At 38.9% G+C, this 63,615-nt stretch overlaps 1 protein-coding gene, 1 long non-coding RNA gene and 2 pseudogenes across 3 annotated transcripts; 2 read left to right on the top strand and 2 right to left on the bottom strand.

The window, feature by feature from the left end:
- Positions 1-11,387: 11,387 nt before the first annotated feature.
- On the bottom strand, positions 11,388-14,623 carry LOC111766141 (uncharacterized). Its single transcript, XR_002798272.3, has 3 exons — positions 14,537-14,623; positions 14,337-14,441; positions 11,388-11,521 (listed from the first exon to the last, which is right to left on the bottom strand). It is a non-coding gene; the product is annotated as an uncharacterized lncRNA (long non-coding RNA).
- Positions 14,624-15,328: 705 nt separating this feature from the next.
- Positions 15,329-31,960, top strand: ZNF322 (zinc finger protein 322). 2 transcript variants are annotated; one of them, XM_004466817.4, is made up of 4 exons: positions 15,364-15,684; positions 16,283-16,362; positions 16,488-16,571; positions 27,612-31,960. In XM_004466817.4, the coding sequence occupies exon 4, from the start codon at positions 27,794-27,796 to the stop codon at positions 28,997-28,999; it is 1,206 nt and encodes a 401-aa protein (XP_004466874.1). In that variant the 5' UTR covers positions 15,364-15,684; positions 16,283-16,362; positions 16,488-16,571; positions 27,612-27,793; the 3' UTR covers positions 29,000-31,960. The 2 variants fall into 2 exon arrangements, with proteins under 2 accessions (XP_004466875.1, XP_004466874.1); XM_004466818.5 differs by lacking the exon at positions 16,283-16,362 and having other exon boundaries at positions 15,329-15,684.
- LOC101433065 (protein N-terminal asparagine amidohydrolase pseudogene) lies at positions 26,408-27,471 on the bottom strand (annotated as a pseudogene).
- Positions 31,961-57,423: 25,463 nt separating the features above from the next.
- Positions 57,424-57,954, top strand: LOC101435516 (chromobox protein homolog 3 pseudogene; annotated as a pseudogene).
- The last annotated feature ends 5,661 nt before the right edge of the window (positions 57,955-63,615 follow it).

Here is a 63,615-nt window from a genome sequence, read left to right as displayed (position 1 = left end):
TAACTAGTTATTATTTGAGTATACAAATCATATTGATTTTTACATATTAATTTTTGAGTTTTGTCATTGATTTTGTTGGGCTATGCGGTGTAATGGAAATTTCTGTGGTGATAAAAATATCCTATATCTCTGCTGTCCAGCTATTAATACATGTGGCTATTGTAAGCTTTCTCTTTAGACCTTTTACAATGGTACAATTTTGAATATTGAACCATCACTTAATTTCTGGTACACACCCTACTTGTTCACAGTGTATTATTTTCTTAATGTTGGCTTATATTTTATTCATTTAAGATTTTTGCTTTGATATTCACAACATTGGTCTGCAATTTTCTTTTGTATATAGGTGTGCTATTTTATCGGGGTTAGGTATCAATGCTATATTGCCTTCATTAAAAGACTGTGGAAGATTGCATTTATTTTCTATGATTTGAAACAATTTATATAGTATTGTGACTATCTGCTCTTCTATAGTTTTGTGGACTTCCTTGGTGAAAGCATCTGGGATTGGTCCTTTGGAGTAGGATAGTTTCCTTTTCTAATCTGTGTAAACTTGGGGTTGTTCTTTTTGAAAGACACATTCTTGAAGATTTCAACAACTTCCAGTATGTCAAATAATACTTGGAAGAAAAAATAAATACTTGGAAGGAAGTATGTTTTTCAGGATCTATTTGTTTTGCAGTGGGAGGGACTCCACACTGCTCCTCTCTTCCTGCTCCCTACTCTCTCTGGTTGGAAACTAGAATATGAAGGTTGAGGGGAGTGGATGTAGCTCAGTGGCTGAGCATGAAAAGAAAAGAAAGAAAGAAAAGAGAAAAGAAAAGGCCTGGATTACAAAATAATCCATTGAAACTTATTTGATGGATTATCTAATGGTTTCTGATTTGATTTCCAAGTAATACAGATATTCAAGCCAAACAATTTGTGGTTTCCATAGCACTTGGCTATCCATAATAAATATACACTTATAAATCTGCTTTCCTTTAGACACAAGCAAGATTAGTTTTCTTATTCACCTGTGTACCAAAATATTAGAGTAGGTTTTATTCTCAGTGAAAAAATTCTTCGAGATTTCCTCCTGAACTGCCCTCAAAATATTGCATTTCCCCTGCCTACATACCTTCCCTTCACCATCTCTATACTTCCCAGAATGGCCTAGTCATGTGCAAGTGGAGAATTGCAAGTGCTCCCATAATTCAAGACGCTAAATAGACACGTGGAAATAGAGATGGAGATACGTATCTATTTCTGTAGCATTATGTTTTTGAAGTTAGTTTCACCTACTGTCTATCAGCGATCAGGGCCTGATCGAAAGAAACTACAGCAGTTACTTGAATAGGGTGAAATTAACATAACATTGTTAAATAATTATAAGTTTATTAATTACATGACATTAGGTAATTGTGAGTGTAAAAAGAGAACACTAAGATCTAAGGGAAGTAGCAACTTCAGGATGTAGCTATTATCCCCAGGGCTGCAGGAGCTAAGGAAGAAGCTGGGGTTATTGCAACAGACACTGGGAGGGGAAGCACCCTCTGGGCAGAAACACAGGTCTCCAAAGACGAGGCACTGAGGGACGAGGGCTGGTAGCTCTGGACTTGCAGAATGGACCCAGGACCCTGGACCCAGTCCTCTGAGAGGGAGCAGGTTGTTACTGGCGCCTCTGAATGGGGAGCATGGGGAGCTGGCTCTGCCAGTGTTGGCAAAACTGCGAAGTGGATTTAAGTGCTGCTAGCAGGAGGAACTGCTGCTGTGAGGGTTAGGCGCAGCGCAGGGATGGCAGCTAACAAACAGCCCAGGGTTAGCAGGCAGGAAGAAATCTCTTCTCCTACTTTTTAATAGAATGGCACACATCTCCACCTCTTCTTGACACAGGCTTGCTTGTTGTAGCTTTTGTAAAACTAAACTTTAATTTCTTAAAAATAAAAGTCTCCCCATAGGCCTCTATTTTCAGAGTCTAACAGCGAGCCGCTGGAAAAGTCCGAATGCGGTTTGCAGAATTCCAGCCCCATCACTGACATCACACAGCAGAGTAGAGAAGTGTGGATTTGGAGCCGAGAGAAAATAACTTAAGTGGTTCCCCTAGCAATGTCCTTATGCATGAGTTCCCCGTCTGTAAAGCGCCCACATTACCAGGTGGCTCGGTAATCCCACTTCTAGGTATGTACCCAAGTAAAGTGAAAAGATACTTATGCACCCATGTTTTTACAGCATTATTCACAATAGCCAGAAGACAGAAACAACCCAAGTGTCTATCAACACATGAATATCCGGATAAGCACATTGTGGTACCTACACACAATGGAGTATTATTCGGCCATGAGAAAGAACAAAGTTATGAGCCACGCTGCAACAAGTATAAACTTTGAAAACATTATGCTTAGTGAAATAAGCACAAATACTATATGTTATCCCTTAAAAGAGATGACTAGAACTAGCAAATCTGCAGAGAAAGAAAGCAGATTAGAGGCTACGGGGGGATGGAGGAAGAGGGACTGTTAAAAAAAAATCCATGATCTGTCTCACACATATAAATATTAATTTGAGATAGATCCTACACAGAAATGTGAAAGCTTAATTCATGATGTTCCAGGAAGGAAACACTGGGTGATATCTTCTTAAATACGGGATAGTTAAATTTGTAATAGTTAAATTTGGAATAAGGTTCTCCAGAGAAACAATCCACAGCCTTGCTCGTCTACGGACAGCTCTGTACTGGGGAGTCTCGAGCCCTGAGCATGTCTGGTTGCCTAGTGAGGGTGGGGGATCCCCGCCTCCGCAGCCTGGAGAAGCAGCAGCTTGGGGCAGCGGGGCCCATCACCACCACTGAGCCTCTGCCACAGCATGCGGGTGCCTTTTCCACCATTCGGAAGGAAAGTGGTGCTTAGGGCTGCAGTTTGGACTCCTCTCTTCTCACACCAGCCACAATGGCCTTTGAACCTAGAACACTATCTCTCACTCCTTGAAGTACTTGACAACGCTGTTCCTTCTGCTTAGAAGGCTGTCAGCTGCCCTGACCCCCGCTTAGACCCTACCAACGCTACAAACTTCTGCTGTTTAAGGGACTTGTCCTCCATCAGGTTCCAGGCAGCATAATGCCTGGGTGAGGAGCACCAAGTGCCCTTCCAGATACCTGGAGGTCCAGGGGTAATGTTGTTAATCTCCTGCAAGGGAGGCTCCAGCAGTCACTTCCTGTGTGATGCCACCTCTTGAGCCTTTGAAGAGAAATGGGCAAATCCCATGCAGACAAGAAGAAAGGGCTATTAAACCCATGCCAGGGTGCAGCCCTGCATACCCTTGAGAACTCTGAATGGTAATCTGAGCTTGATTCCACCTGGGGAAATCATCTGGGAGTTATGTGTATTACTCAGGGTTCTCTAGGGAAACAGAACTGACAGAAGGTATCTGTAAATAGTAGGAAATTTTAGAAAACTGTCTCACATGATCATGGGGAGGCACAAGTCCAAATTCCACAGGGCAGGCTGCAAACCAGGGGCTCCAACAAAGGTCCTCGGTGAGTTCCCCAGGAAAACTGGCTGTCTGAAGTAGAGATGGGAATTCTCTTCCTGAATGCTGAAATCACTTCTCCTTTTCAGGCCTTCAACTGATTGGATGAGACATCACTCATTGCTGATGATAATTTTCTCAGTTAGTTGTTGATGTAATCTGCCATCTATGTAATCAACTCACAGATGATTAAAATCCATGAAATGCCCTTGTATCACAATTAGCCCAGTGTTTCCTTGACCAAACAAGTGGGCACCATTTACACATTAGCCAACCATCACACTATGGAATACCTGCAGTGTTCCTCCTCTCTGCTCTAATGCCCTCCCACTGTTTTCACAAGCACACTCCATCCTAAGATAAAGGGAGATGTTGAATCTATTAAATTCTAGTTCAGGTTTCTCATTCTTTGTGAAGCTGAACAGACTATGCTTTATTTTTAATTAACTCATGATATTTTATCATCTAATAAATACTTAAGCATCCACTACAGAATAGAATGCCTGCTTTATTTGGAGACAGTGGAGAAGTCTAAGTCCCTGCCTTAAATGAGATTCCAGTCCTGGTGGAAGACAGACATAGAATACATTAAATACTGTGAGATACTTAACCCAAGGGTTGTATGTTCAGAATCTTCCCCCATAGGAGAAGACAGATGTCCATTGGACTAAGGATTAAAGAATTGCACAGAATGAATAAGGCCAGGGAAGGTGAGGGATCCAATGGACCTAGTGTATTAGAAAGGGGGTATGGAGGAAGAGGAGCTGACACAGCACACTTACAAACCCTGAAAAAGCTATAACAAAGCTCCTAGAGCTAATAAACAAATTCAGCAAAATGGTGGGGTACAAAATCTGTAGTGCCTCTATGCACCAGTAATGAACAGTCTGAAGAAGACCTCAAGAAAAAAAAATTCCAATGGTAAGAGCAACTAAGGAAGCAAATATCTAGGAATAAACCTCACCAAGAATGTAAAGGACTGTGCAAAGAAAACTACAAAACATTGCTTAAAAAAATCAAAGAAGACCTAAATAAACGGAAGGACATTCCATGTTCATAGATTGGAAGACAAAATATTGTTAAGATGTCAATCCTACCCAAAGCTATTTACAGATTCAATGCAATGGCAATTAAAATTCCAGTGGCCCTTTTTGCAGAAATAGAAAAACCCATCATCAAATTTATGTGGTAGGGTAAAGCACTCCAAATAGCCAAAAACATCTTGAAAAACAAGAATGAAGTTGGAGGACTCACACTTTCTGATCTTAGACCTTATATTGCAAAGTCACAATAATCAAAACAGCTGGGTGCTGACACAAGGACAAACATATAGGCCAATGGAATTGAATTGAGAGGTTAGAAATCAGCCCTCGTGTATATGTCCTAATGATTTTTGACAAGGGTGCCAAGTTCTCTTAATTTGGAAAGAATAGTCTCTTCAAATGGTGCTGGGAAAACTGGATATTTATATACAAAAGAATAAAGGTATTCTTTATTCATATTATATGCAAAAAGCAACTCGAAATGGATCAAAGACCTAGATACAAGAACTGAAACTATAAAATTCCTAGAAGAAATCATAGGGAAACATCTTCAGAACCCTGTGTTAGGCTTGGTTTCTTAGACTTTATACCCAACTTATGAACAACAAAAGAAAAAGGGAACCTCATCAAAATGAAAAAAGTTTGAGCATCCAAGGACTTTGTCATGCAAGTAAAATGAAAATCTACACAATGGAAGAAAATATTTGGGAACCACATAACTGATGAGGGCTTAATATCCAGAATATATAAAGAAATCCTTCAACTCAGCAAAAAAAGACAAGCAACCTAAATAAAATGGCAAAGGACTTGAATAGACATTTCTTCAAAGAAGATATACAAATGGCCACAAGGTACATGAAAAGATGTTCAACATCATTAGTCAGTAGGGAAATACAAATCAAAACCACAATGAGATACTAGTTCATACTCCCTAGAATGGCTACTATTAAGCAATTACAAGTGTTGGAATGGATGTGGAGAAACAGGTTACTCTTTCCTTGCTGGTGGGAATATAAAATGGTGCAGCTGCTGTGGAAGACAGTTTGGCAGTTCCTCAGAAAGTTAGGTATAAGAATTAACAAATGACCCAGCAATCCCACTTATAGGTATATACCCAAAAGAACTGAAAGCAGGAACTCAAACAGGTGTTTATTTGCACACTGATGATCATAGAAGAATTATTCACAATTTCCAAAATATGGAATCAACCTAAGTATGCATTATCTAAAGAATGGATAAACAAAAGGCAGTATATTCATACAATAGATAATACAGCTGTAAAAAAACGAAGTTCTGATACTTGTGACAATATAGGTGAACCTTGAAGACATCATGTTGAGTGAAATAAGCCAGACACAAAAGGACAAACTTTGTGTGATCTCATTGACATGAATTAATTAGAATAAACAAATTTGTAGAGTCAGAATCTACAATATAAATTACCAAGGGCTTGGGTAGTGGGTAGGGAATAGGAATTTCTTATTGGGATGGTAGAAAAGTTTTGGTAATTGATGGTGGTGACAGTAGCACAACATTGTGAACATAATTAACAGTACTGAAATATATATTTCAATGTGGCTAAAAGGGGAAATTTTGTGTTGTATATATGTTACTAGAATAGAAATTCCATAGGACCATACAACACAGAGGGATCCCCAGGTAAACCATGGACTACAGTAAATACTACAACTATAGAAATGCTCTTTCATGAGTTGCCACAATGCTCCACACTAACGCAAGATGTTAAAATAGGGTGGTATATGGCAATTCTGCATTTCATGCATGATTTTTCTGTAAATCCACAACTTCTCTAATAAAAATAAAATCTACACAAGAAATAGATAATCTGAAAAGTCCTATTCCATGTAAAGAAATTGAAATCCAAACTAAAAAACCTTCTCACAAAGAAAACTCTGGGCTCAGATGACCTCACTGGTGAATTCTACCAAACATTTAAGGAAAAATAATATCATCGTTATATAAAATATTTAGAGAATAGAAGAAGAGAAGACAGTTCCCAAATCACTTTATGAAGCCAGCATAACCTGGATACTCAAAACTGACAGAGAATTTAACAAGAAAAGGAAACTTCAGACTGATGTGCCACATAAACAAACGTGTAAATATCCTTAAAAAAAAAGTAAAATCAAATCCAGGTAAAAAAGGAAACAACATGATGTGGGTTTATCCCATGTATGCAAAGTTGAGTTAACGTTTCATAATTAGTCAATGTAATCTACTACATTAACAAATTAGAGAAAAGCATATCTAAATAAATGCAAAAAATTCAAAACCCATTCATGATGAAAACTCATCAACAAACTGGGAAGAGATGGAACCGTCTTAAATTTAACAAAGGACATCCAAGAAACCCTAGATGGTGAGCTAAGAAGACTGTTTCAGATGTGAGACTGAGCACAACACCTAAAACCATAGAGGTCATGGACACAGATTGGTGCTCAGGGGCGGGGAAAGGAGCACTTACAATGAGGAAGACTGAAGGGGCCGAAAATAAATAAGCTTCAGGAATTCTGGGTTTTCATCGCGCCATCTAGGGAAGGAGCTTTCTTTTCAAGCAAGACTGCCAGCAGAGTTTAGGTATGGACTTTGGTTTTAGGTGAGCCTGGGGCTACATACCTGGTCTGACTTCAACCAGCCCTGCGGTTTTTGGGCAATTTACTCATACACTTGGTCCTCAGCTTCTCTTTGCCACAAAGATTTGTGTATAGTCTACTTCAACATTTCCAGGTACAAAGTATATGTAGAGCAAATGGAAGGTCTTAAAAATGACGATTAAAATAACAGATATATTCCTGAGAATATACTTATTATATAGTCACCTACATGGATTAGACTAAAATACCTTCAACACTGCAGTGCTGTTCCCTTATCAAAATACATTCTGCTAATCCCTCTTCACCAGCCCTTGGCTCGCTCTATAGCTCAACTTGTCACCTTAGCTCCTTTCATTGATGGATAGGCTGCTGTCAGGATTTTGGATGGTATGAGACATGCAACTGTTTTAAGCAGGAAGGCTAAGGTTTGAGGAAGATGCAACAGAATAGTGTTTAAGGGGTGGAGGTTTCTAATCACACAGATGCAAAGGATACAAGTATAGGTCAGGCAGATACCGTGTAACAATAGCCACAGCACTCTCTGGGTTTGGAAACTTAGGCAAGATCAGTTTTTGCAAAAAGAAATATTTTGAGGAACAAATGAACTAATCTGGTGGTGTAGAGATGAAAAATACAGAACGTGAAGGCAGATTGCTTAGGGTCAGCCCTGTGTTATTAATATTTATTACTGTGTGATGATAAGCAAGTTGCCAGACCTTTTAGGTTCACTTTCCCTATCTCCCAAATGGAGTATTAATAGTATCTACATCATAGAGTAGTTTCAAAAATTAATTCGGTAAGGCACTTAGAAGCATTGTCTGGCACAAAGTAAGTGAGACAATGTTAAACTGTGTTAAGCTCACTAGTTGGCACAAGGAGTTTAAGCTTTCACTAAAAGGCAACTATTTGTTATTGTTTGTCCACCTATAATATATGTGTCAGCCATTTTTTATAAATATTAAACAGTAATAAGTGTTGAACAGTGAGGATGAAAGTGGAGTGCAAGAAAAAAAAAACAAAGGAAATTTAAAACAAAAGACATAGGAAATACACAACTTAATGGGTAAGATAAGATCATCTGAATTAGAAAGACAAAAGAGGGAAGTAGATGTGGCTCAAACAATTGGGCTCCCACCTACCATACAGGAAGTCCAGGGTTCAATACCCAGGGCCTCCTGGTGAAGGCGAGCTGGCCCACACGGAGTGCTGCCCTGAGCAGAAGTGTTAGTACACCTGGAGAGCTGACGCAGCAAGATGATGCAACAAAGAGAGAGAGAAGAGAGATAATGAGGAGAGAGACAGAGAAGAGAGATAGTGATACAGCAGACCAGGGAACTGAAGTGGTGCAAGAGAATGGTCACCTCTCTCCTACTCCAGAAGGTTCCAGGATCAGTTCCTGGAGCTGCATAATGAGAATATAAGCAGACACAGAAGAACACACAGTGAATGGACATGAGAGAGCAGACAATGGAGGGAAGGGGGAGAAATACATAAATAAATAAATATTTTTAAAAAAGGACAAAAGAATACAAAAATGAGAAACCCAACTTAAATAAATGTTAATTGATGGGGGAATCAATATGAAAATGCCAAAGAGAGCTGAATGAACAGTGGAGTGTCTGCTCATCAAAGCCTGGGAATGCCAGATGGCTTTTGCACCTTCTCTTCCTGCAAAAAGAACAAGGAGGCCAGATTACTGCACAAACACATCAAATGCAAACGTGCATACTTGTCATTTTTATGGAGTTATTTCTTAAACTGGTGGACAGATCCTAAGTAAGTGTGGGGGATTACTGACGGCTGGAGCTGGCACTCTGTCAACTTTCAGGCTCTTTACGTACTTCTCTTACACATGATCTCCAAGTATCAGGCACTGAAAGCTCCCAAGAAATGCTCCCTGTGGCAGAGAGAGCTTTTAAGTTCTTGTTCCGGCAAAAACTCATGTCCAGACCTCAGAGAAATAAAATATAAATAAAATATAAATGTCCAGACCTCAGAGAAATAAAATAAAAATAAAAATAAAAATAAAATAAAATAAAATAAAAATGTACTTGCCACAGCAGCTGTTGTGCCATACAGCTCATTCTGCCAGAGTGAGATGCCCAGAGATACTTACACCTTCTGTATCCTCAAACTTCTTGCAGAATCTTACACTGAGATGTCACAATTTCAGTTGTATCAGGAAGAGGGTACCCTTTCTACTTTTAGCTATACTTAAACCATGATGGCTTTAGAAACTCAGGATTTGAAGGCCTTGCCCAGCCATATCCTGAGGAGTTTGCATGTTGCCCAGATCTCCGTTTAACTCTTTTTAATTAAAGAATAAAGAAAATTCACAAAGAGGAAGGCACCTACCTTTTACTGCTCATACACACACACACACACACACACACACAAGATGACCCTCCTTTTCATCCTATCAGTGCCTAATTTTCAGAATGACCTCTCTAGTCTTCGATACTGAGGAATGCAATGAAATGGGGCATGGGGATAATATCTAGAGACGAAGTCATTTTTTAAGCAGAGAGAGCAGCTGTGCTCCTCCTCTAGCCTATGGGAACTTCCTCGCCCTTTTCTGAATGAACTCAGCACTATATCTTCTATTTGACTATGTCTCACCAAATTCTCAGTCTCAGTTCTGTAAAGCCTCGGACATTAATGAGATGAGAGATTTTATTTATATTCTCCTCCTATTCATCAGTTAGAATCCCACAGTGTCACAGTCAACTGAACTACCCGTTTACTAGTCCATTTAAGTATAATTCAATGTCGTCAGAACCACAATTTGCACTGTTCGCAGGGTCCTCTGCACAGCCTTGGGTTAGATAAGAAAAGATACCACCTTACATTACCTTATACTGTTTTCATAAATGAGATCACAAATGTCTATCCTTGAATAGTTCATATTTTAAGAGAGGTACTAAAAATTCAAGTTACTTCAAAATGTTTTCATGTGAAGTAAGTCAGATTGAGTTGATTACATACAGATTGGCTCAGTGACATACTTAAAGTGATAGGTGTAAACCTGGAACTGAGCTTCCCCAATATGGAGTCTACTTTTCTCCTCAAATTCCTTTAAAAAATCACATTTGCAAGGCATTAATGAACTTGCCATGTTTCATTACAGAAGGTACAGATTGGAGAAGGTTTTGAAAGGAGTCACAAGCTGCAATCTAGGAAATAAAATCCAGGGTTAAAAATTAAGCCATCTGTGAGAAAGTATAAACAGATATGAATTTAAAGGCACAAATACAATTGTGCACCAAGTATCACTTTCCTTATTTCCTGCAATGTGCTTTCTGTAGATGCTTAGCCTCTGTTCTGTCAGGCTATGTTAAAATTATTTCATCCTTTGGGCTACCTCTCCCACCGTGTTCCTGCTAAGGTTCTCCTTTCAGATACAGGCTAAAGGCATGGGGAAGGGATGGAGCCTGCTTGTCTACAGGTCTGAGCCTCCTGCTAGCTTCCTTCACCACAGAGGCGCCGCAGCTCTGCGCCCAAGGCATATCTGCTGTAGTCAGAGGCCACCTGCCTGCAGGTCCTTCTTACCCTCCCTGCCGATGCTCCTTCCTTAGGATGGCCCCTGAGCCTTCCCTCTCATTCCCTAGCCTAAGGAAAGTCTCTCTTTTGAAGCTTTAGGCAAAGGGGGCTTCATTAATTATATTTCTCAGTTCTTGGCACATTATCACCATTATTCCCTACAGGGAACTTCCAATTTATTATCCATTCTCCACTCTTACTATTGTTCCCCCATGAACAAAATATTTTACTTTGTTTAATATATTTCCTTTTCTCTATTTTTTTGCAAAGTTTGTACATTTGTATGCATATACTTCTCACCTTTTATCTTAAAAAGTGCTAAGTATACAAAAAACTTGAAAGAGTGAACATCCACATACCTTCATTTAACTTCAACAATATTTAACATATTGCTAAATTTTATTTTCCTCTCTCAAAATTAACTTGCAGTCATTGCAATACTTCACTCCTAAATATTTCTGCCTGTAGGCTTAAGAATGAGAAATTCTTATATATAGCCATAATACCATTATTGCTTTTAAGAAAATGACAATTTCATAATATCTAAAATCAAATCCATTTTCACAATTCTCCAGTAGTCCCCCAAAGGTGTATAGTGATTTTATACACTTTAAAATCAGGATCCAGTCACTGTTCTGCATCTATTTGGATTATGTAACTTTCCAGGACAGTTCTCACTTACCATGTATTTTCGTGGACTTTCTGAAGCATCCAGGCCAGTTATATAGTAGAATGTCCCACATTCTGAATTTGTCCAACTGTTTTCTCATGATGTAGTTCAACTTGTCCTCTGTCCCCTACCACCTAAAGTTAGAACTAAAGGCTCGATCAGATTGAGGTTAAACATTTTTGTAGTGAACCTTTAAGAACTGATGCTTAGTACATCATATCTGGTTCCCATATGACACTCACGCACACACACTTTTCACTATTATTAACATTTTGTGTTAGTGTGGTAACTGTTACAATTGATGAAACAATATTATTGTAATTTTACTAATTATAGTCCATAGTTTACATTAGGGTTCACTCTTTGTGTTGTACAATGCTGTTTTTAAAAACAATTTATTCTGGCAACATACACACAACCTAAAATTTCCTTTAACCACTTCCAAGTATACAGTTCAGTGGTGTTAGTTACATTCACACTGTTGTGCTACCAGCACCACCATCCATTACCAAAACTTTCTCATCACCCCAGAAACTCTGTTATCAATTAAACATTAACCTCCTATTCCCCATTCCGTGTTGGGTGACATTTTGGCACCATGAGTCTCATTTTACCATTTCTCCCAATTATTTAAATATTCATTAATGATTTGCATCTGAAATGATATTGGGGTTTCCAAAAGATTTCTCAATCCTATCATTTCTTCTACTTTTCTACCTGACATTCTTCTATGTGAAAGAGCTCTCTTCTTTTCTTCCCTCTTTTATTAACTCATTTGTTATTTGATGCATTTTAACAAATTACTCTGTTTATTTTTAATGCGCAAATATTCTTACATTTGGTTAATGGATTCCCTTCAAACTGGTTCCTGTAGTTTTGTTTCTTTTGTCATGACCTTGTCTTTTGAGCACTTTCTTCCTTAGTAGCTGTGTGCATATATAAACTTTTTATTGAAGATGTACATATATATGTGTGAATATAAATACATATATACCTTTATATAAGTGAGGAATTCAATTTTTTTTAGCTTTTTATTTTGAAATACATTCAAACGTACAGGACAGTTATAAAAGTAATACAAACCCCTGCAGAGAACTCCAATATACCTTTATCCCCTGGATACCCGGCTCTATGAATTTTAAAATTTTGCTACATTTGCTGTATCCTTCTATTGATCCATCTATACATCTATCCATTCACCAATCAATTTTCTGAACACTTGAGTGTAGACTGTATAGATCATGCTCCTTGAACGTTTAATGCTGCCATGTATATTTTCTATGAACAAGGATATTCACTTATGCAACCACCTTACTTGCAGTTATCAACTTCAACTAATTTAACATTGATTTTAAGGCTTACAGTCTGTGTTCCAATTTTTCATATGTCCCAATAATGTCTTTTACAGTCTTCTCTCTTTCCTTGATAGATCCTGCCTAGAATCATGTTTTGAAGTTAATTAACACTGTCTCTTTAGCTTTAGCTGTTCATTCTTTTTTTTTTTTTTTAAGATTTATTTATTTTCCCTCCTTCCCCTCCTCCCACCCTGCTGTTTTTGCTGTGTTGTCTTGTCTTCTCATTTTTTCTTCTCTAGGATTCACTGGGATTCAATCCTGAAGACCTCTGATGGGGAGAGAGGCTCCCTGTCAATTGCACCACCCCAGTTCCTGGTTTCTGCTGTGCTTCACCTTGACTCTCCCCTTGTCTCCCTTTTGATAGGTCATCATCTTGTTGTGTGACTCACTCACGCGGGGCACTGGCTCACCACGCGGGGCACTGGCTCACCACACAGGGACTTGCGTAGGCACCAGCTTGCCGCGCAGGCACGCTTTCTCTTCTTTTTCACCAGGAGGCCCCAGGGATTGAACCCAGGTCTCACATATGGTAGGTGGAAGCTCCACCACTTGAGCTACATCTGCTTCCCTGTTCATTCTTTTTCAAACTCTCCACACTTTAAAATTCTACCCTTTTCACTGCTGACTCAATCTCCTAATCATGTTGTTCAGCCAATGAGAATTTATCATCCACCTATAGCAAGTCACTTCCCACCCAAATCCACCCTTCTACCTTGATATGACCCACATTCCAAACCTCTGCTGGCGGCTGATCCTGCTTCCTTTCACCGATGTCCAATCTCTATCCTTCTACCTGCCATCAGCTCCAAACTTGTATTTCCTCTTTCCTAAACCACCATATCCTAATTCCTAATATTTGACCCCACCTACAAAGTAATCAACCTCTCTCCTCCATAGTTAGATCTCATCACTTTAATATAAACACATACTTAATCTAATCCTCCCATATAGTTTCTCTTCATACTCTCAAATAGAGGCACCCAAGAAACTTTATGTAGCCTTCTAACTTGGAATTATCTGCCTCATCTCACCACAAATCCTGTTTATAAAAAAACTGCTTCAACACATTTTTTTCCCTTCCCCTTCTATAATAAAAGTTCCTTACTTACAGGATTTCCACACACACACACAATACAGGACAACCAGTTCACATATGAATTTCAGATAAACAATGAATACTTTTTCGTACTTATGTCCCATGCGAAAAAGTAAAACAACAACAAAAAACACTGTTTATCTAAAATTCAAAGGTAACTGGGCCTCCTGTATTTTTTTGTTAAATCTGGCAACTCTAGTTACCTTACATTCCTTGGGACCCAAGTGGCATGTCATTTTCTAGGGCCTAATTTCAGAAAAGAGTTTCAGACCTACTGGTCACAAGGAAACCCAGCAATGAAATACACTTGGGCCAAGGGTTGCAGGTCACAATTTCTAACTTGTTTGACTCTAGTCACAGTAGTCTTCCCTTACTCTTCACTCCTATCCCCAAAGCCAAATGCTCCTCAGAACCAAAGAAATCAGGTAGTTTCTGCATCTGTTACCTAAAGTGAATTCCTGGCCAAAAAATATGCTATGGGGAGTAAGTACTTTTCCACAATATACTTACCACTATTGAGGTAAACATAAGTGTATTGTTGAAAGCCTAGGCTCTGGTATCAGATTGTTCTTATTTCATCTTCACCCGTTTCAACTTCTCTGTGCACATTTCCTCCTAGGATAATAATACAGATCTCATAGAATTTTTGTAATGATTGAATGAAATAATAAATGTAGAATGATTAGAACAGTGTAGTGTCTGATCCACACCTCATATTCAAAAGAAAAGTTATTTCAAATACTAAGACGACTCCAGATGGAATATTTTGGGCTTATTAGGTTTCATTAAGAATACACATTAAACGAAAATAAGCTGCAACTCCTCTGGGGAAGAATTCCAGAAATAGGAATATGCTCAGTTAATCTCGAACAGGTGACTGAAAGGCCCGTTTCAGTGATGCTCTCATCACACAATCACCCAAGCACTTTGCTCCCAATCCAAGGGTTGGCTTTAGTGCTCTATATTCCCAGTAATTTTTTTTTTCATTGAACAATTGGGCCGGGAGAATAAATCTTCATATATATAATCCTAAAGAAAATCTCAGTTCTGCTCCGCCCCCCGACAGCTGTGTCCACTCTTGGCCGAGCGCAGCCCAGAGCGCCCTTCGGAGCCAGGGCCGCCTTCCTCGCGCCGCGGTGGTCTCCATGCCCCCGGGCAGGCCCCGCCCGCCCCGCTGGGGAGCCGCTTCAGGCGCCGGGCGCTTCCGCTGTGCTTCGGGGTCGCCCGTCGCCCGCCCACCCTCCTCGGTCCCGGAGTGTTTTTCTCGGAGTCGGCGGCGTCCACCCTCTTGGGGAAGGAGAACAGAAGCCGGAAACTGTAAAATAAACGACAGAGCCGTGGGCGCCACGTCTCCTTAGACCGCTCGCCGAAGCGCCGCTCGTAGACCCTCGTCCTCCGGGACTTCAGTGGGACACCCCCCCCCCCCCCCCCCCCCCGCCCTGCGTGACGTCAGTGGCCCCCGTGCACCTCCGTCGCCGCGCCGCGCCGCGGGCTCGGCTCCCATTGGCCAGAGGCCGAGGTGGGCGCCGGGCCTCTCGGGGCGGTCACGTGGCCTCCAGGGGCGGGGCCGCGCCGGCTGCTTCCCAGTACTGAGGAAAGCGTTCGCGTTTTCGGCCTTCTCGGCCCTTACGGCGCCCGGTAGGCGGCCTGGCCCCGGCTCCTCTCGCCTCGTCGCGTGAGGGAGCGGCTGTTAGCCCTCGGCGGCCCTCCCGGGGTCAGCTCTCTTCCTCTTCCCGAGCTGGGCCCTTAGGACCGCCGCCGCGCCATCGTGAAACCTCATTCGAGTGTCCAGAGAGTAACCGGAAGTGCCATCTCCAGCCAGAGTTGCGGCCGAGGGGCGGTGCCGGCGGCTGCCGGAGTAAGTGCGGCCCGTGGGGCCTGGCAGGGGCGCGGCCTGGGCCGGTGCGGTGGGGCCGGAGACCCCCGGCCCGGGAGGGGTAGGAGCAGCCCGGTGTCCTGTCCTGATGGCGGACAGAGGACTGAAAGGACGTCAGTGAGAAGCTGAAAGATTAGATCAGTACAGTCGTTGCTGGAGACAATAGTAAACGCTGCCAAGCACTTTTCTAAGCTATGTATCTTTCATATTGAGAAAAAACCGGGAACGTTGGAGTTTTATTTTTTCTCATCTTCAATGCAGAGATTACTTCTTTTCCAATTGAATTTATATGCAGGAGAATCTGCTTTGTTTAGTTATTCCTTAACCGTTATTTTTGGAAACCTGAATTATATAGCCTTATATCATGTATAATTGTCACATTCACCGTGGTAGAAGAATGGGTCCTTGACCTCAGAAGTAGAGATAATACAAAACAAACAAATAAAAAACCCCGACAATTAATAGAAGGGGGAGGGGAGGGTAATGAAAACAAGCCGGAAAAACAGGGCTCAGGATTCTGATCTCAGTTATGAACTTAAACTTAGTCATTATCCAGAAGGATTCTTGATGTTTTGTCTAGAAGCAGTTCGGGAAGGAACAGATAGATTCCAGGGGATACTTCTTGCAGAAGAAACAGAATGTAAACAAAAGTGGGAAGAGGTAAGATGTGGTTGAAAGATGCTGACCAGACTGGGAAGTAAATGGGACCAATATTTAGATGTTCAGCTTTATAACATTTTGAGGTTTACAAAGTCATTTTTCATATTATTGAATTTTTTTTCTAGAAGAGGGAAAATATGCTGTGAATGGTTCTGGATTAGAGATCTTTTGGCGCCAAAAGGAAGAAAGTCTTGAGTCTGTTTTTAATGGTAAGTGGCATACCAGGTTGTATGTTTCTATATAAATGATGTGGACTTTGGTGGGTATGGGGATGGGGGTTGGGAAGGAATGGGAGAAGATACAAGGAAAAAGAGAAAAAGATAACCTAGTGACAAAACTGGGCTCTGTCCTATCAATCTAAGTCTTTTTTCTGCTCCTTTCAGAGGACATGTTCACAATGGGCTTGCAGTAATTGTGTCTTGATTGCTTTGTAGCCTAAAGAAGGCAGTATGCTTAATGCTTAGACCCACTCTAGAGTTAGATGATGTAGATTCAAATCCTGAATGTGATACTTAACTAGTTGTGAGTTCTTGGTGATTTATTTAACTGCCCAAAGCATTAGGTTTTCTATCAGTAAAGTGGAAACATTGGCATTAATACCTATTTTACTGAGTTCTTGGGAGGATTAAATAAACCATGTAGTCAGTGTTAAATAAATGAGATAATCCCTAGCCTATGGCCTGATACAGTAAATATTACTTACTTTTTAACTAAGGGTTTATTGATTTTGTCTCCATGTCCCACACATCCTTTCAATGTAAGGAAAACCTTGAGCTGAGTATCTCCTCTAAAGGACACTCAGCCTGTCTGCTTGGATTTTTATTACCTGCCTGCTTATTCTGTTTTCTCTGATCCTAGGCCTAGAAGAGAGTCGCATTCTCTTCCTTGGTTGGGGTAAGAAAAGCTTCCTAGTTGGGGGGAACCCTGGAGCTAAGTATAGATTTGGGTTTGCTAGATGGACTAGCCAGCAGCTGTAGGCCTAGACTGTTCTTTCATTACTGGGATTCAGGGATGGTGACAGCCCTTTCTTGGTGTGGTCATTATTCATATTATTCATTGATTTTTTTTTTAAAAGCAGGTTATTTATTTTTTTTTAGGAGATACCAGGGATTGAACCCAGGACCTCGTGCATGGGAAGCAGGTGCTCAACCACTGAGCTGCATTCGCTCCCCCATTGATTATTTTCTTCCATTCATTCAACATTATATTCTAGATGCTGGGGATATTGCAGTGAACAAAAGACTAAGCCCTAATTCTAATGGAACTTACATTCTAGGAGGAGAGACTTAACCATTTAACAAATATATATACTACAAAGTTGAAGGTGATAACTGTGATGGGGAAAAATAGAACAGGATAAGGGGACACAGTGACTATTTTATATTTTAGATAAGGGGGCAGGGTGTGCTTCTCTTTGAGGAAGTAATTTTTAGGCAGAGCCTTCAGTGAAATTAAGGAATGAGCTGCGTGGGGGAAGAGCATCCTAGACAGAAGGAGCAGGAGTGAAGGCTCTGAGGTGCTCTGTCATGTAGGGCAGTAGAGAGCACTGTGAAAACTTTGAATTTCATTCCCAGTGTGATGGGAAACAGAATATCTTGAAGTAGGTAAGTGTTGTCTATTTTGAGGTTTGGCTGCAGAACTATAGTTTATTTCCTAGGCACTTACATCTCAAAGACGTGAATATGAAAATGATTTCCATCTTTTGAAAAAAAATTTTTTTTCTTGGTATCCTGCTGTTTATTGGTGGGTTTTGGCAAGTATGTATCCTGGACTGATAATTCTAGGGAATAATCTGATTGATTTATCAAGCTATGACTAAGCTCAGAATCCTTTATTTCCACTCTACTCTCCTTTTGACCTCACCAATAATACGTGTTTAAAAGACAAAACTCCCATGGAATCCATCATCTTATACTATCTCTTTGCCATATGACCGCATGTCTTTACTTCGCTGTGGATCTGATTTGGAAATCTTTTCTTTTTAACACTTCTCCATAATTTTTTTCTAGTTTTTGTATAATCTTTATATTGTTAACTAGCTGAATTGTTTTATTTATTACTTAGCTAATTATTTAAAGTGGATTCTGAACAAGGCTTTATACAAGAGGTAGGTGGAGAAGGAGCTCAATAAGTGTTAGTGTTTTTGTGCCTGTGAAGGAGGAATTAAGAAAACAACAACTTACCATTTATTGAGCACTACTGAGACACAGGCATTAGCTTTGTGCTTTACTGGCAGTGTCTCAGCTGGTCCTTATAGCAACTCCATGAGGCATGTGATAGTGTCACAGCTGTTTTTCCAAAGGGGAAATTGAAGCTGAGGGAGGATAAGTAACTGATACAAATTCTCACAGCTACAAAGGAGCAGAATGGGAATTTGATTCAAAATCTTATTCCAGAGCTTGAACTTTTAATTTTAACCACTACAGTATACCAACCCATGTTCTTTAAAAACCAAAACAAAATAGCTGTTAATTTTGAAATTATTTCCCACTTCCAAAAAAGCTGCAAAATAGAAATAATGCCCATACACCCTTTACCCTGACTCCTTTATTGTTCACATTTTACTACATTTGCTTTATGATTCTGTCTGTCTTAATCAACCTCTATACTCATGCATGTGTACTTTTTTCCTGAACCATTTAGGAGTAAGTTACAGATGTAATGCCCCTTCTCAAACAGAATTAAGTCCTAAAAGTCCTGACCTCTAAAGTCTTAAAAGAAATAAGCCCTAAAGTCCCAAGGTATGTATTGAGTTCACTCCTGTGCATATAGAATGTTACTAGCTACACATGCCATCCTTGGGAGAATTGAGAAAATAGTTACTCAGTCATTTTGTGTGGGTGTAATTCTTTTCCAGGAACTGTGGCTTATAAAACGTGTCCTAAATACTCAAAATTATTTCCTAAAATCAAGGATATTCTTTTATATTACCATTACACTTGTCAAAATCAGGACATTAATATTACTCTTATCTAATCTTTAGATCTTAATAAAATTTAACCAATTGTCCTCCTAATGTCCTTTCTAGCAATAGAAATAAAGTTTTTTTTCCTGGCCCAAGTTTAATCCATTTAGTTGTCACTGATATATTATTCTGGAACAGATCTTCAAGCTTTGCCTATAATGTTGACTTTTTTGAAGAATTTAGGCTATTTATATGGTAGAATATCTTTCAGTTTGGGTTTGCTTGTTGTTTCCTTGTGATTAGATTATTAGTTTATACATTTTTGGGAAGATATCAGAAGAGTAATGTTTTGCATGGTGTTAGGAGGCACATGATGTTGACATACCTTATTGCTGGTGATGTTAACTTTGATCACTTGGTTAAGGTGGTTTGTCTCTGCCAGGTTCCTTACTGTGGTGTTAACTCTTTTTCTCCTTGTAATTATTAAATATCTAGTAGGAAGATATTTTCAAACTGTAAATATCTGATTGTCATCCAACTTTAACCCACTAAAATTTTGTCTGAAACAATTATACTCTTCTTTTGATTAGACGTGGTGGATTTTCTAATACAAAATTATTCCATCTACAATTAGTTACTGACTTCCTAATATAAGACAAACCATTCTCTTCTTTATTCATTTATTTGTTTTTATGAGTTTCAATTCATGGGTTCTTTTTCTGTTGTGCTACTAATCCCTTACTAACATCATATATCCTGAAGATTTCATTGTTTCAGATTTGAGTGTTGGGAACCTCTTCTTCCTGGCTCCTGGCTTGTTTTGACATGGTGTCATTTTTTGAGCACTTCCTTACTTTCTTATACAAAATGTTCCAGACTCATCTTGTACTTCTCCAGTTCTGAAATCAGCTGTTTCTTCAAGGAGCATTAGTTTCTTTTACTGGAGAATGGTATTTAGAAATGAAGATCTGGGAGCTTGGTATACTCATTACTACTGAGGTTTCATTGATTCTCTGACACCTCATCAGACATTACTAGGGGAAGAAATATATATAACACACATACTTTCACACACACACATATTTTGATTTTTTTCTATCTGTATTTAAAAACCCTGACCTCAAATGGGTACATTCAATTTCAGTTCAGCACTACACAGTTCATACTAGTCTTTCTCTTTCTGTGTTTGTAACTCTCTTCTCTGAGAGAGAGGAATCTGGTTGTCTTTATCCACAGAATATTTACTTATTTGTTCAATCTTGGAATACAAATTAAGTAGTGTATTCCATGCCACCATGTTCAATATTTGTTTGTAGTTCTTTTTATCTTTAGCTTGAGGTTATATGGCTCCAATATTGTGTTAAGAATTATTCTAGATGTTTTTCCCCATTCTGATTGTGTTATTCATTTGAAACATAGCCTCCTTTGTTTTTGTTTGTATTTCATTTTACGTTTTCCTTTGCCATCCTTGTCTATTTAGTTGCTTGCTTGTTTTTTTTTTTAATTGAGTATGTGATCTGTAACATAGTTCTAAAAGCAAAAATATGTATTTATACAAAAAAGTATGCTCAGAGAAATGTTACTCTTGCACCCTCTACTCTTACACAAATTCCATTTTCTTGTTCTTTCGATCCCATTTTTACCTACCGTGTGAAAATAAATATTTGGTTCTTTTTTAGCTAAATGAGTGGATACTGTTTTTTTCCCTACTTTTCAAATTTCTCATGCATTTTTTAAAAAGTTATAATTTACCTGGAAATCAGTCCACATCAATTCGTAAAAATTTTCCTTATTCTCTTTTGCAGCTGTATAGTACTCCGTTATGTGCCTAATACCATAGTTTATTTAACTGCTTTTTAAGAACATGTGAGCATTTAGGTTGTATCAGATATTTTTCAGTTATAACTATTGCTACAATGAATAACTTTATGCATGTGTGTTTTCATACTGTTGGATGTATGCCTTCAGGTTTAATTTTTTAGAAATGAGATTGCTATGTCAAATGTAAATACATGTGTACTTTTGTTAGATATTTCCAAATTTCCTGCAAAGAGGTTATACTTATTTGCATTCCATCCAGCAATGTATGAGAGTGCTTATTGCACTTGACAACAGAATGCATTGTCATACTTTTTAATTTTTGCCAAATTGATAGGCAAGAAACAGTATTTCATTTGCATTTCTCAAACTTTGAGTGAGTTTGAACATGTTTTCAAAATACTAAGGAGAGATTTTTATGACTTTTATGTCTTTGTCTGTTTTCCTGTCAGGATTTTGGTCTTCTCAATTTTTAAGAAATCTTTGTATGTTATTTATCTTGAATATATGTTGCAGTACTTTCTCTCAGTCCATTGACTTTTTTGTTTTTTCCTCTCTTTTTGTTTACCTTCATTTCTTTTTTTGTGTTGATTGACTATTTTTAATTTTTAAAATTTTTATTATTTTTTAAAGAGGTATAGGGGATCAAACACAGGACCTTCTACTTGGGAAGCAGGTGTTCACCACTGAGCTATATCTGCTCCCCGTGTCCATTGACTTTTTTTTTTCATTATCTTTTTTTTTTTTAAAGATACGTAGATCAAACAACAAAATATTACATTAAAAAAATGAGAGGTTCCCAAACCCACTCCCCACTTCCCCAATTCTCCCACATCGACAACATCTTTTATTAGTGTGGTATATTCATTGCATTTGATGAGTACATTTTGGAGCATTGCTACACAGTGTGGATTATAGTTTATGTTGTCATTTACTGTCTCAGTGCATTCAGTGGGTTATGGCAGGATATATAATGTCCTGATTCTGTCCCTGCAATATCATTTAGGACAACTCCAAGACCCAAAAATGCCCCAATCTCACACCTCTTCCCTCTCCCGGCCTTTAGCAGTTCCCATGGCCACTGTCTCCACATCAAGGATATAATATCTTCCATTGCTAGAGTCACAATAATCCACTGACTTTTGACTTTATTTTAACATGAAAAATATTTTAATTTTAATCAAATTAGCCATCTTTTATTGCACCTGGATTTTATATCATAGAAGAGTTTTCTGTACAGTGAGGTTAGAGTAGAATTCTCACATGTTTTCTTTTAATACCTGTATGGTTTCAGTTTGTACCTTCAGATCCCTAATCAGTTTGGAGTTAATTTTGGTTAAGATATGAGATAAAATTTTATCTGTTTTCTAATTGCTACCCTGATGTTACAGCGCCATTATTAAAAATCTGTTTTTGCCCTGGTGATTTGATATGTCACTTTTTATCATATACTAAATTTCATAGGTACTTGGGTCTTTTTCTGTATTTTCTCTTTTGTTCCACTGATCTTTTTGTCTATTCGTGTACCAGAACCACACTGTTTTAATAGTAGAGGTTTTCTGGTATATTTTATTTTATTTATTTATTTATTTATTTTTAAAGATTTATTTATTTCTCTCCCCTTCTCACCCCCCAGTTGTCTGCTTTCTGTGTCCACTTTCTGTGTGTTCTTCTGTGACCGCTTCTATCTTTATCAGTGACATCAGGAATCTGTGTTTCTGTTGCGTCATCTTGCTGTGTCAGCTCTCTGTGTGTGCGGTGCCATTCTTGGGCAGGCTGCACTTTGTTTTGCACGGGGCGGCTCTCCTTAACGGGTCGCACTCCTTGCGCGCATCAGTACTGTGTGTGGGCCGGCTCCACACGGGTCAAGTTTGAACCACGGACCTCCCATGTGGTAGGCAGACGCCCTATCCATTGGGCCAAGTGTGCTTCCTTTGTATATTTTAGTCTAGTGGTTATTCATACCTCATAGCCTTTTCATTGTTTCCTGGCGATTCTTGCATGCTGGTTTTTCCAAATGAACTTGAGTAATAATTTCTCACTCAGGTATTGGTGAACTTTTTCTGTAAAGGACCTTAAAGTAAATATTTTAGTTTTGGGAAGCAGTATGGTCTATGTTCTAACTACTCATCTCTGTCTTGTATTGTGAAAGAAGTCATAGATAATATATTAATTGATGAGTGTGACTTTGTTTAAATAAAACTTTATAAAACCTGACAGTAACCCAGAATTGGTCCATGGGCCATAGTTTCGGACCCATAAAACTCCATAAATAAGCTTATTGTTATTTTTATTGGGATTTTGTTAACTTTATAAATTTTCTTGGGAGGAACTGGCATCTTCATGATGTTGTTTATCTAAGAATAAAGGATGTCATTCCAATTGTTTAAGTCTGCTTTTGGGTTTCTCAGGATTATTGGAAGTTTTGACATTTTTGCACAATTTTTATTTATTTTATTTCTGAGTATTTCAGATAGTTGATTTTTTTTGTCTTTATTTTTTAATGTTACATTAAAAAAATATGAGGTCCCCATATACCCCCTACCCCCCTCATCCCACTCCTCCCCCCATAACAACAACCTCCTCCATCATCATGAGACATTCATTGCACTTGGTGAATACGTCTCTGAGCACCGCTGCACCTCATGGTCAATGGTCCACATCATGGCCCACACTCTCCCACAGCCCTCCCAGTGGGCCATGGGAGGACATACAATGTTCCGTAATTGTCACCGGAGCACCACCCAGGGCAACTCCAAGTCCCGAAAACACCCCCATATCACCAGATAGTTGATACTATACAAAGGTTTTCTTTTTCTTTCATTGTATGCTGTAATTCATGCGTATTTTTCTGTGAATTTTATATTCCACCACCTCACTGTATTGTTTGAGTCAGTTTTAGCATTGGTTGTCTCTAGAGTTTTCCAGTTATAATATCTCATCTCCAAATAGAGATAGTTTTACTACTTTTTCAATTCCTGCTCTTCTAATTGATTTCTCTTATCTAATTACCTTGGCTGATATTTCTAGGTTAATGTTTGATAGCAAAAGAGATAGTGTTCATATTTGTCTTGTTCCTGCTCTTAGTGAAAATGACTCTCATTTTTCTCACCGAAGGTATTAGCTTTAGGACTAAGGTATATATATTTTATTATATTTTAAAAATCCATTTTTTCCTATTTTCTTGAATGTTTTAATCATGAATGAATGTTGATTTTTGTTAAGGGTTCTTTAGCACCTATGCAGATAATAATGATTTTTCTCCATAGATCTGTTAATATGGGGCATTATATTAATGGGTTTCCTAATATTAATTCAACCTTTCAGTCCTTGAATAAGTCCTACTTGGTCATGGTGAACTCTTTCTTAATGTGGTAATGGATATTTGTTAGTACTTTTTTGCATTAATGTTCATAACTGATGTTGGTCTGTAAATTTTTTTGTACTCCCTTCATTGAATTTAGATATCAATGTTATACTTATTTTATAAAAAGATTAAGAATATTTTCTTGGTTTCCAATGCTCTGGAATATAATTTATGGAACATTTAGTTTTATTTGGTCTTTGAAGGTTTGTTAGAAGTCCCTTGTGAAACAGTCTGGACCTAGTGCTTTTTTTGTGTGATATTTCCTTGATAACTTCCTCTATATCTATTGTGAAAATTGGTGTTTTTAAACTTTTCATCTCATATTTGGTTAATTTCGTTAAATTGTACTTAAGGAAATGATCTTTTTCCTAGATTATCACATTTGTTTGTGTGTAGAGGTCTGCAAAATGATCTTATGTCAGCTTTTTTTTCTATGTCAGCTGTTATTTCTCCCTTGTTCTTCCTTATTTTGTAAATATATGCCTTCTCCCTTTGTATTCTTAATTTAAATTAGCTAGTAGTGTGTACTTGTTTTTTCAAAATAAGTAGGACTTTGATCTCTAAGTTTATTTGTCTGTTCTCTAATTCATTGATTTCCACTTTTGTCTTTATGTTCTTCCTTATTTCTTATTTTTTCAGTTCATTTATTATTTTTATTGATAAAATAATTAATTGATTAACAAGGTTGTGAAAATCCCTTTGATAATTTCTTTAAATTTATCTCATAGAATATAATGCATTGTAATTTTCAATTAGCAGTATTTTCTAGAAATTCTGTATGTTTTATTTCCCTTTTTACTGGAGAGTTTGTTTTTCCATTTTCGAGGGACCTTTGTTATAATAAATTTTTAGTTTCACTTTTGATTGTTGCTCATAATATATCTACTGCATAGAACTCACTGATCCTAGTATGTACCAGATTTTTGTGAATGTTTCATCTGTGCTTGAGAAAAAGTTTTATTTCCTATTATCAGGGAGTAAAGCTCATTATATATCTAGAAGATTTAATTATATTTAGGTATTTTTGGCCTTCTGAATCTTTACTTTTAGTCCACCCTGCATGTCTTTTACTGGGAGTCATATGTTAAGATTTCCTATTATTAATGTGTTTTTAATCTATATTTTTTTGCATCTATTGAAGCTTTTGCTTTATAAAGGTGGCTTCTATATTATTTGGTACATGACAAACTGTCATAAGCTTCATTGCATTTATGGCTTTTAGAATTAAGTGTTGTTTATCATGTTTAGTGCTTTTTGGCTTGAATCCTACTTTGTCTGATATCAGGATTATAATCCTTGCTTTTCTTGTTTCTGTTTGCCTGGTGTCCCTTTATTTTTAGGTTTTCTGAATCAGTTTGTTTTGGTGTCTCTTGTATTTGGTGTATAGTTGGGTCTTGCTGCGTGAACCAAGGTGGAAATCTTTTCTTTTTACTGGGTGAGAAAACTCATTCACACTTATTAACAGGAGTTTAGTCTTAACACTACCATATTAATTATGTTATAATTATAATTTTATTATGCTGTATTTGTCCTGTTTTCTACATGATATGTTTTCATTAAAAATTCTTTTTGGTAGTTTGTAAGGTTTGATTTTTGTTTTATTGGCTACCTTTGTACTTAGATCTTTTTAAATGCCTCTTGTCCCATTTTCTTCTTTTAACCTTTAATCTAGCTTTTCAGTTTTTAATCGTATCCTTTACCTCACACCTGTCACTGATGCAGTACAGTGAGATTATTTTCCCCTCTTCTCCTATTTTTTTTGGTTGAATTATTTCTGTTTTATGAGACTATATAACATTTAATATGATTTTTTAATTCAGTAACATCCTCTTTTGTCATTGTGGTGTAGTGTTTTTTTTTTAACGGGTAGCATTTTTTGGAGGATGGTTGGGGAAAGGATTGTGTTTCTTTAAAATTTTTTCTTCATTTTGAAAGATCTTGAATTTCTGTCTTGATTTTTTTTTTTTTTTGACAAAATAAGATTTTATTTTGAAAGACACTGAGTAAAGAGACCTAAGACTCAACTGGTGTAGATTACAAATTCATAGTCTTTCCAACCCCACCAATGGTCTTTGTCATGCCAAAAAGTTGCTTTCTTTGGTAATTCCTAGTTTTAGCTTCCTGGAGAAGAGATCTTCTCCCATAAGCCGTCGTCTTTTTTTTTATAGAGTAGAGCTTTATTTCCAGGAAACAACGTGTCGGTTGGAGATGGGTATTTTTTTAAAAACATCCAGGTGGATCGGATATGATCCACAAAGTGGGAGGGCTCAGCCAGAGATGACGTGGAAAGGTTCTCTAGTATTTCCTTATCATCTTCTCTAGTATTTCCTTATCATCTTGCTGCAACCGGAAATCCACATGGGGAAATGGCATCCAGTAATATGGTCCTATACGAAGTTGTTCTGTCTTTGCATCATATATGCTAATCATCGTTCCTCCTGTTAGAGCACGCGCGGCACGCAGCTCCTCCTCTGGACCTCTATCTTGAAAGGAGGCTCTGTAATCTCTGCAGTTTTAATGTTGACAGCAATGCCATAAATTATTGGAAAGTGTTTTTCATTTTCTTCTCGATCATTTAATTCTGTCACACATAATGTCACCAAGTGAATATCATCTTGTCTGTCAAATTCACTAAGAAGTTGATGAGTAAGTTTTTGTGACAAATGCCTATCATCACTGAAGCCTCCCACGAGGTGTACTTCCAGCCTTCCACATTGAGAGTGGTTGGAAAAGGATTTTATGGAGTTCATGATCAAGGGGACCTCAGCTTTGGTGTCGGATCCATCACAATGTGTCAAGCAGGTAGCCCCATTACCATCCTTTGGGGAGGTCACTGCAAGCTCTCTTTGCTGAACATACAGAAGGCCCTGGGGTCCCACTTGTTGAACAGACTGATCTCTGAGAAGTCTGGCTCTTTCCTCCAAAGGCGGGTGGGCTCGGACGAGGTCCCGGGCGGTCTGCGGCAGCCGCACTTGCCGCCCTTGGACGAGCAGCGGCATCGCGGATGCAGCCGCCGGGGCAGGCCAGGGAGGCGGTGGCCTCCCCAGCCCCGGGCCACCCGCCGCCCCCCTTTGTCTTGATTTTAATCTGCAATGATTTTAATTTTGAGAGTTATTTTCTTACAGGAACTATAGATAATTTTTCTTCTTTGTCTTACAGGGTTGGAAGTTGTAAGCGAGGAATTAGTATATATGATGCTGGAAACTTGTAGAGGTGAACTGCTCCTGACTGAAAGGCCTGAATCACATTTATCTTCCAAGTTCTTATCAACAAAATGACTAGTAAGACAATGATGGGTCAAGAAGACCAGTGGAAAACTCCCTAGGAGAGAGCCATAGAAAATGTACACTTCAGAAGAGAGATGTAATCAGAGAACTCAGAAAAGAAAAATATATTATGTATGCCCTCAGAAAGGTAAAAAGATTTTTATTCATGTGCATAAGATTACGGAAATAGATGATCAAATATACCAGTGCCTTGAATGTGAGCAAAGCTTCTGTGAAAACTTAGCTCTTATTATGTGTGAGAGAATCCATACTGGGGAGAAACCTTATAGATGTGATATGTGTGAGAAAACCTTCATCCAAAGCTCAGATCTTATTTCACACCAGAGGATCCACACTTATGAGAAACCATATAAATGTAGTAAATGTGAGAAGAGCTTTTGGCATCACTTAGCCCTTTCAGGACACCAGAGAACACATGCAGGTAAAAAATTTTATACGTGTGACATTTGTGACAAGAATTTTGGTCAGAGCTCTGATCTGCTTGTCCACCAGAGAAGCCATACAGGCGAGAAACCTTATCTATGTAGTGAATGTGATAAATGCTTCAGTCGAAGTACAAACCTCATAAGGCACCGAAGAACTCACACAGGTGAGAAACCATTTAAGTGTCTGGAGTGTGAAAAAGCTTTTAGTGGGAAATCAGATCTTATTAGTCACCAGAGGACTCATACTGGTGAAAGGCCCTACAAATGTAATAAGTGTGAGAAGAGTTATCGACACCGTTCAGCCTTCATTGTACATAAGAGAGTTCATACTGGAGAGAAGCCCTATAAGTGTGGTGCCTGTGAGAAATGCTTTGGCCAGAAATCAGACCTTATCGTGCACCAGAGAGTCCACACAGGTGAGAAGCCGTATAAATGCTTGGAATGTATGAGAAGTTTTACTCGGAGTGCCAACCTAATCAGGCACCAGGCAACTCACACTCATACTTTCAAATGCCTTGAATATGAGAAAAGTTTCAGCTGTAGCTCAGACCTTATTGTGCACCAGAGAATTCATATGGAACAGAAACCACATCAATGGTCTACATGTGAGAATGGCTTCCTGCTAGGCATGGACTTTGTTACCCAGCAGAAAATGAGAACTCAAACAGAGGAGCTGCATTATAAATACAGCATGTGTGATAAAAGCTTCCATCAGAGCTCAGCCCTTCTTCAACACCAGACAATCCACATGGGTGAAAAACCTTTTGTCTGTAATGGGGAGAAAGGCCTTGAGCTCAGCCCTCCCCATGCATCAGAATCTTCACAAATGTCTTGACCAGATGAGAAGTTATAATACCATAAAAAATGTATTTACATGTCAGAGAACTTACTAAGATGAGAAACCCTAAGAAAATCTCAAGACTTTCCCCATAGCTCAAATTTCAGTGGGGACTAGAGAACCTACAGTTTTAGGAAGTATGAGAAATGCTTTGCCCAGAGAGCTGTCCTAACAGAATATCTTATCAGTTACTCCAGCAAGACACCTTACAAATGCCCTGAGTTTTGGAAAACCTTTAGTCTGAGCTCAAATCTTGTCATTTAGAAGAGGATTCTTATGGGGGAAAACCTTACAAATGCAGTGAGTTTATGAGAGTGCTTTCCAGCAACACTCAATTCTCCTTTTTCCAAGAGAATTCACACAGAACAACCATTTAAATGCCCTCAGTGTCAGCAATCCTTAAGACTGTGTGCACATCTCATTGGACATCAGAAAACCCACACTGGCTGGAAGCCCCAAGTGTGAAAAAGTATCTAACAGAGATCTGACTTTCTTACCCAACAGAGAACCCGTACTGGTAAAAAATTCTCTATTCGTCTTGAGTGTGGCAAAAGCATCAGAGCATCAGTTGGAGAGCCTACTTGGGTTTACACACACATACACAAAAACCAATCTGAGGAAAGACCTTAGAAGTATAAGAATGAGTAAAGCTTCTGTCAATGATCAGCTCTTGTGGTACACCAAGGAACTCACATACGTGAACAACCCATAAATATAAATACCTTGAGTCTGAGGAAAGCTTTGTTAGGAGCTCCTACTTTATTGGGCTCCAAAGAACGCATTCTGCATAGAATTGTGTTCCAATTTGAGATCTAATTGTGGGTGAGAATCTGTGTACATATAATGTATATGAGAAGAACTGTTCTTCTAGTTAGTTGACCCATATGGTAGAGGAGACTTTAAGTGGAGTCAGAATGGAAACAGTTTTTTAAATACCCAGAAGCTTATTCTGGGAGTTGCTAGGACAGGTCAGAGTAGGCCTGATGAGTAACTCAGGTAAAGATGCTTTTTTTTTTAAATCTGAACTACTTAATGATTGCTTTGCTTTCATTATTTTTTTTAAAATTCAGAAATCCAATAAATCCAAGGACTGTAACCATGTGATAGAAGGTGTGGCATGTGTTACTGTTAGGGGAAAGGAGTATATTGACTTTGCCTCTGTTTTTTTAAATTCTTGACTATGGTGGAGACTAGTGTGTTAGTAGCTTGGGGACTTTTTGTTGGCAGTGAAAAGAACTAAGAGTTAGGGTTTAGATTCCTAGATCTCAAAACTCTCCCAATAGTTTTCCCTTTGCAGCGCCAACCTCATAAAGAGGGAGAATACTCAGCTTTTTACTTAGTGTGAGTTGAGGCATACCCTCAAAAAGTTTCCTTCTCCCTAAAATGTCTCTCAGACCATCCCTAATGTTTGAAATTTCAGCCTTAGAGTCATTTCAACTAAGAAATGCAAATTCCAGGATAATAGTTAAAAATGTTCTGATATCTTTACTTTTATTACTTCATTTATTATGTCATTTCATTGGTAGATACCACCTTCAGTCAGCTTTGTGCAAAGTAGAGGAAGACTGAAAGAAAAGTATAAGCCTGAATGGCACAGAGTAAAGGCCACATAATGATGCAGAATTAATGGAGGAACCACTTAAATGTTGAGTATCCTGACTCCAAAACTGAAACAGGATAGATTTTATCCTAGATTATCAAATCTAGCCCCATAATGGTATGCCTTGTTATTTCAGTTCTTCCAAGAAAGGAGAATACCTTTTCTTCCCAGGGAAAGGATTGCAATCACTACAATGTAGAGTATACATTTGGCTTGGAATGCATGATTCTAAATGCTAGAAGGAAAAAAGTTGGCAGTTTGGTGGTTTAAGGTTATACACTTATTTCTCACTTAACAAGATAACTATGACTGTGTTTAACATTGTCTAGAAGTACTGTAATTAATCCAGGACTCTGTAAGTGGACACTTCTGGGTTTTTTTCCCTCAGATTAAAAGACATTTAATACAGATACTTCAGATTCTTGCAGTTTAGGTACTCTCTTGACTCATGAATAAATATTGGTTGCTAATCTGAGTCCTCTGATTTTGGTTTGACTTATCTTAGCAGTTTCCAGAGCTCCAAAAAGTGTTGGCATTTGGATTCCTGAATTGGCCAGCTGTTACACTCCATCTTGTGTATGGCTCTAAGCTTTGATCCTAATGTTCTGATTCTCTTTGTGACTCTTGAGCCATGATGATCATGATCTTAGGGCCAGTGGATATAGCTCATAGTGATAATTAAGGAATCTATTTCTAGAATGTCTTTTTTATTTTAGAAAACAGATTCTGGAAGTTTATTTGGTCTGATATATTTCGGTAATTTTCATGAGTAGGTCTTGTACCATGAAAAATTGCCCAGTGTGATCTCTTTGGTGAAAATCATGCCTATCACTAGTATATGTTTGACAGTTGTAATACTTAAAATGTTATTGGGGATCTAGTATGGTGGTGATGGATATTAGTCCTTATGACTACATGTTAGACATTATAGGGAACTTGGAGAAAGGAACAAATCTTGGTATCAACAGGGCAATGACTTGCCTTGTTTCAACTAATCTTAGGGGTAATCATCTCTAGTCTCTAAGGATGGACTATGCCGCAAACAAAACTGTGAGGGTATAAAACAGATCTGAGGGCTTGTAACCATGGAGAAAAAGTGTTGGTGTTATTCATATAGCTAAACCTGAGGTTGGAGAGGACCACTTGGGGAGCCTGTAACCAAAACTAGAAGGTAACTTCTGGGATGGATGGAGGTTCTCTTGAAGCAGTGTCAACCTAAATCTACCTCAGGTAAGTAGTTAGAGTAACTTTTTCAAGATTTCAGACCAAATGAGACACTTGTATTCAGTCAGTGTATTCCTATGCTTTAATGATTTTGTTTTCCTTAATTCTTAAATAAAATATGTTCTGAAAACCTCCATTTGTGTCTCTACTGTGCTAACAGAAGAAGCATATTTCCCCACATTTGGATTAGAATAGAGTGGATATTCACGTTATCTTTAGACCTGTAGTGATGATAGCCATTGGGCCATCTCTATAATTCCAAGAGTTTTTGATCCTGAGACAAAGAGTGAATGAAAACCTAGGAGGAAGAATTGGCTGTGCTTTGCTGTGGACTTTGGAGCTTCACCATAAATAGCAAAAAGAGGAACAACAGATTAACCTGACAGTATTTAGGACTTTTCTAAAATTCATTAACAACAAAACTTTGGGTAATCAATATCAAAATTAAGAAGGAAGACTGAATTCTCAATTCCCAATCGAATCCACATTTGGCTTCCATTCACTTATTTCTGCCTAGTAATGCTTTCTTGAATTGGGGTGGGGTGAGGACGATACTGAAGAAATGGTTGCACTGACTTACCTGCCATTATGAATTTTGCCCCAGTTTATATCTCTCTGCTTTGCTGAGAGAATAAGCTCCAGGGTTTTAAGTAACTTTCTATGTGAGAAAAAGATAAGAGGGAGGAGATGACAATTAGATGAATGAAAAGGGGAAAGGAAAATTATACAGCTTTATATTTCATTTTTACTCCTGATGTTTGTATGTAGTGGTATAACTAGAATAAGACCTTCATGCTTGCCTTTCCTGCTTAAAATGATGCTACATCCCAGCATTGAGGTGGACTGCAGTGAGAAATTTTTCTGAAAAACATGAGCATTGACCCCTAGAAGTAACTGGAAGGGGAATGGTGCACTGATGTCTCTGGGGAAGTGGAGAGGGAAAATCCCAGTATACCTATACACCCCATGCAGAAAAAATTCAAACTTGGTACAATTGAAGCATCCTTGTCTCATGCCTTGAACATGAGCTTGTGTCATCTCTACCTAGGCAGAGATTTGGACTTTAAGGGGTGAGGAAGGCTGGAGGCAATTAACCCTCTCAGAGGGAATCCTTATTCCATTTCTCAGTAGGGTGTAGAATTCTATGGTAGTGACTGATAACTTCCAGAAATGGATGGAACCTAGTGGGGGACAGAGAGGGACCTTTTGGAGTAGTTTCTGTCATTTTTCTAATCATTTTCAAATGTTCTTCAACCTTGTTCTCAGTCTGTCTATCCTTATTGCCTGTCTTGAAAAGTTGCAGTAGTATTTCTAAAAATGAGGACATGGCTTTTGTATGGAATTTTAATTAGACCCTCACTGAGACCAGTGCTGCCTCATTTTTGAATCAGCCTCATCTAAGTGCAGATGGAGGATGTTGGGGCTGTTTTGGGAGTTAAGGGGACAGTAAAGGAGCAGTAGATTCTTAGTTTAAACCAGTCTAGTTGTTTCTGCCTGGGCAGGGGACAGGTAAGGGAATTGTATGGAAAGGTTCTGCTATATTATTTCTCTAGTGTCTCTTCGCCTATACTCACACCCCTAATTCTCCAGCTCTGCCCCCTTACCCCACCCCCACAAGAATAATTTCTGGCAATTGGAGCCCTCTTGACTATTTCAAAACAAAGACCTTTACCCATCCTGCTTTTCCTCTTCCAAAGGCCTGTATCCTGACTCTTAAATGCCAAACCCATCTTGTTAATTACTTCTGGAACGTTGTTTTTTTTTGTGTGTGTGTCTCTTCTGTAGGTTTTTCCCCCCAATCATTTCGTTCACTGAAATTTTCCCTCATGCCTTCAAATATATATAGATATCCTTTTGTTCCCTATTAACAACTGGGAACAAAACCTAGCCCTTAATTTGCTAGTTTTTCTCTTCCCCACCTTCCAGAATTCCCTAATTTAGTAGCTATACTACCTCCATTTGTTTCCTGTCTTGCTGCAGTCTGACTTCTCTATTTCATTCTTTACCTAACTGCTAACTCAAGGATCACCAGTGGCCTTTGAACCAAAGTGCTCTCCAGTATTGTACACCACCTTTTCAATATTGTACGTCAATATTGGATGTATAGTATTGTACATCATTACAACAGTATTGGATGCATAAACCCTGTACCTGCCTGCCTCTTTTTTCTTTTCTTGTTAACATATGGTACTGATTCTAACCCTGTCATTCTGAAATCTCTTGTCCTTTATTCCTATATTGGCTCCTTTTCTTTTATAAAGCATAGCCTGTTTTATAAAGAGGCTTATAAAACATGCTGTCTCATTTCCATTCTCTCTGGCCCTTGACAACCACTAATAAGTTTCTAATTTCTTCATTAGGATTGGTAGCACCACTTTTGCTGAACCAAGAATCATCTTGACCCTTTCCTTTCTCTCTCACCAGTGACCCACTGTCACCAGGCCCAGTCTTATTTTGTTTTTCACGCTTGTGCCTTTGTTTCATTCTCATTATAACCACTCTAGTCCAGGAACTTCACAATTTGCCTTGGTTTGTACAATAATCTCAATTGTCTCTCCTTTCTCTCCAATCCCTGACTTGGTTCAGCAGATTTACCTGCTTTTACCAGTGCTTCATCCAGCCTTAAATAAATTGCCTTCCATTACTGTAAGTAACCCAGATTTTAAGGGACTTAAAATTGAATCCCTTTTTAGCTGTGTTTCCCACAATTAATCTAGAATGGACATTTCACCCTCACCTATTTTGTGTCAGGAGTGTGGCTTGGTGAATTTGAGCACCACTCCAAGCATGAAATACCATTTTTCTTGTTAAGTGTAGTTTGGGAACCCAGGCTTAAATTAAACTAATTCGGCATAGCATTACCTTGAGGAACATTATTGGCCCAGGGGTGGGCATGTGAACCAAATTAGACTGAACCAAATTGGCCAAATTAGACTGAAGGAAAAATCTTGTATAGAATCTCAGTTATTCAAGATGAGAGAGGACAGGGCTGAGAGAACTGCCAAGAGATGGGGCAAAAACCATGCCTGAATTGAGCTACTATTGCCTTCTAGTCATATGAGCCAATAATATTCCTTTTTGTTTATGCCTTCTTGAATTGCATTTCTATTACTTGTAACTGAAAACACTCAGATCGTCAAAATTCTTATCTAGCTAGGCAATTTTCCTCGATATCTTCTATACGTATATATATATTTTTGCTTGTACTGCTTTCTGTATTTGGATTGCACTTAATACTGCTTCCTACTATTCAAATATAAATATGTGAATATAAATATAATAGAAACTGAATTTATGTGGAAATCGCACGTGGGCTTTATTTGGTAACTGAATTGCCTGAATTTAAGAAGTTCTGTAGTGTCACCTGATTCCCAAACAGCTGCATTGACCCAGCAAAGGTTAAGAAGCACTGCTTTAAAGCCCAACTCAAGTTGTGGGTCCTCTAAAAAGGTTCCTTTGAACTTTCCTACAACTTTCTTGACATATGTTTATCCACAGAGATGACCTAAAATGACCAACCCAACAGCATAAAACCTTCTTGCACTAACATTTGGTCTTTTTGAAAAAATTTTTTATTTATTTCTCTTCCCTTCTCCCCCTCCCCCCTTGTCTGTGTTTTCTGTCCATTTGCTGTGTGTTCTTTTGTGTCAGCTTGTACCCTCAGTGGCACTGGGAAACTCTCCTTTTTGTTCTGTCAGCTCTTCATGTGTGCGACATTCGTGGGCGGGCTGCGCTTTTTTCACGTGGGGCAGCTTTCCTTGCATGTGGGGCACCCCTGTGTGGTAAGGCACTCCTTGTGCGTGGCAGCTCTGCGCGTGGGCCAGCTCACCACACAGGTCAGGAGGCCCTGGGTATGCAACCCTGGACCCTCCATATGGTAGGCAGACGCTCTCTCAGTTGAGCCATGTCAGCTTCCCACATTTGGTCTTGAAATGCGTCTCCCACTAAAGGAACCAGAACTCTTTGGAGAAGTGACCAGATTTGGGGCAGGAAATGTTCAAGATGAGTCTGGAACAGCTTGTTAGACTAGTTACAAGGATAATAACTACAATGGATTGAAACATCACGTTTAAAATCATGAGTTCATAATGAGAAACTAATGGGGTACATTTGGAGGATGTTAGGAATAAAAACACTATTTTGAAAATCAGTAAATGCGAAAGAATCAAGCATTTATCCTACCTTTTCCATACAAACGATACCACTTGAGAATCCAAATAGTTAAGAAGAGAAAACATATCTTCATAGAATAGCGAATGCGTAAGAGATTAAGGTAAATGTTAGGAAATTAAAGTTATGTTTCCTGTGTACTTGGATTTTGTGGCCTGTATATTTGTAATGAGTTTGCAGAGTTTTAAAAAAATCATGGGACCTATATATTTAAATAAAGAATGTAGACCTGGTTAAAAATAAAAGTTTCTTGTTGAAAAAATCCATCAGTGGTAACCCCTACATTTTAGCCTATTATCCCAGGTCCCATGTCATTTGATTCTTGCTTACCGCCGCTACCTCATCTAATTACTCCCTGCCTCCTGCCACACTCTGGTCACACTGGCCTTCCTAGTCTAATACTCAATAACAGCGTTTTTGCCTTTACACTCATTGTTGCTACTGCCTAGAATGTTTTCCTTTTTTAGGTCTTGATGTAAAACATCATCTCCTTGGAGAGGCCTTTCTAGCCATTTAAAAGTAATTGCTTAATCTCTATCATAATAACAATTTTACATCTTTGCATAGCACTTATTACTAGCATATATATTTGGCATTTATTTTCTGCCAGAATTTATACTCGCTTAGGGCAGAGTACATCTTCAACATCTGGGATAGTGCCTAGAACACACTAGGCACTGAATATATACATACTGACTGTGCTAGGCAGAATTCTAAGATGGCCAGCACGATTCCACCAACTGGTGCACATATCCTACTATCCCCTCCCCTTGAATGTGGGTAGGACCGGTGAATATGACAAGATAGTCCCTTGATCAGTTACATGACAAAGGTGGGATAGTCACTTCTGTGGCTATGTTACATCACAAGACTTCACACTAGCAGGTTGGAGAGAGATTACTCTTGCTGGCCTTGAAGAAGCAAGCTGCTGTGTTGTAAGAGGTCTTATGGAGAGGCCCATGTAGCAGGACTGAAGGCAGGCTCTGGTTGCTGAGAGAAATTTGGGATCAGCAGCCAGCAAGTGAAAGGGGACTTCAGTCCCAGAGTTGCAAGGATCTGAACCAGTGAGTTTGGGAAAGGATGAAATGAGATTGCAGTCCCAGAGAACTGGATTTCAGCCGGTTAGACACAGAGCGGATGACCCATCCGGGGAAACAGCTGAATTTGTGGTAATTTGTTTTAAGCAGCTGAATTTGTGGTAATTTGTTATGCAGTGATAGAAAACTAAGTCACCGACTGAACGAACAAAAAACTTTTCGCTGCTTCCCTTGTGGGGGTAGAATGCCTGAAAATCTCCTGACTTCTCATTAACACTCCAGGACATCCAGAGAAAAAAGTCTCTCTCTACTACTCATTCACTCTTTCATTCAGTTAGTTTTGTTTTATCTTCCTCCGATATTTAAAATTTTCATACATAAACAAGTTGAAAGTACAGTATAATTCATACCTACATATCCTTCACTTAGAGCACTAATTATGAATATTTTGTCACGTTTGCTTTATTTTCTATCTATGAATTATTAGAAGTGGTTTGCAGTCATCAAAATACTTTATCCTAAATATTTCAACATATATGTCTTAAAAATTGGGCATTCCATATTACCATATCTAAGGGAGGGTATAGGTTCCTATAGGGTCACATCAGAAGACAAATAATGTCAGTTTGTCCCATTATTTATAGTGCTAAGTTTAAGCACGTGGTTCAGGAGTATACACCAGATATCTCCATTGTAAAGGTACATTTTACCCTTTGCGATTAATACTTGATATGTGTTATGATAGTTTAAGAATGAATGAATGGTTTTAGCATCCATAATAATCCTTGCTTGAATCAAGGACTACTTTGGTAGTTGCAAAATGGATTATTTCCTATATCATTTCTTCTATATTTATTAAGTAGTCTTCTTTTACACCATTTTGTTTTAAGTATCCCTGTGGATTTATGGATTCTTAATTGGATGGGTTATAATCTGTTATCATCACTGTTCTCATATTGTGCCCAAAGTGGCCTAGAGGAATCCTTTCAAGCCAGCCCCCATGTTCTTTTGATATGTTTCTGCAAGTCATTGAGGACTGATGGAAGGGATGGCTAACGTGGTCTGTGCATGTAAGATGTAGAATGTGGCTGATTTTCATTTGGCTGAGGGCTGGGTGTTGATCATTCATAAAGCTCCTGGGTGGGAGTTGGGGCTTGAAGATGGCAGTTATTTCCTGCTTCTTCGCTGTCCTTGGAGTGCAGGACAATTTTTTATTCTTCATAGCTATTCACGTGTATTACTTTCCTAGGGCTGCCATAACAAGTTACCACAATTGGGTGGCTTAAAATTACAGAATTGAATTCTCACTGTTCTGAAATCAAGGTATCACCCTCCAGAGGTTCTAGAGAGAATCCTTCCCTGCCTCTTCCAGCTTCTGGTGGCTCCAGGCACCCCTTGACTATGGCAGGTTGCTCTGGTCTCCGCCTCGGCCTCACGTGGCCTTCTCTGTGTCTCTGTTTCTCTTCTTTTTATAAGGACACTTGTCATTGAAATTAGGACTCATTTGGTTAATCCAACATGATCTTATCTCCATATCCTTCCCTTAATTACATCTGCAAAGACCTTTTCCCCAAATTAGGTCACATTCACAGGTCCTGGGGATTAGCAGGACATAACATTTCTGGGGTCACCATCCAACCTACTATGGTCTAGTTTTCTGCTGAGGCATGCCACAAAAGGCCTTTGATGTCTGTCACTGCCTAAAGTGGACCCAATTCCCTTCTGCTTTGGACTTCACAATTACCTCCTATTCACGAGCCTGAGGGAATTCCTCCCTCTGACCAATACTTCTTCAAGTTGGTTTTCTCCATATCTGAATTTTACTTATCTTGAATATCAATTCTGCAATGTCTATTCCAATGTCTGTGATTCGTCCACACAGTTTTAACAACCCCATTTCTTTGTTTAGAGTGGATATTGGCTACAATCCTAGTCAAGAAATATGAGGGACTGTCTGGGGGAGAGCTTGTGTTTTGTTCTTAGGAAGCTTTCTTCCTGAGGCTTTGTTTGGCCTCTGGATGTTGTTATTTGGATGTGGTGCTTGGAACTTCTGGGGGCCACCCTGAGGACAAAGTGACCCACCAAAAAGGGCAGAGCTGAGAGATCCCAAGGAGCCATAGGTCTTGATGACATCACTGTGCTACTGAATGATTCATATCTAAAATCTGCTCTATTTCCAGGATTCTGGTCACGTGGAGTAATACATTTCCTTATTGTTTAATCACATGAGTGGGTTTTGTAATTACCTGAAGACTCGCACATTCCCATGGGTATGAATCCCCTTTCTTTTACCCTTCTTTCTCATTCTTTTTTAAATTTTTTTATTTTTATTTATTTTTATTTTTTATTTTTTTTAATTTATTTTTTTTATTATTGATTCTGTAAAAATATTACATTAAAAAAAAAATATGAGAACCCATTCAACCCTACCACCCCCACCCCACCACTCCCCCCCTAGCAACACTCATTCCCATCATCATGACACATCCATTGCATTTGGCAAGTACATCTCTGGGCACCTCTGCACCTCATGGTCAGTGGTCCACATCATGGCCCATACTCTCCCCCATTCCATCCAGTGGGCCCTGTGAGGATTCACAATGTCCGGTGATTGCCCCTGAAGCACCATCCAGGGCAGCTCCATGTCCCAAAGACGCCTCCACCTCTCATCTCTTCCTGCCTTTCCCCATACCCATCAGCCACCATGTCCACTTTTCCCAATCCAATGCCACCTTTTCTATGTGGACATTGGATTGGTTGTGTCCATTGCACCTCTATGCCAAGAGGAGGCTCAGATTCCACATGGATGCTGGATGCAATCCTCCCACTTTCAGTTGTAATCACTCTAGGCTCCATGGTGTGGTGGTTGTCCTTCTTCAACTCCATCTTAGCTGAGTGAGATGAGTCCAATAAATCAGATTGTAGGTGCTGGAGTCTGTATTTCTCATTCTTTAGCAATAACATTGGTCATCCATTAGTTTAAAACCTGAACCTACTAAAAAAAAGATGCCTTTTCCTGTATGGCAGGTAACTCAACTGCAAACCCTTGTAGTATAGCAAATAAAGAGGAAGTTCCTCCATATCCTGTTTACTTTTCTTATGTTTACATAATTGAAAACAATAACATATATAGTTTATTTTATATTCAGTTTATTATGTTGGTTTAGTTGGTTTTATGTCTTCTACTGAGGAATTAAAAGTTCCTGTCTTTAAATTAAGCTAGCTTTTCTAGGTTTTTAAAATGGAAATTTAAATCATTACCTTTTCTCTTTTTCTAATATAAGCATTTAAAGCTATAATTTCTCTCTAAATACTACTTTTGTGTTCCAAAAGTTTTATGTTGTTTTTATTATTATTCAGCTAGAAATATCTCCTAATTTTCCTTGTGATTTCATTTTTGACTATGGATTATTTAGAAATATTTTATTTACTTTCCCATTATTTGGGCACTTTAAAGGCATCTTATTGTTGATTTCTGAATTTATTTTTGTTTTAGTCAGAGAACATTTTCTGTGAGATTTCATTTTTGAAATCACCTTGGCGAACATATATTCTATAATTGTTGAGGTAGTGTTTTGTAAATGTCTGTTAGGTCAGTTTGATAGTTTTGTTCAAATCTTCAAAATCCTTACTTTATCATGAATTCTATTTTCATTTTAATACAGCTGCACCAGCTTTCATATCTGTACTGTTTGTATGTTTATATCCTTGTCATCTTTTTGCTTTCAACCTTTGACTCATTTATTTATATATGTTACCATTTCTAGTGTTCTTCATTCCTTTTTGTAGACTTTAATTTCCATCTGTATCATTTCCTTTCAGCCTGAAAAATATCCTTTACTATTTTCTATAGTACATGTCTGCTGGAGAAAAAAGGAATAACTACTGTGATGTGCTTTCACCATTTCAATTCATTTCCAAACATTTACAATCTTTTTTTTTTTTTAAACCAAATCTGTACAGATTAAACCTTAGCTTTCCATTCTTTAACCTCCTTCTATTTTCTGGTAACCGATATTCCTAGCTATTAACTCCATGGATTTGCTCATTATGTTTAGTTCATAACAGAAAAAGCATGCAATATTTGTCTTTTTGTGTTTGGCTTGCTTCACTCAACATAATGTCCTCCATGTTGACATTTGCTTCATGACTTCATTTCTTCTCATAGCTGAAAAATATTCCAACATGTGTGTGTACCGCAATTTGTTTATCCTTTTGTCAGTTGATGGACACCTGGGTTGTTTCCATGTTTTGGTAATTGTGAATAATGCCACTATGAACAACGACGTTCCGATGTCTGTTTGTGTCCCTGCTCTCAGTTCTTCTGTGTATTTACCTAGTAGTAGTATAGCTGGGTCACATGGTAGTGGGAATGTATGGATATGATAGTGGCTGAAAGGGAAATCTAAGGTCATGTATATCACTATAAGAAAAGCTAAAAAATGAAACATGGGACTGTATAGCATAGCAAACCCTCTTGTGAAAAATGACTATGGTTAATAGTGCATATAAAAATATTTTTTCTCTAAAACAACAAATGTGTGTTAATATTACAAGATATTAATATCAGGGTTATATTTGGGCAAAAATACTACCAAAGCAAATTATAAACAGTTGTGTATAGTGCATTACATTGATAATCTTCTATCAGTGGTAAAAAAAGGAAGTATGCTAAGTGAAAGAAACTATTCAAAAAGTACTATTAATACATGTTGTTTGACTCTATACAAAATGTTAATACAAATAAATTATACAGATGGAAATAGATTAGCAGTTTTGTACATCAGAGGAATAACAGAGAGATTGAAAGGTGCCTACTAAAAGATGGGGTTCTTTTATTTGTTTTTGGTGGGGTTTTCTTTTTGAGTAATGAAAATGCTCTAATATTGATTGAAATGATGAATGCACAACTCTGATTATAGCAAATTATATACTTTAGATGGAATGTATGGTTCATGACTATTTTTCAATTGATTATAATAAAAATAATACACTGGTATTTTAAAAATATATAACATTGAATATTACAATGATATTTGCAATTGTATGTAATTATTTAAAATATTACAGTGACATAACACGTAAATATTAAAGTTTTACAATATTTTTGTTTTTAATTTTTTATTGTGTTTAAAATCTTACAATATTATTCTGTAGTTAGAAAAGCTGTAAACAATTTCTTTGAATAATACACTCATTCAAAGGAATATTCAATAAAAGAACTTATGTAAAAAACATTTTAATGATCTGGGAATATGTTTAGATATTAATATGTAACACTAAATTTAAAAAGAATATATTATATTATGCTTATTAGTTTGTGGAAAAAGAATCACATGGAGAGAAGTCTGGAAGAAAATACAACACAATGTTATCAGTGATTTCTCTGTGTAGTTGAAATAATATGAATGATTTTATTAATTTTCTTATTTGTATTTCTGTGTTTTGCATTTTTCTCTAAGAATGACTTTATAACGTATTTTTTCAATTACAAATAAATGAATGAATCTTATTTGCATGGATAAAGCAAAAGCTCCCCTTTGGCCAGCACCCTTTCATTCCCACACCTCTCTGCAGAGAGGATTAGAATTCACTTTCAGTGTATCTTGTTTTTTTTCTACTGCTTTTTCTTCATGTATGCACCTACAGAAGCAAAGTTTTTTCTTCTTTGAGTGTAAAATAAGAATGTTTTTCTAAGTAAAATTATGCCATGGGGAGCTTCCCTTGTCTGTATGTATAGATGTGCTTTATAATTTTTAAATTGCTACATAATATTTCAGTTTAAATGTATCAGTGTATCTAACTGGTCTACTGATCTGCATTTAGATTATACTGTTTTTTAAAAATATTACTACCAATAAACACTCTGACAAAATTCTTAAATGTTTCTGTACACAAGTGCAAATATTTTTCTAGAATGTTTATGTAGAAGGAGAATTAACGAGAAACAGGAGATGCACGTAATTCTTTAAATGCTGGAAAATTGTGTATTATGTTAATATACTTACATAATAATTAAGATATACTTAAATTTGTATTACAAGCACTTTTATGGACAATAATGGCGATTTTAAGGCAACAATAAACACCATGTTGGCCCCCAGTGGCGGTGAGGGGTGGAGTGGGAGTGCCAGGCACGGAACCCACGAAGTTCTCTGCGGGGCCAGAGGAAGCCGATTTCGCAGGCCGCCACCGCCAAGGGCCCTGCCCTCTCCGCACAGCCCACCTCCAGCTGTCCTGACTCAGGTCCTGATCGCTGTGTCCTCCCTCACAGCCACATGCTGGGGAATGGCTCCTAGACTTGCAGAGATAAACATCACCTCCACCACCACCTACAGTACAATCTGGCACTGGACAGGCCATCCTGCCCAGCTTTGCAGAGATTAAGACCCAAAACTGAGTACTTAACCCCGACAGGGGCTACTGCACTCGATACTGCCCCGCGGAGCAGCGGACCCCTCTCCCCCACGCCTGCTCGGCCACAGCGCAGCGGGTGCAAGGCCGTGGGCCGGACTCCCTGCTAACCCGCCTGCAGCGCAGCCAGATGCCCACTCCAGGGTTTAAAGTACATATTTTTGTTTCCCTAAAAGTCAAAGACTGAAAGTGTTCCTAAGCCTTCCTACTTAGAGGCCAGTAGTATGTACGTCATTGTCACCTAAGACTCGCGCTTGGAGGAAAGTCCACGTGAGTCCAGGTTCCCGAGCAGGCGCTCCCTGGAGCCGGAGCTGGAAAGGTGCACGCCCCGCCCCTGCCCTTCTCGAGAGAAATAGCCTCACTCTCTTTTTTGTTTTGGCTTTTGATACTTGTTAAAGTGGGTATACAGTTCTTAAATCCTGTCATATAGGAGAACGTAGATTTAAAAAATAATAGGCTATAGACTGGATTTTTTCTCTCCTAATGCTCATGGAATGCGCACACGACCCACACAGTAGGTCTAATTTATTTAGACTGCGTTCTCACCAGCAATTATAACGTGCCAATTCCAGCCTCAGATGATTTCCTCGAGCTTTTCTTTCTCCGGAAATTGCCAATTTCCCTTCCTAACCATACTTTTTCCTTTACGTGTAGGATTCTCAACACTGACTGCACATTGGCATGACCTGGGCATGATTTAAGAAAACTCTGGTGCTTGGCCCTCCATTTGACAACTTTAGTCAGAACTTCAGAGGTTTGGGCTTGACATCCCAGAGCTTTAGAAGTGCCCCAGCTAGTTGTATTGTTCATCCAGGCTTGAGAACCTTGTGTAAAAGAACTCTCACTATCCCAACATTCCCTGATTTCCTTCTTTGAATGCCTTTTGCACATTTTGTTTGCACCTCAGAGTTCACGATTTATTTGTGTGCTACATTGTTTTGAAATTATTTCACATGTTAAATTTCAATCCCTCCTGGGTCAGGACTGTTTATTTGCTTTTTGTTTGTTTTGTTTTGTTTTGTTTGTATTTCACATACAAATTGAACATTGTACAGGACACAAAGCCAATATGAAATAAGAGCTTGGCTTGCCTGAACCTCCCAGAGTATTTTATTCTGTCATAACTATAGGTTGTTTTCTGATGTTACATTCCACTCACTTGTTTGGGGATTGTACCCTTTATTTAGATTGTTTTTTTATTTGGTTGGACTTTCAGGAACCAGATATATTCAAGAATGTGGCTGCGGAAGTCACCAAGGAGGAATGGAATTGACTGCATTCTGAGCAGGACTTATCCGGGGATGTGATGATGGAGAATTACAGAAATCTCATCTCATTGGCTAGGGAAACCATTTCCCTTTGAAATAACTTTGCCTCTTTTTTTGACTGTTAGTCTTTCTGGATCTCAGAAGAATTTAATTGACTCTTCTATGGTTTGGGGTCAGAATAATCAAATATTCCTAAAACACATGATAAGCTGACAGAATCAGGGTCAGAATTCTGCTTTGCATTCTCTAGATCTGTTTGGTAGTATGGGTAGAAATTAGCCAGTACACTCTATTGCATGATGTTATTTATTCTCTTAACCCCAGATTGGAAAATCTCTTTGAAGCTCTCTTCACTGTTGAGTTTACTGGTTCAGAGCTCAGAGTCCATTAATACCAAATCCACCAGTGTGTCAATTCATTTTAGTCTCAGTTTTGTCTCAGTTCAAATAGCACATTGCTTGTGTTTATTATTCTCATAGCAATGAAATCCAATAACCATCATTTTTCTAATCACTTGCCCCCGTCCCTACTCCCATCTGGCACTCTCTCTTTCTAGGAACATATTAATGTGCTCATTTTGTACTTCCTTCTGGACCTTACTATGGTAATCCAATTTCCAAATATTCAAGGCTGTGCTGGGGACTCTAGGTCAATTCTATTTTTTATGGTATGTTTATGTGTTGATTTTTTTTTTTTTTTAAGATACATAGATCACACAAAATGTTACATTAAAAAATATAAGAGGGGAAGTGGCTGTGGCTTAACTAGTTGGGCTCCCGTCTACCATATGGGAGGCCCTGGGTTCACATCCCAGGGCCTCCGAACCCAGGGCCTCCTTGTGAAGGCAAGCTGGCCAGTGTACTGTGGAGAGCTGATGAAGCAAAGGGAGACAAGCAGATACAGAAAAAACACACAGCAAATGGATACAAGAGAAGAGACAGCAAAGAATGGAACAAGCTGCAGGGGGGTGAGTAAATAAATCTTTTTAAAAAATAATATATATATAAGAGGTTCCCACATAACCCACTTCCCATCCGATCCCCCACTACTCCCACATCAACAACCTCTTTCACTAGTGTGGCACATTCATTGCATTTGATGAATACGTTTCGGAGCACTGCTACACAGCATGGATTGTAGTTTACATTCTTCCCCAGTCCAGTCAGTGAGTTATGGCAGGATATATAATGTTCTGCATCTGTCCATACAATATCATTCAGGACAACTCCAAGTCCCAAAAATGCTCTATATCACATCTCTTCTTCTTTCTCCCTGCCCTCAGCAACTCCTGTGCCCACTGTCTCCACATCAATGATAAAATTTCTCCCATTGCTAGAGTCACAATTGTTCTGTAGTAGAATACCAGTAAATCCACTCTAATCCATATTTTATTGCGCCATCCTGCAGACCCTGAGATAGCCATGTCTACTCCACCTCTAAATCAAGAGGGGGCTTAGATCCCACATGGTGATGGATGCGATTCTCCTGCTTGCAGCTGTAGACTCTCTCAGTTCCCTGGTGTGGTGGTTGACCATCCTTACCTCCCTGTTAGCTGACCTGGGTAAGTCCAATGAACCAGAGAGAAGGAGTTGCAACTCTGCTGAGGTTCAGGGCCCAGCTGGCACATGGACAGTGCAGAGATTCATCTCCCGAGCATACATCAACTCCAGTGCCATCCACAGGTACAGTAAAAGTAACAGAAGAGGCATGCCTAGAAAGGTCACATCTGAGTCCAACTCCATCACACTCAGGAGCACAATTTCAAAGTAGAGCTCACTGACAGGCACTGAACTCCAGAGCCATCTGCCATGACCGTAGAACCTGTGTGTCTCTGTAGCCCGCTGGAGCACCACTACCTGGAGTTGTATCTACTTTGGTTGTGTTTGGGATCCTGCTGAGCATGTGTAAGCATGACCCCTTTGATGACCTCCAGACTCATTTTTGAAGTCTCTTAGCCATATAAACTCATTTGTCTTACTGTTTCTCCCTTTTATTCAAGGTCTTTTTCTATTTGCATCACCAGCTCATGATTGGTAGTAATCCCTTGGCACCAGGGAGGCTCATCCCTGGAACTTATGTCCCTTGCTGTGGGGAAGGTAATCCATTTACATGCTGAGTTTGGCTTAGAGGTGGCCACATTTGAGCAACATGGAGACTCTCAGGAAGTAACTCTTAGGCACCCTGCAACTCTAGGCCTAGTTGAAATTTCAAGCACACAGGCTCATAAACATAGTCATCAGTATCAAGGGCCCATCATTGGACCATCCTTCTTCACTGGTCTTTTCCCTTGTACTTGGGGAATTGTTGCTGTTCAATTGGGGAATGAATAGAGCTCCCCCGGATGGGAACTCAGCACTCCCCCAGGTGTCGTGTGTAACTCTACATACTATTGCAATAGCCAACAAATATCTGAACATATTTATATACCCTATGTGCATACCCTGGAGAACTCCCTCCCACCCATGCATCCCCTACAAATGACATTCCACACCAGTGCTTCACCCCTGCCTTAGTTGAACCCTTCTGTGATCCAAAACTTCTTCAAAAATGAAGCCTAATATATTTCCAAATTCAATTAGTAGGAAAATGAAATAGTAATGATAGGCTTAAAGATTAGAAATAGAATACATAATAATTTAGAAAAACTAAAGTAAAAAATAAATTGAAATGAAAAATATCATAAAACTGTTTTTTACATTCTGCCTTTCATCACTGTAATAGGTGTTGCCCTGTATATACAGTGGCAAGGCAATCTCTTCTGTTCTTTCCTCAGTGTCTACATCTTGATTAAAAAAAAATTTTAACTATGTCTTCAAAAAAGTTTTAGCTCACAGTAAAGTCACATATATAATAGGGACCCTCATATACCCAATGTCAAACCCTTTTCCCCCTTCCCCAGTAATGATCTTTTTACATGTGGATATTATATTTTCTACAGCTGATGTACATATATTGAAACATAGCTACTAACCATGGTTCCATTATGGTTTATATTTTAGACTGTACATTTATAAATTTTTGGTTACGTTATGGTTTATATTTTAGACTATACACTTCTATAACTTTTTGGTGAAATTTAACATGGCCTATATCCATCATTGCACAATCTTGTGGAATACTTCCATTGCCCCCAGTTTCTCCTTCTTCCACCTGTTCTGTTCCTTCCTTCCCCTCTATTGGGGACAAAGTGACAACCAAGCTTCACTGATGAAGGACAAGATTAATAGATAACTTGCAACAATGCTGAGGGCTTGACACACTAGTCTGTCCTCTCCCATTGGGAGCACCCATGCTCTCAAAAGACACCCTCCCCTCTGCGTGAAAACATCAAGCCTCCCCAGATGGGGGTACAACACATTCCCGCTCATTGTATGGGTCTTCACCCACTGATACAACACACTATGACAAGATGAGCACTCACACACTCCCTAGAAGCCTCCCCAGGTACACCGTGTGCCAGATGCCCCCCATCAAACACCTTAAACCAATAACCCTTCCATATCATATTTTTGAAAGAGTTTTCTCAACATTATAGTTTCAACCATGTACCTGACAATCTCCTGTGTTCACCTGCTCCCCCCAAACCCTCCCTCCAATTCCATGAAGCGTCTGACCCATGCTCCCAACCCTAGCCTCCCTCAAGCCTGCAAAGTCCCATCCAGTAGTATCCCTATGGCCCCATCTTATCCCTTCACTGCACAAATACTTACCTCCACTTTATCATAGATTTCACCTGTGTGGACGTTAGCTCACAACCTTCCTCTCCCCCACTATTTCCTGTAAGCCTACCTTCCAGTCTCTAGCTCTCTGAGACAGCTTGATTTACTTAATTCATATCAGAGAGGTCATGTAGCATTTGTCCTTTAATATCTGGCTTGCTTCACTCAACATAAGGTCCTCAAGATTCATCCATGTTATCCCATGTGTTAGTCCTGTATTCCTTCTTACAGCTGAATAGTATTCCATTGTATATATATATGCCACATTTTGTTTAACCATTCATCTGTTGATGGGCATTTAAGTTGATTCCAACTTTTGGCAATAGTGAATAATGCCACTATGAACATTGGTGTGCATATATAGGTTCATGTTCTTGTTTTCAGTTCTTCTGGGTATATACCCAGCAGTGGAATTGCTGGGTTATATGGCAAATCTATAGCTAGTTTTTTGAGGAACTGCCAAACTGTCCTCCAGAATGACTGGAACCTTCTACATTCCCACCAGCCGTGGATGAGGGTTCCCAATCCTCCACATCCTCTCCAACACTTGTAGTTCTCTGTTTTTTTAATAGCCACCAGTCTAATGGGTGTAAGATGGTATCTCATGTAGTTTTGATTTGCATTTCCATAATAGCTAGTGATTTTGAGCATCTTTCATGTGCTTTTTAGCCATTTGTATTTCTTCTTTGGAGAAGCATCTGTTCAAGTCTCTTGCCCGTTTTTGAATAGGTTGTTTGTCTTTTTATTTTCGAGATATAGGATTTCTTTAAATCTTTTGGATATTGGGCTCCTATCAGATATATGGTTACCAAATATTTTCTCCCATTGGGTAGACTGTTTTTTAACTTCCTTGATAAACTCCTTTGAGGAACACATGGCTTTAATTTTGAGGAGGTCCCATTTATGTATTTTTTCGTGCTCTGTTCGTGCTTTTGGTGTGAAATTCATGAAGCCATTTCCCATTACAAGGTCCTGTATGTACTTACCTACATTGTCTTCCAAGGTCTTTATGTTCTTGGCTCTTATATTTAGATCTTTGATTCATCTTGAGTTGATTTTTGTATAAGGTGTGAGATGGTAATCCTCTCTCATTGTTTTGAATATGGATATCCAATTCTCCAAGCACCATTTGCTGAAGAGGCCATTCTCTCCTAGTTGAATAGGCTGCATTGCCTTGTCGAATATCAGATGACTGTTTATGCGAGGATATATATCAAAACTCTCAATTGGATTCCATTGGTCAGTATGTCTATCCTTGTGCCAATACTATGCTGTTTTAACCACTGTAGCTTTTGTAGTATATTTTAAAGTCAGGTAGTGTGATTCCTCCAGTTTCATTTTTCTTTTTCAATATGTCTTTGGCTCTTCTGGGCCTCTTTCCCTTCCAAATAAATTTCATAGTTATTTTTTCCAGTTCATTGAAAAATGCTGTGTTGATTTTTCTTGGGATTGCATTAAATCTGTAGATCAGTTTGGGTGTATAGACATCTTGATGATTTTTAGTCTTCCTATCCATGAACAGGGGATATTCTTCCATTTATTTAAGTCTTCTTTGATTTTTGGAATTTTCAAGATCTTATACACCTCAGTTGACATTTAAAATTCTTAATGTCTCACCCCCTTTTAAAAAATATTATATTCTGAAAAATTTCTACTTACAGATATTACAGGAAACACCCATGTACCCACTTTAGGTTCTACAATGAACATTTTTGTATTCTTGCTTTATTATATATTTAACCATCTATCTGTTCATCTTATTTTTTTATGCATTTCAAAGTATATTGCAGACGTTTATACATTTTCAACAAATACTTCAACATAATATCATGTGTTTACTATTATTTGTGGGAAACAAAGGCATGTTGTTTCCATAATAGCAAGTTACTTCCTTACCAACTGGGTCATGCTGCCCCTAGAGGTGCACGTGCAGGGAGATGTAACATCCTGGCGGGACCAGGACTTGATAGCACAGAACGACCTGGGCAACAAGATTCATGAGTATATTTCTTTCAATAACATAATAGAATATTGTGAGCTTTGGTCACTATCTAATTCACTGTGTTATTAAGAATAAGATAATGGTAATAGTTGTCTAGAATAGTTCCTGCTAGTGGTAATAGTTATCTAGGATAGTCCCTGCTTCTCACGACCTATTGGGGTATATAAGCAAGCCCCTGAGACTAATGAATTTGTCTGATGAGCTTGAGAAATCAGTGCTCTCAGACCCCCTGATCCCAATCTCTCTTTATCTTTCATTCCCGATACCCTTCGGGTCCGCGACTCCGACAGTTATTTTAAGGATAAATTTAAATACAATGAAATGCACAGATCTTTAGTGTTCCATTTGATGAATCCCAAGAAATGCATACTCATGTGTAGCCCAAATCCCTGTCAAGATGTAGAACATTCCCGTCATCCCAAAAAGTTTGCTGTGACCCTTTCCCAGTCAGCTTCCACCCCGCTTCTCAGAGGCAACCATTATTTGTATTTGTTTTCTACCAAACATTAGTATTACCTGTTCTAGGGCTTTAAATAAATGGAATCATGCAGCTTGTATTCTTTTGTGTAGGTGTTCTTTAACCCAGTATTTGTGAGATTCACCCGCGGTTTTTGTATATCGATCATTTGTCCCTTTTTATTGCTAGAAATACCCTGTTGTATGAATATACCACACTTTGTTTCTCCATTCACCTATTGAAGAACAGCTGAGCCATTTCCAGTTTTTGGCAATTAAGACTAGAGCTTTTATGACTTTTATGAGTCCTTTTTTTCAACATATGCTTTCATTTCTGGGCATAGCCTCAGTGCATGTTTAGTTTTAAAAGAAACTGCTAAACTCTTTTCCAAAGTGATTGGGCCATTTTACTCCCATCGACAAAGCATGAGAATTCTGGTTATTACTGCCTCTAGGTCATCACCACCACTGTTTTCCTACCTCACCCCACCTATGCCATTTCTGATCTTTTGCATACATCTGGACTGTTATCCTGAAGCTAAAGCTGATTTAGTAATGATCACCTTCTTCCTTTCATCATTGCTGTGGAATGATGCTCCATTTAATTTTCAAATGATAGCTTGTCTTGGTTTCCATATTTTGTTTTTCCTTCAGCCTATCGCACTAGGGAAATATATGATTTATTGTCAAGTCCATGACATGCTTAAGAGTGAGAGGGAGCTCTGTTAGTAATTATGCCTGCCTGCTAGGCTTAAACTAGGACTTTCCCAGAGAAGCCAGCCGTGTCTTCACCTCTCTCTGGTTCCGTTTTCTACTGTGCTCCCTCAATCTTCTTTTTTCTCCTATCCTCCGTGAATCCTAGGACTCTGTCCTCATCCCTAAATGATCCTAAATCTTCTTTTATAAACTGCCTCTGCTTCTCAGTAAGAATAATCTTCCTTTGTGCACTGGCTCCCACACTCTTGTGGTTGTGCAAAGAAAGCTATTCACTCATTCTCCCCTTCTCATCTTTAGCATCTCTTAGCTGGGTCTGATCCCCAAGATTATAAATCTGCTGCTGAACAGCTTTTTCCAGAACATCCTCCTGGACTATGTTGTACCTCCCTTTAGGTACCACTTCTCTTCTTTTCCTCTTTACAGCAAAAATCCTCAAGTACCGACATCCCATGCTATCCCTTCTCCTACCTTTTGAAGCTATTATAATCAGGTGTTTTTCCTACTCCTCCATCAGGACTCTTCCTGACAAGATCACCAGTGACCTCCCTTTCCTTAAGTCTCATGGTCAGTTCTCAGTTCGTGTGTTATTTTTATTTCACCTGACATTTAGGCCCCTGAACCATTTTCACAGCCTGGCTTCCAGGACACCCAGTATTATGTCCTAGTTTCCCTACTACCTTACTCTCTTCGCTATTGGTAGTGCTGCTTCCTTTCCCCAGGTACATGAAGTATACGTTTAATATTTTTAAATGTTTACTCTATTCAAAGTTCGTGTCTCTCAACCTTACTCAAAGTCAAAGTCAGCACCTTTACCATGACTTGCATGGCTGTACACAGTCTGTTTGCTTTCCTGTGGATACCTCCTTGGCCTCACCTCCCTTCATCTCCTCTTCCTCATGTTCAATCTGCTCCAGCCACAAAGGCCTCCTTGATGCCCCTCAAACATGACAGCCATGCTGCTGGCCCCAAGCAGCTGATATTTGTGTCCCTCTGCCTGGAATCCTCATTTTCCAGGTACTTGAAGGTACGTCCTTTGTGTCTTTGTTCGTATGTCACTTTCTCCGTGAGCCCTGACACCTTCTTTAAAACAGCAGCCCAGCATCTCCACTTCCTCTCCTCACATTGTTTTATCTATCTCCATAGTGCTCGTCAATATCTGACAAAGTGGCTACTTCCACTTAGTTATTTGTGTAGTTTCTCCCTCACCTCTTAGAAATAAGATCAATTGGTCCCCCAGGATTTCTCTTTTCTCATAAAGCTCATTTATTTTCATGGCATTAGATATTCTGTCTCTAACTGTAACTTCCTTCTCTAAATCTTCAGTAATCATTATCCTATAATCTAGACCCATATTTTAACTCATATCAAAGAAGAATCTGAGTTTATCAGTAGACATCCATTTGGAAATATGTATCAGAAGCACTGGAATATGGCTTGGAGGTCAGGTGAGCTATCCAAACTGGAAATGTAGATGTGAAAGACAATGTCATCTAAGTGTTTGAATTTGATCCAGGAGATCTTTTTCATGGAGAAATTATAGAATGAGAGAAAAGGACTGTGGAAATACAGGCATTTTAAGGGAGTGCTCTTAATGAAGGATTTAGGGATTGTGATAAGATAGAAAGTGTGGTAACATGAAAGACAAAGAAACAGTTTTAAGAAAACAAGGCTATAAGCAATACCAAAAAGTACTGCAGGGAGCTTTGAATGGGATGAAGGCTAAGAGATCAAGAGGTTGTAGGATCGGGCAGTCGCTGGTAGGCAGTTTAGTAAACCTGATGGGAGCCTTTCCTTTTCCTCCTGTAGTACTTTTAATCAGGTTCAGACTAATTCTCCACAGCTGTGAACCATTCAGAACAGTAACTATTCTTCTTTTTCCTACAGAGGGCCGATATGTATCTCAGCATACTTCCAAACTCAAGTCACAAGACCCCTACTCAATCTATGAAGGATGGCCTCCTTTTCTATATTTTAAATAATCATTGTGTTTGAGAGGGTCATCTCAGTAGACTGTAGTGTTGGAACCCAATTACATTTGGTGTAGGAGTGATTTGTCAGATGATGAAGTAAAGCTATCAAATGGAGGGTGCTCATTCAATAATTTTAATAGGAGGAGAAAGGTGAGATAATGGCTTGAAAAAGGGGCATACTGAGAACTATTAAGGGGGTGGGGAGAGATAAGAATAGAGTTGGGTGAATTAATGTCTGATATGAATCAGAAGAATGGATGGTTAAAAACAGATATTAATTTTGTGGACTGGTAAAAATGAATTTCCAAATAGCCTTGTGGATAATGGGATAGGGCGTTAACCAGGGATGAGTTAAATGATTAGTGTGGACTCAGCTAAGTTTGAGCAGCCCTTTTTTGTAATGGCTTCTTTCAGTGTAATTATATTTTTGGCCTGTGAATTCAGCAAATTCAGAAGATTAGCTAGAGAACATGGTTATTCGATGTTTCTTAAGATCAGGATTTGGTGAGAGAGGTGCAGCAGAACATTTAAGGATGGAAGAAAATTCTTAGGTTCTAGTTTAAAACAAAACTGGAAACAAGGTGAGGTGATCTTGAATTACAGAGAAACAAAGGTTAAAAAATAAATGTAGATATTGCAAAATAGCGATCCTTATTTTTTTCGCTGATTCAACTATAATGATGCTGAGTGCCAATAATATTTGCAACTGAGAAATTAGGTAACGGTAACATTTGGTTGATCCCTCTTTCTTTAGCATGAAAATGTCACTGGAACCCTCATATAGAGTCTGCCCAAGGAACCATCGTGGTCTCAGTTTTTTCTGTTGATGCCCGGACTTAGCTCTGTCTGAACCTGTTCAGTTCTAGGGTTTAAAAGGATAATTGTCATGTTTATGAACTTCAAGAATGAATTTTCCTTCATCTACTTGATGCTTGAAATAGCCACCCTTACTTAAAATCTATTTCCAGACTCCTCTAGCCAAAGGAGCTGCAGCTATGGATGGTCCTGAACAAGGTGGCATCTGCTCATGTCTCCACTCTCCTCCAGGCATTGCTTTCAGCTTCTGGCTTCAGCAGCTCCTCTCAGCTTCTTTCTTCTGTTGATTTCAGCTTCTGGCACCTGGGACCTTTTCTCTCGGCTTCTGGGCATTTCTACTCAGCTTCTGGGAGTTTTTCTCTCTGTGTCTCTTAATATTTCTCCTGTTTGTAAAGGACTCTGATAAGCGGATTGAGACCCACCATGGGTCACACAACCTAATCAAAGGAATTTACCTGAAATAATTTCATCAAAAAGTCCCTCATACAATAGGTTTACAGGAATGGATTAGCTCTAAGGACGGTATTTTCTGGAGTCCACCCAGCTTCAAACTGTCACAGGGGTCCATCTGGCAAGATGGATTGGAATGGGTGAGAACTGGAGAACAGAGACAATTTGGGAGGTTTTAAAATTAATATTAACACAAATTATATTTGCTATTGGAGAATTGTATTTGATATTGTAACATAGACATAAAACTCCATTACTTGTCAAGAGTGGACTTTCTTGATAGTCTGACTCATTCCTAAACCAGTCTGTTTCCTCCACTTCTTAATCCATGTCTGATCTATTTCCTCATTAAACTAAAAGCAAGCCAAACAAAATCTCAGACCCTCTGTTTATTTTTTCTTCCTTAGATTTCATTTGTATATCTTTCCCTAGCCTTCTATCTACCTTTTAAAATGTATTATCTCCCTACTGCCTCCCATGAATTCTGTTTGCTGTATGTGTATCATGGGCAGGATTATTATGAACCTATTTCTTCCTGTGTAACATCCATTCCACTCCCATGCATAAAGAATTTCTTAATAATCTTTTAGGCACTTCTCAGTACTGCTCTCAGAAAACCCATTTCAACAACTACTAGGAATGTATTAAAAAGAGAATATCATCAAATAAAATAATAGGGTGGTATATGAATCCTGTATTTTATGGATGATTGTACTGTAAACCCACAAATATTTTTAAAAAAAGAGAAGAAAAGAAAAGAAAGAAAGAAGACTTTAACAAAATGCCTAGCTCTTTATTTCCATATAAGGTCACATACTGAGGTACTGAGGGTTAGGAATTCAGCATATCTTTTTTTGGGAGACACAGTTTAACCCATAACAGCACTCTCTTGAAAAAATGTGAAGAAAACAACAAATATCACTGTGAGTTATCCAGGTGTGTCTTGAGTTCCTGTCACTACTATTTTTTTATTTAGCCATTATATGCCTGTTATTCAATCTTTGACCTTCCCAGGTGGTTCAAGACTATATCCAGGAATGTCTGCTTGTTTTTATCATAACTACCCATCTCTAATCCAATTCCACTCCTCCAGACACATTTATAGTTAGTTGTGTTGGACTAAACATGCCCAGTTTGGACATGTCCTTGGTCTTGGTCAAACTTCTGGTAGGTGTGCACTCGAAAGGTGTCTTCAAGATGATACTCAGTTAATCCAGATTATTGGAGTCCTTTATAAGCAGCATGAAACTCAGAGAGAGAGAAGCCAGAAGCCAGATGTGAACAGAACCTGGAGGAGAAAGCAGAAGACATGGCCTGACCATGGCCATGTGATGTAAAAGCCAACAGACCCCCAAAGACTGCCAGCAAGCCAGAAGATACTGACCTTGGGGGAAAGTAAGCCTTCCAGCATCTGAAAGTGTGAGCCAAAAAATTCCTGTTGCTTAGCCAAACCATTGTAAGGTATTTGTTTTTGCAGCTGGGAAACGAAAATTATTTTTGGTATTGGAAAGTGGAGTGCTGTTATAACAAATCATTAAAAATGTGGAACTGGCTTTGGAACTGGGTAATGGGAAGAGACTGGAAAAATTTTGCGTGCCTGATAGAAAAAAGTAGATTGTTTTAAAGAGAATGTTGGTGGAAATATGGACATTTAAAAGTACTTCCGGTGAAACTTTAAAAGACGATCCTCATTATAAAGTGGCAGAGAAGTTGGTGAACTTGTGTTCCAATGTTGGATTGAAAGTGGAAATCATAAGCAATGAGCTTGGATATTTAGTTGAGGAGATTTACAAGGCAATTGTGGAAGGTGTAGCTTATAGTAAAATGTGAGAAGAGGGAAAACCTGAGAACTGAACTCTTAAGCTCAAAGAATCCAGAAATTTATGGTTTGGCAAACTTTGGGCTTATCCAGATAGTGTGCTCAGACACTGGACCCAGAAGCAGCTCTACCAGAGACCTCCCTGAGCTTTCAGGAAGGGAGTCCTCACAGGGCAGGGCTCCATGTGAGAGTTTAACTGAACAGTTCTTTGCTAATGAGAATGTGGCCAAACAAGGATCCAGCTAGCCAGTTTAGTGGAAGTCAAGGTTGAAAATGCAGTTATCCAGGAAGGGTTTGAGGAAAGTTCTATTGTCTAATGGTTTGGACTTGCTTGGACTGCAGTCAAAGCCCACAAGGTTTTTGTGACATTTGTATGAACAGAAGCAATTCCTAAAAGGAATAGAGAAGAAATGAATTGAAAGAAGAATTTCTATCTCTACTTCAGCTGCCAGCTTCTCCTGGGAAATTCATTGAGAACTTCATGTGGAAAGGATGGCATTATTCCTTTAAAGTGTAGTCCTTAAACCAGCCTTCAGTTCTTTCTTGCTGTTTCCATTTGGGTTAAAACAAAAACAAGCAAAAAAAAAGAGGCTTTATAAATAATATTCCCTTCCCCCAGGGGCCCCTTGCACCACTACCCAGCCATCTCCCCTTGGAAGTGGCTCAGTCTGGAGGTGGGCAGGGCGGGAGCTGCTGTAAAACCGGGACCAGAGCAGCACGGAGGTGGTGAACAGTAGCCCTTCAAGTCTGCAGTAAGAAATGGCCTCCAACAATACTGCACTTCAGAAAATGGGAAAGAAGCAGAATGGAAAGAGTGAGAATGTTGAAGAGGCAGAGCCTGAAGGATTTGTGGTGGAAAGATGTGTAGTAAATGGGAAGGTGGAGTATTTCCTGAATTGGAAGAGATTTCCAGATGCTGACAATACTTGGGAGCCTGAAGAAAATTTCGATTGCCCAGAGTTAACTGAAATATTTCTTAAGTCTCAAAACCCGGGAAAGAAAAAGATGTACAAAAGAAAATCTATGTCTGACAATGAATCTGATGACTGTAAATCTAAAAGAAAAGAGATGCTGCTGACAAATACAAAGGCTCTGCTGGAAGTCTTGAACTTGAATGCACGACGGGGGCCACAGAGAGCAGCAGAGAGCTAATGTTTTTACTAAATGTGAAGCCATGTGAGGCAGGTGTGGTGCCGGCAAAAGAGACAAACGTGAAGTGGTCTGAAATTGCAATTGATTTTTATGAAGAGGCTAACTTGACATTCTTGTCTAGAAAGTGAGTCTCAATAATTACATCATTGCTTCATATATACATATAATATCTGGGTATTAGATTTTCTATTAATTGGTGTGAAGGATAACCACATTCTAATGGAAATCAAATTTGATATGTTTGCTTTGAAGTGGTAGTATTGGGGGAGTTGTTAGGATTTTTTTGGGGGGGCTTGGTTGTTGTGTTTTTTTCCCATCAATTTCACTGCTTATTTTGAACAAATGAAGGCTTTCTGTAATTGCATCACTTATCAGAGAAGAACATTTGATACCATGGTACAATATTTCTCTGCATTGGAGAACAGCTTTTACAAATGTAGGAAAAATTTTCCAGTCATTACTGAATTAGAATTTGTGTTTAACCCATATAAGCCTAAGGACCATTCTGGAGATTTTTTTGTTTATTTGTGTGTGTTTGTGTATATAAATATATAGATAATTTTATTTTTGTATTTTTTTCATTTGCTAAAAAACCATGCAATATAAAAATGGCATTTGATGACCGTGGATAAGCCCATGGTGCTTCTGGGTGAGATGCCATCATTCTGAGCAAAGCAGGAAATCAAGTTCAACTGAACATTTTCCTGAAAACATAAACTTTCAAATCAAATAGTTGATTCAGTAATTAGCAGGGCAATTTAAATATAATACAGATAATTTAAGTTACATAACTTAAAGCAGCCAGATCAAAATCCATTGTCTGTTTCTATAGCCCTAATATGCAAAATATCTGCAAAACCCTGAGAGGAAATCTACCAAAACCAATGATCTCCCAATCCAGATGAGAAAACAAGGTAAATACTGCAGTGTTTTCATTAGCCAAGCAAGAATTAGCTAAATGGTGTATTAGTCAGCCAAAAGGGTGTTGATGCAAAATACCAGAAGTCTTATTTGGGGTAGGAGCTTACAGATCCCAGGCCATAAAGCATAAGTTACTTCCCTCATCAAAGTCTATTTCCACGTATTGGAGCCAGATGGCTGCTGATGTCTGCCAGGGTTCAGGCTTCCTGGGTTCCTCTCTTCCCAGGGCTTTCTTCTCTTTCCTCACAACCATGCTCCTCTGTGTGCTTAACTTCCTGGTGCTCCAAATCAAGACTCCAGCATCAAAATCTCCAACTATGTCCTTCGTGATGTCTTTTATCTGTGAGTCCCCATATACCAAAGTGTGAGGACTCAACACCTTACTGATGTGGCTCAATCAAAGCCCTCATCATAATTTAATCATGCCCAGGTACAGACCAGTTTACAAACATAATCCAATATCTATTTTTGGAATTCATTACTATATCAAACTGCTACAAATGGGCATTTAAAGGTTCTTTCTAGAGAGTCATTTATTTATGGAAATTTGAAATCCCTGTGTTGTATTGCCTAAAAAGTTCAAGATTCATGGAAACCTAATTGGATGGTTAGAGATACTACAGCTTATGACCTGTTGGCATAAATAGGTAAACAGACTTTTGTAATCTAAACTATTGACCTGTGTGTTTTTTCTTTACCCTTGATGCATTCCTTACATGAGGTTCAATCTTTTCAGTATCTGGGTTACTGGTTCAGCAGAAGCCAGCAGTAATCAAAGTGTAATCTAACTCTATATTGTTTACTTTACTATAAATACCGGTGAACAGTGGTCCATAAGTACTGTTATATTCCTTTTAAAAATATGTGGTTTAGATGCATGGACATTTCTGGAAAAATACAGACTTGTTAGTAGCAGTCACTTGTAGACTAGGATGGGACTGGTTTGTAAAGGAAAGTCATTTTTGTTGAACATTTTTCTATGTGCAGTTTTCACAACCATAAGTAAACCATGCTGAAGTACACAGAGGACTGGTGCAGGCAGAGGACGTGAGGTGAGGCTTCCTGCTCTATGGGGAGGTGTGTGCTCTGACTCTCCCAAAGTCAAGTGAAAGGGTCTCCAGTAGATCCTTGGAAAGGAAGGGCAGAATATCACTCCCTGGGTGTATTTTTGCCTGGCTTCAGATGGTCCAGCCCAGGGTTCCCCTATGGAATAGACTTCTTGGAAGATGAAGACCATCCTGGGAGCTCAGGAGAACCTCTTGTTACCCCTTTGCTACCCCTTTGCTCCTAGGAGAACAAGAAGGGGATGTCTGTGCCCCTGCCATTGGGAGCTTGGTTGAGCACAGCCTCCTGCTTGCTGGTCATCTGCAGCTGTGGCTCTCAAGCTCCACCATTCATCTGGTTTTCCTCAGAAATGTCCTCAGTGACTAGAGGGCTGCATGAAGAGGAAGAGTTCCAGGGACATCAGACACACGACTGGAGAGCTCAGCGCGTCGGAGGCCACAGAAACAGCTGGAAGCCAAGCAAGGTTGGAACACTTCCCAGCTGCTGAGCTCGGATCCCTGTGGGAGCTCAGTCCCTTTTCCTTTTCTGCTTTCATGAGTGGTGGGCTCAGGTGAGAGTTCCTGGAGAGTCTGGATTCATGTCCAAAAGAAGGGAGTAGGAGAAGCATTTGAAGAATAGAAGAGGAAAGTGTGTAAAGAACAATACGGGCCTGCCACACAGGTTTCCTGAAGAGGGGAAAAGAAGGGAAGGAGATGAGCTCCCACTCAAGGTTAACACTGGAGTTTAAAGTCAGCTTCATCAGAGGGTGTGGTGCACAGAATTCGAGGATGACTTCTAGTACCTCCACCTCTGGTTTTATCACCTGCCCTGGACTGTGGGCAATCCCTGTGACCTGCTTCTAGCCAAGAGGATATAGCAAAGGTGAGGGGGGTTTGCAGATGTCAGTCAGGCCACTAAGCCTTTCTCCCAGGAGATTATCCAGGGTGGGCCTGGCCTAATCAGATGATCACTTTAAAAGAGGGTCCAGGACTTTCCTGAGTGAGACTCTAAGGGTCTACCATGTCTCCCCCTTCCCTCTGGATCTTCCTTCTTCACTGCTGCCTGTGGGTAGAGTTCCACTTGTGCCCGTGAGGGTTCAGTCTGCTCGTGACCCTCCTTTTTTGAATGCTGAACCTAGAGACCTGGCTTGCTTAGGCAGTCCACAATTGTGCCAGCCACTTCCTCAAGTACTGATATACATAAGTAATCTACCACTTATCTCTCTATTCATCTATCTAACATCTATCTATCAAACAGCTGCTCTAACCTTATCTCCTACTGGTTTTGCTTCTCTGGTGGAATCCTGACAGATGATGCCAGTAATTGACAGTGACTCTAAATTATGTAATTTAGACAAAACTTTGTTAAGGTCTTATAACCCAGTTGGAAAGGAAGGCTTGACAAGGAAGATTTAGGGAAAAAGAAAACTGTTTCATGTTTATATCCTAATGAATTGAGACTCCTCAATAAACCATGGACATTTATAGCATGATATAGGTGTACAAACTATTTCAATTTAGATTTATAGTGTAAATATTTTTTCTGTTAAAGAATAATATTGACTTTCCACAGCAGATATTTCATTTTTATTGGTCTGCAGAAATAAGCCATAGACATTTACGCAGTAAATTAATAAAGTCATAGTACTGTGTCTAAATACATACCAGCTCTCCAATCCTTTGAAATATAAAAAAACAAAACTTGCACCCAAATTAATGCCACCTACTTCTGTGTTTCCTACAGTATTTTTAGTATGTCTCAGGCTTTGATGTAGATTAGTTAATTAGGGTAATTAAATGAATGCTTAACTGGCCCAGGTTTTGGAAATAATTGTCGTAATTATAATCCTATGTGACTGAGTGTGGGATGCACTTTATAAGGGAAAAGTTGTTCTCTATTAATAGGTCACCAGGAGAACTTAATGAGGAAAACATCCTTTCTGTTGTCATATGTTCCTCATGACAACTATTATATCAGAAAAAAATCAAAACAAAGCAAAGAACTGTCTGCTGAATTATTTAAAAATCCAATAATGAATATCCCCGCTGGCTTTCATAATTAAGCTCATTCCACAGGGTTATTACAAGTAGTTATTAATCATGGGTAATTAAATTATTTTCACCTTTTGCTAGTTTCAGTGAGAAGATATGCCAGGAAATAATTTCTGGTTTGATTTTACTATTAAGATTTCCTTCTCTTAGCATATTCATTTGATCCTGAGTTATGGTAGTTTTTTTGAGGTGAGGTAATTAAACGGGGAACAAGTAGAAATTCTTCGTGGAGCAATTCCTGCAATTAGAGAGAAACACGATGAGAATTTTAAGCTAATTCAAGACAGTAGAGTCATTTCTAGGAAAATTTATAAAGCTGGACTGTTCAATTCCAACATTTCAGAGAAGAGTGGGATCATGCGGATCCTCCTTCAAATCAAATCCCCGTATGGTGTTGAATCTTGAAGGCCATAGTGCTGTCACCAGAACCACTGGGGTCACAGGCTGTTCCAGAGGCCTTTACATAATCCAGCAGTGGTGTGGGGCATGCTCAGTATGTGGGGGAGTGAATTACATGCTTTTATGTATACTGATTTCAAATGAATCTGATCTGAGCTAGTGAAGAGAAGAAGAGAAAAGATATGAGAAGGAAAAGAGGGAAAGAAAAATGCTCTCAGGCAGTGACAGTGCTGAGCACACCCTTGGGGAGAAGCCCAGTGCCAACTGCTCGCCCAGGTTCTAGGCCCTCGACCTTCTTGGGGTACCCCACGAACTCTTCCAGTTGCTGGTTCCTGCATGGAATACCCATTTCTCTTCTCTCTAATGGGCCATCATAGCCAGGAAGTTGGAAAAGAGAGGCTCTTGAAAGTCTCCCACTGGTAGCATAAATTTGAGAATGAGGACTACCACAGAACCAGTTTTTGCAAAGCAATGTATCTAGAAAAATAAATGAATTTGTCAAGGAAAACACCAGTGACAAGAAAACAACTGCTCTAGACATTTGGGTGCTGTATGGAATGCCAATGGTGCAATAAATGAGTCAGAATCTCTGTTCAGTTACCAGAGGATCCTGCTCTATCGTTCCTTGATTTTATTTGAGGTACATGCTGTATCTGGTGTCAGGAATCATCAAGTCATTTTCTATTTTACTATTTTATGTTCCTACTACGGTCCAGTTCTGGTTGGTACACATTGTTCTTCCAAAACTACATTGGGAGTGATTTCCTGTTAATTCAGAAACTGCTGCCCTGATGAAGAGCATTTGCGTGGAAAGCCTGCCCTCTGGAGCCTGAGCTTCTAATGGCAGTGAAAAGGGATATTAGTTTATCATCCGTAAAAATCCTTAAATTATGAATTTTTTTTTGTCCAGTTAAACACTCTAAAGGTCCACATATGTAGAGAGGATCACAGTGGACTGCTTTTTTGTTTTATTTTGTTTATTTTTTACTAAGAGCTTAAAGAATACCGATTTAATTCCACAATAAGGTCATGTTGGCCCATGAACATAATAATCTTTTTAAAAAATGTATTTATTTATTCATTTTCCCCACTTCCACTCCTCCTGCCCTGCTATTTTTGTTGTTTGTGTTGTCTTCTGTTTTCATTTTCTCTCCTCTATGATGCACCAGGATTCAATCCTGCAGACTTCTGATGGGAAGAGAGGTTCCTTGTCAATTGCATCACCTCAGTTCTTGGTATCTTCTGCCCTTCACCTTGACTCTCCCCTTGTCTCTCTTTTGATGTGTCGTCATCTTGCTGCGTGACTCACCTGTGCAGGGCACTGGCTCACCACACGGGAACTCTTATGGACACTGGCTTGCTGCACAGGCACGCTTTCTCTTCT

This window comes from Dasypus novemcinctus, chromosome 22, assembly GCF_030445035.2.
Source record: "Dasypus novemcinctus isolate mDasNov1 chromosome 22, mDasNov1.1.hap2, whole genome shotgun sequence".
Lineage (NCBI taxonomy): Eukaryota > Metazoa > Chordata > Mammalia > Cingulata > Dasypodidae > Dasypus > Dasypus novemcinctus.
The sequence above is the reverse complement of the archived record's forward strand: the minus strand, read 5'-3'. Positions and strand labels throughout refer to the sequence as shown.

Bases quoted from the DNA above. Each gene is read 5' to 3' on its own strand.
- ZNF322 (XM_004466818.5), top strand. From the start codon at position 27,794: ATGTACACTTCAGAAGAGAGATGTAATCAGAGAACTCAGAAAAGAAAA.